General features: G+C 43.3%; 4 protein-coding genes across 9 annotated transcripts; 2 read left to right on the plus strand and 2 right to left on the minus strand.

The window, feature by feature from the left end:
- Positions 1–6,233: 6,233 nt before the first annotated feature.
- On the plus strand, positions 6,234–53,853 carry LOC110485173 (myocardin-related transcription factor B). Of its 6 annotated transcripts, XM_036941046.2 has the most exons (16): positions 6,234–6,397; positions 24,265–24,351; positions 33,048–33,294; positions 40,391–40,456; positions 43,038–43,093; positions 43,226–43,301; positions 43,667–43,831; positions 44,067–44,287; positions 44,612–44,758; positions 45,889–46,136; positions 46,543–46,705; positions 46,870–47,742; positions 48,787–48,954; positions 49,075–49,185; positions 49,288–49,348; positions 49,456–53,853. In XM_036941046.2, exons 3-16 carry the CDS (start codon positions 33,138–33,140, stop codon positions 49,962–49,964), a joined length of 3,021 nt encoding a protein of 1,006 aa, XP_036796941.2. In that variant the 5' UTR covers positions 6,234–6,397; positions 24,265–24,351; positions 33,048–33,137; the 3' UTR covers positions 49,965–53,853. The 6 variants fall into 6 exon arrangements, with proteins under 6 accessions (XP_036796941.2, XP_036796943.2, XP_036796942.2 ...); XM_036941048.2 differs by lacking the exon at positions 24,265–24,351; XM_036941049.2 differs by lacking the exons at positions 6,234–6,397; positions 24,265–24,351 and adding an exon at positions 31,280–31,412.
- LOC110486342 (uncharacterized) lies at positions 53,516–56,382 on the minus strand. Its single transcript, XM_090196420.1, has 6 exons — positions 56,267–56,382; positions 55,641–55,796; positions 55,363–55,485; positions 55,180–55,260; positions 54,865–55,012; positions 53,516–54,557 (listed from the first exon to the last, which is right to left on the minus strand). Exons 2-6 carry the CDS (start codon positions 55,786–55,788, stop codon positions 54,449–54,451), a joined length of 609 nt encoding a protein of 202 aa, XP_090052546.1. The 5' UTR covers positions 55,789–55,796; positions 56,267–56,382; the 3' UTR covers positions 53,516–54,448.
- A 124-nt stretch (positions 56,383–56,506) lies between these two features.
- Positions 56,507–58,442, minus strand: snrnp25 (small nuclear ribonucleoprotein 25). Its single transcript, XM_090196421.1, has 6 exons — positions 58,206–58,442; positions 58,016–58,106; positions 57,800–57,905; positions 57,305–57,379; positions 57,152–57,216; positions 56,507–56,819 (listed from the first exon to the last, which is right to left on the minus strand). Exons 1-5 carry the CDS (start codon positions 58,440–58,442, stop codon positions 57,159–57,161), a joined length of 567 nt encoding a protein of 188 aa, XP_090052547.1. The 3' UTR covers positions 56,507–56,819; positions 57,152–57,158.
- A 461-nt stretch (positions 58,443–58,903) lies between these two features.
- On the plus strand, positions 58,904–60,431 carry polr3k (polymerase (RNA) III (DNA directed) polypeptide K). Its single transcript, NM_001160530.1, is given in 3 exon segments — positions 58,904–59,151; positions 59,264–59,351; positions 59,615–60,431. Coding segments are annotated over 3 exon segments (327 nt in total). The 5' UTR covers positions 58,904–59,040; the 3' UTR covers positions 59,743–60,431.
- The last annotated feature ends 1,225 nt before the right edge of the window (positions 60,432–61,656 follow it).

Below are 61,656 nucleotides of genomic sequence, written 5' to 3' on the forward strand. Positions count from 1 at the left end.
ACCAGAGATTCTTACTGTACAGTAGTTGATGTCCTTCCTGAAAGCATTAGACCTCTTTACCATGCTAATAAACACGTGTTTGGGATGCCTTTATCGACTCATGAATTAAACATGAGTTTGGGATGCCTTTTTCGACTCATGAATTAAACAGGAGTTTGGAATGCCTTTTCGACTTATGAATGCAAGTAATGTAGTCATGGGCATTTCTGCTACGAGTCACGACACATTTCCACACAACAGAAAACATCATCCGTGAGCCCTGTGGCTTGTGTGCTGAGGACTTAGTTGCCTTTGAGTCACTTTGCTGGGCACTGAGGTGTGACTGTCTGTTATGGCAACAGTTTCTGGGGGCAGGGATGGCGTCAGGGGTTCAGCTGCAGCCTGCGACACTGTGTGTACTCTAGGAAGGTGACATCCCAGCTTTGTGAAACTTCATCTTGATTGTAGGAGTGACACTGAGTCAGAGCTGGGGATGTATTATGTAGGCTACTGTTGACCGAAAAAAAAGACTGTGTTGGAATAATAGCAAAGAATAATAGCACAGACCATAATCATAACCACTCACTCCTCTCTCTCCTTATAAATGGCAGAATTTTTAAGACAGAGAGAACAAACGATGTAAATTGAAAAGGCATTTTTAAGTAATCATTCTGTTCAGGTGACTTAATGCCACAACAACAAAACTTTGCAGTGTCCCAGATAAAAAATGTAGAAGTCAAATAAATCCATAGTCATCTCTTTAGGAATACTATACTGCCCCCTTGTGACTTAGTGAGAATAAATCCCAAAATGACAATATGTTGTTTTCTTCTGATTCCGTAAATCATTTCTAGAAAAATGTCCTGCATTACATCTCATGCACCACCAGCGAGCACAAAACAAATACATAGTGACACATTACTGTCTGGGTTTAAATCAACTAAATGATGTCTCCATCCTATGTTAGCTACTGTTAAAACACCAAGTGTATTCTTTATAACAGCAGGCTCCACTTGTCCACCCACCAGGGCTCTGATGACGGTCCCTACACCTTCTAGGCTCCTGTAGTGTCACACACAGTCCCCCTCTATGGTTCCTCCTTCGCCTCCCAGTTTCTCTCTCGCCATCTGTATCAGCGAGGGAATGAAAGGCTGCAGGGCTGGAAAATACAGGACACAGAGATGAGTCACTTCACACATAACCAACCACTCCTCCTACTAGAGATAGGGTTGGCATTTGGTCCCTCAGTGAGGGGCAGCCCCCCCCCCCCCCCCCCCCCCATTGGCTCTTGCTATTCTTGGGGCCGATGATTAAGACTCACACCACATTGACAAAAGTCTGGGCTTTGCTTTGCAGGACACGTGTCAGCCAGGTTCCAGCAGTAGCATAGGAATAGCAGTGGCAAGGGAACAAAGACATGGGAAGATGTGAGCAACTCCTCTCGTGACTCATACTACAGCATGCGATCATGTGTGTTCTCATGTGTGAGGAGAAAAGAATCAACCGCTATCTCTCCAAGATGAATATGAACAGCACATGGACTCCACACTATACGCAATCTACAAGCACTATGTCTTTTACATTTGTCATTGGAATTAAATGGTTTATAGTGAGTGGAATCTCATCTTTGATTGCTCTAGAAATATACACTACCGCTCAAAAGTTTGGGGTCACTTGGAAATGTCCTTGTTTTTGTAAGAAAAGCACACTTTTGGTCCATTAAAATAACATCAAATTGATCAGAAATACAGTGTAGACATTGGTCATGTTGTAAATGACTATTGTAGCTGGAAACGGCTGATTTTTTTATGGAATATCTACATAGGCGAACAGAGACCCATTATCAGCAACCATCACTCCTGTGTTCCAATGGCACGTTGAGTTAGCTAATCCAAGTTTATCTTGTGAGGCGTCTGTTTTTCATACTAGACACTCTAATGTACTTGTCCTCATGCACAGTTGTGCACCGGGGCCTCCCACTCCTCTTTCTAGTCTGGTTAGAGCCAGTTTGAGCTGTTCTGTGAAGGGAGTAGTACACAGCATTGTACAAGATTTTCAGTTTCTTGGCAATTTCTCTCTCAGCCTTCATTTCTCAGAACAAGAATGGAATGACGAGTTTCAGAATAAAGATCTTTGTTTCTGGCCATTTTGAGCCTGTAATCGAATCCACAAATGCTGATGCTCCAGATACTCAACTAGTCTAACAAAGGCCAGTTTATTGATTCTTTAATCAGAACAACAGTTTTCAAGTGCTAACATAATTGCAAAAAGGTTTCTAATGATCAATTAGCCTTTTAAAATTATAAACTTGGATAAGCTAACACAACGTGCCAGTGGAACACAGGAGTGATGGTTGCTGATAATGTGTCTCTGTTCACCTATGTAGATATTCCATAAGAAATCATCCGTTTCCAGCTACAATAGTCATTAACAACATGAACAATGTCTGCACTGTATTTCTGATCAATTTGATCTCATTTTAATGGACAAAAAAAAGGAGCTTTTCTTTAAAAACAGGGACATTTCTAAGTGACCCCAAACTTTTGAACGGTAGTGTATATTCAAAATCATGTTCTATGTAGAGGTGATGGTTCGTTGAACAAACCTCAAGTTGATGAGTGACTGTGCCTGAGACCTGAACCTTTTGTATTAGCTCCACCTTATGCCTGGGCTTTAGCACAGTGAACTGGCACAGTCTTAAGGTACCAAATTCATGACACGGTGTGTCATACATACAGTTCTTTCCCCATCATGCTCTGGGCACTATGCTATGTTCATGGGGTGGCAAGTAGCCTAGTGGTTGGAGTGTTGGATTTGTTACTGAAAGGTTGCAAGATTGAATCCCCGAGCTGACAAGGTAAAAATCTGATATCTGCCCCTGAACAATGCAGTCCAGTGTTCTAAGGCCGTCATTGAAAATAAGAATTTGTGCTTAACTGACTACCCTAGTTAAATAGGTCAAATAAATATTCCAGGAGTATTTTTTCATGAGCAACCTGGCAACTCACACTAGATGGCAGTATAGTATAAAGAACATTTTAGTTTTTGATGGCCTCTAAACTTCTGAGTAGGGCGTCAATGGTCTGAAATAAGTGATGCAACAATATTGTCATCAATAAATAGTGGATCAAATACTGATTTATTCTAGTTATTTGATCAAAAATAGTTGTTTTCATACAATTAATTAATGGGAGCTATTGATTAGTGTTTTATAAGAATTACATTGCACATAAGATAAATGCTGTGCCAAACTGGAAACCTCTCAATTAAAAACTGATAAACCTGCCAAATTCATTGTCTGTTCACACATTCACGTGTTCTGATATCAATTCACATACACTACCGTTCAGGTCAAAAGTTTGGAGTCACTCAGAATTTTTTTTCACTAGGCAAGTCAATTAAGAACTAATTCTTATTTTCAATGACAGCCTAGGAACAGTGTGTTAACTGCCTTGTTCAGGGGCAGAACGACAGATTTGTACCTTGTCAGCTGGGGAATTGATCTTGCAACCTTTCGGTTACTAGTCCAATGCTCTAACCACTAGGCTACGCTGCCACCCCAAATGTCCTTATTTTTTAAAGAAAGCGCATTTTTCCCCATTATAATAATACCGAATTGATTAGGGTGTGGACATTGTTAATGTTGTAAATGACTATTGTAGCTGGAAACTGCTATTTTTAATGGGATATCTACATAGGCCCATTATCAGCAACCATCTGTGTTCCAATGACATGTTGTGTTAGCTAATCCAAGTTAATTTTAAAAGGATAATTGATCATTAGAAAACCGTTTTGCAATTATGTTAGCACAGCTGAAAACTGTTGTTCTGATTAAAGAAGCAATAAAACTGCCCTTCTTTAGACTAGTTGAGTATCTGGAGCATCAGCATTTGTGGGTTCGATTACAGGCTCAAAATGGCCAGAAACAAAAACATTTTCTTCTGAAACTCGTCAGTCTATTCTTGTTCTGAGAAATGAAGGCTATTCCATGTGAGAAATTGCCAAGAATCTGAAGATCTTGTACAACACTGTGTACTACTCCCTTCACAGAACAGCTCAAACTGGCTCTAACCAGAATAGAAAGAGTGGGAGACCCCGGTGCACAACTCAGCAAGACTACAAATACATTAGAGTCTCTAGTTTGAGATGGGATGCTCCGGGATGCTGTACTTCTAGGCAGAGTTGCAAAGAAAAAGCCTTATCTCAGACTGGCCAATTAAAAGAAAAGATTAAGAAGGGCACAAGACACTGGACAGAGGAACTCCGACTAGAAGGCCAGCATCCCGGAGTCGCCTCTTCACTGTTGAAGTTGAGGCTGGTGTTTTGCGGGTACTTTTAATGAAGTTGCCAGTTGAGGACAAGACACTCTAATGTACTTGTCCTCTTTCTCAGTTGTGCACCGGAGCCACCCACTCCTCTTTCTATTCTGGTTAAAGCCAGTTTGCTCTGTCTCAAGTCTCAAGTAAAAGTGAGTCACCTAGTAAAATACTTATTGAGTAAAAGTCTAAAAGTATTTGGTTTTAAATATACTTCAGTATCAAATGTAAATGTAATTAATAAAATGTACTTAAGTATCAAAAGTAAAAGTAAAAGTATAAATAACTTTAAATTCCTTAATTAAGGAAACCAGACGGCATGCAGTTCTTGTTTTTAGTTATTTACAGATAGCCAGGGGCACCCTCCAACACTCAGACATATTTACAAACGAAGCATGTGTTTAGTGAGTCCACCAGATCAGGGGCGGCAGGGATAACTTTTGATAAGTGTGTGAATTAGACCATTTTATTGTCCTGCTAAGCATTTCAAAACGTAATGAAGAGTTTTGGATGTCAGAGAAAATGTATGGAGTAAAAGTACATACTTTTCTTTAAGAATATAGTGAAGTAATAGTCAAAGTTGACTAAAATATAAATAATAAAGTAAAGTACAGATACCCGAAAAAACTACTTAAGTAAAAATACTTGAAAGTACTACTTAAGTACTTTACACCACTGACAAATACTGAGATATATTGTATGCTAAAAAAATGGGAAATTATATTAATCATACTAATACAATTGCTCAAAAGGCACTCGCACATCTGAGCTATCTTTTTTGCAGGTGCATGGTAACAGTTAAATAAGATGAGAAAAAGTAAGAAACCCGGACACTGCTCATGATAGTATCACAATACATTTCACAAATAGTTTTTATAAATCTCAAAGATGGGGTCAAAATTATTGGCACCCCCTGTTTTCAATATCTTTCAATAGCTCACCTTGTGAGGATAGCGGCAATGAGCCTTTTTTCTCAAATGTTTTATGAGATTGGAGAACACATTGAGTGTCCCGACCGTTGTTGGAATGAGTAGACCAAGGTGCAGCGTGGTAAGCGTAGATCTTTCTTTATTTGATGATCACCCAAAAAATAATAGACAGCTGCCTCTGATTGGGAACCATACCCTGCCAACAAATAAATAGAATGCCCACCCAAATCACACCCCGACCTAACCAAAATAGACAAATAAAAAGGCTCTCTAAGGTCAGGACGTGACATTGAGAGGGATCTTAGACGATTCCTCCATACAGAATCTTCCCAGATCCTTGATATCCTTCATCTGCTCTTATGGATTGCCCTCTTCAATTCAAACTATAGGTTTTCAATGGGGTTCAAGTCTGGAGACTGAGATGGGCATTGCAAAATGTTGAATTTGTGCCAATTAACCATTTATTTGTGGAATGTGATGTGCGCTTGGGCTTACTGTGTTGCTGAAAGATAGGCAACCAGGTCTTTAACTAAAAACATCCTGGTACTGGGTAAAGTTCATGATGCCGATGACCTAAACATGGCCCCAGCATGTACCAGTGGAAGCAAAATAACCCCATAACATCAAATATCCACCACCATATTTTAAAGGAGGTATGGGATTATTTTCTACTTAATGAAACCAGGGGTGCAAAAAATGTAGATATTTTTAGATTGTTTTTAATACTTGCTTAACAAAACCACTTTTTCTGTACAATTGTATTAGTACTTTTTTTTATTTCCCAATTTTTTGGAGCATACAATATCGCTCAGTATTTGTATTATTTATTTTATACAGTATTTTTTGCTCATCTTTATCAAGGGTTCCAATAATTAAGGACATGACTGTATATCAAACATTTACAAATGATGCAGTGATTTTAAAACAATTATGAAGGCTATAGTGAATTCTGAATGAGACGGAGCAGGGATTAAACCCTATCCATTGAACACATCAAAGGGTTAAATTCAGATTACATCATCGACTCCAGCCGAGGAGCAGCCATCTTTTTCCAAGACCAACAATTTCACTCTCACCGAAGAAAAACAAATAGCTATTTATTTATTAATCATCTCAAACAAGCGACAATTCCGTTCCATCGAGACAAATACCAACGAACTCAAAGGAAAATCGGTAAGATTTGCATGTCAATGTTTCAATAATTCTACTGTCACTGTTTTTCATGGCTGTTTCAGAATGCACCACTGCCACCGGTTGCTTTGGTGATGCATTGTAACGGTGCAATAATAAGTGATGAACATTGGATACAATGTCAAGGGGCTAGATTTGGCAAAAACATAATGGCAGATCTTGACAGCCTATTTTCACGATAATGGCAGGTTTTGTATGTTGAGTTTATGTTGAAAAACGAATGTGCGTGACCAGTTTTTAACAACACAATACCATGCAACTTTTCTGATAATTTATTAGGTAACCTAACACACCTGACATTTTGAAATAGTGTCTATTTGACAATAGCCCCAGACGTCACCAATTAAATTCAGCTCGTAGTGGGGTGATTTGAGCTAGATTAGATTAGATGTAGAGTTCTTATATGATGAAGTCTTTTAAATGTTAAAAGGCGCAATCAGCAGTCACTACATCCATTTTTGACTTATAAATGCATGATATGTACGCAATGATTCTAGAAGAATATAACTTGTTAGTGCTTCATGTGCTTAGTTCAACTGTCATACCACATCGGAACCCAAAATATAAGCGTGTTTTCAACATTTGTAAACAAAGAAAAGGTAGACAAACATGGTTAAAACGATCATTTTGATATCATGGATTGTCATTCGTTGAGTCCATAGCTATGTCTATGAATTTGAGAGAGGTTACATTTTCCCAGCGCCATCCCTTAACTTTTTACCGAACTAGAGGTGGGGAACCGCGCTTTGTTATTGTCAAATCAAATCAAGATGATGTTGATAGACATGGCAGCTCTGTTTCTAGTTCCTAATTGTTTCTACCGCTGACTGACGCTTTAATGATTAACTCCAAATGCTGAAAATATGTGCCGCTCAAGGTCATGAACATGTGTAAGCTTTTGGAGTATTATGTTTTTAAACACCTGTTGATCTTGTTCAGTATCACAGAGGTCAGCATGAGAGTTCACAACATCAATATGCCCCCAGATGTTCTGTTAAAACTCTGGGCGTTTATATGCTGCTTAACACTGTCAACAAACACAACATATATTTGAAGTCTTTTCACACATCATTCGTTTTGAAATCCCACTCAAACCCATGTAACCATAAGCGTCTCTCAAGGGAAAACAGTTTCTAGATTGAGCCAGATTGCTCTCCCAGCACCCTTTCCCCACTGTATGATGCACATGGATGTGACTGTGGGTGTAGGGCCTGAGTAAATCATGTATCCATCTGAGCCAGCAGCACTGTGAGGGATGGAGGAAGGAAGGAAACGGTTGTAATCGGGGTAACTTTTCTGTTTTCCAAAGTGGAGGCAGGAAGTCAATCAGCTCTGGGGAGATGACAGCCAATGAATGCAGAGAGAGAGAGAGAGAGGGAGCGAGAGGTGCTGTGTGTTCTGCACTTTCTGTTGAATTTGAGAGAGAAGGAATACATGTATGTTACATGACTGTCCACTGTCATAAACTTCCTTTCATCGTTTATTTCATCTCTGTTGCACTGTTGCAGATGCAATGCTATACAAAGTAAATTGTCAAATCAATGACAAACTCTTGAAGGGCAGACCACCTGGAAAATTGCACACTCCTTTTCTTCTTTGCTACCGTTTTCTGTCGATGTTGGTGTGTCTGGCAATATGAAATGAGCCCATTGCAACTAATGGAAGAAGTGTGTTTAGGGTCTATGAAAGGGCAGAGTTGTATATTAAAGTCTGTTTATTGAAGCAGCTAGCCTGGACAGCATCAATGTTCTCACACTCGTTCAGTAGTTCATGCAGCAGTGTTTTTGCAGGGCTGGTGAGAAGTTAAGTTTGCATCGAGAGTCCATTTCCAACAATGCAGAGTAAAAGATAAGATAGAAATCGAATCAAATTGTATTTGTCACATACACCGAATACAACAGGTGTAGATCTTACAGTGAAATGCTTACTTACAAGCCCTTAACCAACAATGCTTTAAGAAGTTTTAAGAAAAAAAGTGTTAAGTAAAAATGTCAAATAAAAGTAACGAATAATTTAAAAGCAGCAGTAAAATAACAATAGCGAGGCTATATACAGGGGGTACCGGTACAGAGTCAATGTGCAGGGGCACCGGTTAGTCGAGGTAATTGAGGTAATATGTACATGTAGGTAGAGTTAAAATGACTATGCATAGATAATAACAGAGAGTAGCAGCAGTGTAAAAGAGGGGTCTGGGTAGCCCTTTGATTAGCTGTTCAAGAGTCTTATTTCTTGGGGGTAGAAGCTGTTAAGAAGCCTTTTGGACCTAGACCTGGTGCATTGCTTGCCGTGCGGGAGCAGAGAGAACAGTCTGTGGCTTGGGTGACTGGAGACTTCTTCTGACACCGCCTGGTACAGTGGTTCTTCCTTTAAAAGTTTTGAACTTATGCCGCTACCATTTTGTGGTAGATGGTGGCATATTGTGGTAAATTGTGTCATTCTGGAAACAATGGCTGATTCTTAAATAACGTGCCATAGAATTCTGGGCACCCTGCAAGCTGTGCTACAGTACGCCGCCACTTTTAAAGGAAGAACAACTGTATTGAGTTCCTGGATGGAAGGGAGCTCGACCCCAGTGATACACTGGGAGATACGCACTACCCTCTGTAGTGACTTGCGGTCAGATGCCAAGCAGTTGCCATACCAAACGGTGATGCAGTCAGTCAAGATGCTCTCGATTGTGCAGCTGTAGAACTTTTTGAGGATCTGATGTCCCATGCCAAATATTTTCAGCCACCTGTCGTGCCCTCTTCACCAACTGTGTTGGTGTGTTTGGACCATGATAGATCCTTAGTGATGTGTTGCACTGAGGAACTTAGAGCTTAGGGCATAAAAATTCCTAATATTGAGTTGTGCCCCCTTTGTCTGCAGAACAGCCTCAATTTGTCAGGGCATGGACTCTACAAGGTGAGGAAAGCATGTCAAAAGGTTGCTGGCCCATATTGACTCCAATGCTTCCCATAGTTGTGTCAAGTTGGCTGAATGTTCTTTGGGTGGTGGACCATTCTTGATACAAACGGGAAACTCTTGAGCATGAAAAATCCAGCAGCGTTACAGTTCTTGACACACTCACACCTGACAGCTACTACCATATCCCGTTCAAAAGCACTTAAATATTTTGTCTTGCCCATTCACGTTTTGAATGGCACACAATCCATGTCTCAATTGTCTCAAGGCTTAAAAATAATTCTTTAACCTGTCTCCTCCCCTTCATCTACTCCGATTGAAGTGAATTTTATTGAAGTGGACGTCAATAAGGGATAATAGCTTTCACCTGGATTCACCTTGTTAGTCTAGGTCATGGATAGAGCAGGTGTTCTTAATGTTTTGTACACTCAGTGTATATTTAGTTCGTTTAGCAGGTGTTCTTATCACACCATAGTGCCATCAGACTTCTGATACCGATGCAGGGTAAAGGGGGGGGGGCACAAAATGTGAACCGCTATAAAAAAAATGATAAAGAAAAGTTTTTTGTATTTTGAAAACAATTACAAAATACATTGGTATAGTTCGGCCCAGTGTAATTCAAATGACAAAATACTTAATTGTGTATTTCAAATACATGTAACATAAATAAATACTACCCATCTCTGTGTATTCATAGTGAGGCAGCACAGCGCAGGGAGAGGGCAGGCCAGAAATGGTGGTTCCTTGGTGTTCTGGTTTGTGTTTTCTCAGTCCTACTGTGCTGTCTGTCCGTATTCAGGCAGGAGGCCTGTTACACTGTTCTGACGCTGTTATTGTTACCATTTATTCCAATGAATAAATGTTATTCCTAATCTTTTCTGGGGAATCGTAAGTGTATACAGCACTTTGCTGGGCCCATGCGGACAGACTTGAATGTATTATGAATACTACAAGAGCAACATGTTTTCTGTGTGAACATGATTCAGATAGTCATGGCAAACATTTGTTCCTCATTTTGATTTGGGTTGAGTGGAATGTTGGTTCTAGTGAATTTGATTGCACAACATGTTCCCACCTCATGAGATACAGTGGGGCAAAAAAGTATTTAGTCAGCCACCAATTGTGCAAGTTCTCCCACTTAAAAAGACGAGAGAGGCCTGTAATTTTCATCATAGATACACTTCAACTATGACAGACAAAATGAGAAAAAAAATCTAGAAAATCACATTGTAGGATTTTGAATGAATTTATTTGCAAATTATGGTGGAAAATAAGTATTTGGTCACCTACAAACAAACAAGATTTCTGGCTCTCACAGACCTGTAACTTCTTCTTTAAGAGGCTCCTCTGTCCTCCACTCATTACCTGTATTAATGGCACCTGTTTGAACTTGTTATCAGTATAAAAGACACCTGTCCACAACCTCAAACAGTCACACTCCAAACTCCACTATGGTCAAGACCAAAGAGCTGTCAAAGGACACCAGAAACAAAATTGTAGACCTGCACCAGGCTGGGAAGACTGAATCTGCAAAAGGTAAGCAGCTTGGTTTGAAGAAATCAACAGTGGGAGCAATTATTAGGAAATGGAAGACATACAAGACCACTGATAATCTCCCTCGATCTGGGGCTCCACGCAAGATCTCACCCCGTGGGGTCAAAATGATCACAAGAACGGTGAGCAAAAATCCCAGAACCACACGGGGGGACCTAGTGAATGACCTGCAGAGAGCTGGGACCAAAGTAACAAAGCCTACCATCAGTAACACACTATGCCGCCAGGGACTCAAATCCTGCAGTGCCAGGGGGGTCCCCCTGCTTAAACCAGTACATGTCCAGGCCCGTCTGAAGTTTGCTAGAGAGCATTTGGATGATCCAGAAGAAGATTGGGAGAATGTCATATGGTCAGATGAAACCAAAATATAACTTTTTGGTAAAAACTCAACTCATCGTGTTTGGAGGACAAAGAATGCTGAGTTGCATCCACATAACACCATACCTACTGTGAAGCATGGGGGTGGAAACATCATGCTTTGGGGCTGTTTTTCTGCAAAGGGACCAGAACGACTGATGTAAAGGAAAGAATGAATGGAGCCATGTATCGCGAGATTTTGAGTGAAAACCTCCTTCCATCAGCAAGGGCATTGAAGATGAAACGTGGCTGGGTCTTTCAGCATGACAATGATCCAAACAACACACTGCCCGGGCAACGAAGGAGTGGCTTCGTAAGAAGCATTTCAAGGTCCTGGAGTGGCCTAGCCAGTCTCCAGATCTCAACCCCATAGAAAATCTTTGGAGGGATTTGAATGTCCGTGTTGCCCAGCAACAGCCCCAAAACATCACTGCTCTAGAGGAGATCCGCATGGAGGAATTGGCCAAAATACCAGCAACAGTGTGTGAAAACCTTGTGAAGACTTACAGAAAACGTTTGACCTCTATCATTGCTAACAAAGGGTATATAACAAAGTATTGAGATAAACTTTTGTTATTGACCAAATACTTATTTTCCACCATAATTTGCAAATAAATTCATTAAAAATCCTACAATGTGATTTTCTGGATTTTCTTTTCTTCATTTTGTCTGTCATAGTTGAAGTGTACCTATGATGAAAATTACAGGCCTCTTTCATCTTTTTAAGTGGGAGAACTTGCACAATTGGTGGCTGACTAAATACTTTTTTGCCCCACTGTACTACCCTCCAGTGGAATGTTCCCAGTTGACATCATCCCGATTCCCTATGCAGTTAGACCTGATTCCCAGCATTACATTTCCATGGCACAGCATCAATTTCAGTAACATGAACAGCATGTCAATCTAAGGGCAGTGAGTGCTAGTGATGAGCAGTGAATCGAACGCATTTCCCACTGAGTCAGCGGGATTGCAGGCTGGTGATTGTGTTACACAAAGGACACTTAGGGTCAGCAGCACTCTGTCCACTAACAAACACATTAAGGCCCATGGGGACGGGTCTCTGCTCTCCATGGCCTCTTTGGACTTCTAAGAAACAACTTTCTTTCAAGAGACAGATTTTCATTTTGTCCTCACACTATACATTTTTTATTCTCTAGCATCTAGTCTCCATTGCTACTTTTACATGTTTGAAATATATATATACATGTATATATACCCTTTATATACACAAAAGTACTTGGACACCCTTTCAAATGATTGGATTCGGCTATTTCAGCCACACCCATTTCTGACAGATACAGTTGGGAGAACAAGTATTTGATACACTGCCGATTTACAGGTTTTCCTACTTACAAAGCATGTAGAGGTCTGTAATTTTTATCATAGGTACACTTCAACTGTGAGAGACGGAATCTAAAACAAAAATCCAGAAAATCACATTGTATGATTTTTAAGTAATGAATTTGCATTTTATTGCATGACATAAGTATTTGATACATCAGAAAAGCAGAACTTAATATTTGGTACAGAAACCTTTGTTTGTAATTACAGAGATCAAACGTTTCCTGTAGTTCTTGACCAGGTTTGCACACACTGCAGCAGGGATTTTGGCCCACTCCTCCATACAGACCTTCTCCAGATCCTTCAGGTTTCGGGGCTGTCGCTGGGCAATACGGACTTTCAGCTCCCTCCAAAGATTTTCTATTGGGTTCAGGTCTGGAGACTGGCTAGGCCACTCCAGGACCTTGAGATGCTTCTTACGGAGCCACTCCTTAGTTGCCCTGGCTGTGTGTTTCGGGTCGTTGTCATGCTGGAAGACCCAGCCACGACCCATTTTCAATACTCTTACTGAGGGAAGGAGGTTGCTGGCCAAGATCTCGCGATGCATGGCCCCATCCATCCTCCCCTCAATACGGTGCAGTCGTCCTGTCCCCTTTGCAGAAAAGCATCCCCAAAGAATGATGTTTCCACCTCCATGCTTCATGGTTGGGATGGTGTTCTTGGGGTTGTACTCATCCTTCTTCCTCCAAACACGGCGAGTGGTGTTTAGACCAAAAAGCTCTATTTTTGTCTCATCAGACCACATGACCTTCTCCCATTCCTCCTCTGGATCATCCAGATGGTCATTGGCAAACTTCAGATGGGCCTGGACATGCGCTGGCTTGAGCAGGGGGACCTTGAATGCGCTGCAGGATTTTAAACCATGACAGCGTAGTGTGTTACTAATGGTTTTCTTTGAGACTGTGGTCCCAGCTCTCTTCAGGTCATTGACCAGGTCCTGCCATGTAGTTCTGGGCTGATCCCTCATGATCATTGATGCCCCACGAGGTAAGATATTGCATGGAGCCCCAGACCAAGGGTGATTGACCATCATCTGGAACTTCTTCCATTTTCTAATAATTGCGCCAACAGTTGTTGCCTTCTCACCAAGCTGCTTGCCTATTGTTCTGTAGCCCACCCCAGCCTTGTGCAGGTCTACAATTTTATCGCTGATGTCCTTACACAGCTCTCTGGTCTTGGCCATTGTGGAGAGGTTGGAGTCTGTTTGAGTGAGTGTGTGGACAGGTGTCTTTTATACAGGTAACGAGTTCAAACTGGTGCAGTTAATACAGGTAATGAGTGGAGAACAGGAGGGCTTCTTAAAGAAAAACTAACAGGTCTGTGAGTGCCGGAATTCTTACTGGTTGTTAGGTGATCAAATACTTATGTCATGCAAATTAATTACTTAAAAATCATACAATGTGATTTTCTGTTTTTTATTTTTTTTAGCACAGTTGAAGTGTACATATTATAAAAATTACAGACCTCTAACACCGGAAACACCGGAAAACCTAACACCGGAAAACCTGCAAAATCGGCAGTGTATCAAATACTTGTTCTCCCCACTGTATATAAAATCAAGCACACAGCCATGCAATCTCCATAGACAAACATTGGCAGTAGAATGGCCTTACTGAAGAGCTAAGTGACTTTCAACGACGTGGCACCGTTATAGGATGCCACCTTTCCAACAAGTCAGTTGGTCACATTTCAGCCCTTCTAGAGCTGCCCCGGTCAACTGTAAGTGCTGTTATTGTGAAGTGGAAACGTCTAGGAGCAACAACGGCTCAGTGGTAGGCCACACAAGCTCACAGAATGGGGCCGCCAAGTGCTGAAGCGGGTAGTGCATAAAAATAATCTACCGAACTCCAAACATCCTCTGGAAGCAACGTCAGCACAAGTACTGTTTGTCGGGAGCTTCATGAAATGGGATTCCATGGCCGAACAGCCACACACAAGCCTAAGATCTCCATGTGCAATGCCAAGCGTCGGCTGGACTGGTGTAAAGCTTGCTGGCATTGGGCTCTGGAGTAGTGGAAACGCGTTCTCTGATGTGATGAATCACTCTTCACCATCTGGCAGTCTGACAGACGAATCTGGGTTTGGTGGATACCAGGAGAACTCTATCTGCCCCAATGCATAGTGCCAACTGTGAAGTTTGGTGGAGGAATAATAGTCTGGGGCTGTTTTTCATGGTTTGGGGTAGGCCACTTAGTTCCAGTAAAGGGAAATCTTAACGCTACAGAATACAACATTCTAGATGATTCTGTGCTTCCAACTTTGTGCAAACTATTTGGAGAAAGCATTTTCCAGTTTCAGCATCACAATGCCCCATGCACAAAGTGAGGTCCATAAAGATATTGTTTCTTGAGATCGGCGTGGAAGAACTTGACTGGCCTGCACAGAGCCCTGACCTCAACCCCATTGAACACCTTTGGGATGAATTGGAACGACTGACTGCGAGCCAGGCCTAATCGCCCAACATCAGTGCCCGACCTCACTATTGCTCTTGTGGCTGAATAAAAGTCCCTGCAGCAACGTTCCAACATCTAGTGGAAAGCCTTCCCAGAAGTGTGGAGGCTGTTATAGCAGCAAAGGGGAGACCAACTCCATATGAATGATTTTGGAATGAGATGTTCGACGAGCAGGTGTCCACATACTTTTGGTCATGTAGTGTATATATAGTGTGGCAAAAAAGTATTTAGTCAGCCACCAATTGTGCAAGTTCTCCCACTTAAAAATATGAGAGAGGCCTGTAATTTGCATCATAGGTACACTTCAACTATGACAGACAAAATGAGAAAAAAAATCCAGAAAATCACATTGTAGGATTTTTAATGAATTTATTTGCAAATTATGGTGGGAAATAAGTATTTGGTCAATAACAAAAGTTTATCTCAATACTTTGTTATATACCCTTTGTTGGCAATGACAGTGGTCAAACGTTTTCTGTAAGTCTTCACAAGGTTTTCACACACTGTTGCTGGTATTTTGGCCCATTCCTCCATGCAGATCTCCTCTAGAGCAGTGATGTTTTGGAGCTGTTGCTGGGCAACACGGACTTTCAACTCCCTCCAAAGATTTCTATGGGGTTGAGATCTGGAAACTGGCTAGGCCACTCCAGGACCTTGAAATGCTTCTTACGAAGCCACTCCTTTGTTGCCCGGGCGGTGTGTTTGGGATCATTGTCATGCTGAAAGACCCAGCCACGTTTCATATTCAATGCCCTTGCTGATGTATAGTTACAGCCAGAATTTAAAGTGTATTACAATTATATTTTGTTTCTTTGACCTACACACAATACCTCATAATGTCAAATTAGAATTATGTTTTTAGAAATGTTTACTAATTCATTAAAGATAAAGTCAATAAATAATCAACCCCTTTGTTATGGCAAGCCTAAATAAGTTCAGGAGTACAAATGTTGCATGGACCCACTCTGTGTGCAATAATAGTTTTGATTTTTGAATGACTACCTCATCTCTGTACCCCACACATAAAATGATCTGTAAGGTCCCTGTCGAGCAATCAATTTCAAAAACAGATTCAACCACAAAGACCAAGGAAGTTTTCCAATGCCTGGGCAAAGAAGGTCAGCTATTGGTAGATGGGTAAAACAAAGAAAATAGACATTGCATATCCCTTTGAGCATGGTGAAGTTATTATTACACTTTGGATGATGTATCAATACACCCAGTCACTACACACCCAGAGGAAGGGAACCGTTCAGGGATTTCACCATGAGGCCAATGGTGACTTTAAAAGAGTTCAAGTTTAATGGCTGTGATAGGAGAAAACTGAGGATGGATCAACAACATTGTAGTTACTCCACAATACTAAGCTAATTGACAGAGTGAAAAGAAGGAAGCCCGTACAGAATAAAATATTCTAAAACATGCATCCTGTTTGCAACATGGCACTAAAGTAATACTGCGAAAAATGTTGCAAGGAAATAAACTTAAATGCAAAGCATTATGTTTGTGGCAAATACAACACAACACATCACTGAGTACCACTCTTCATATTTTCAAGCATGGTTGTGGCTGCATCATGTTATGGATATGCTTGTCGTCGGCAAAGCTTGTTTTTTTTTATAAAAAGAAACAGAATAGAGCTAAGCACATGCAAAATCTGGTTCAGTCTGCTGTCAACAGACACTGGGAGACAAATTGACCTTTCAGTAGGACAATAACCTAAAACTCAAGGCCAAATGTGCACCGGAGCTGCATACAAAAATGACATTGAATATTCCTGAGTGGCCTTGTTACAGTTTTGACTGAAATCGGCATTCAAATCTGTGCTAAGACTTTAAAATGGCTGTTTAGCAATGATCAACAACCAACTTGACAGAGCTTGAAGAGTTTAAAAAGAATAATGGGCAAATATTGTACAATCCAGTTCTTACCCAGAAAAAAATCACAGCTGTAATCACTGCCAAAGGGTGTTCAAACATGTATTGACTCAGGGATGTGAATACTTATATAAATGAGATAATTCTGTATTTCATTTTCAATAAATTTGCAAACATTTCTAAAAACACGTTTTCACTTTGTCATTATGGGGTGTTTGTTGTGTGTAGAGGATGAGTAAAAAAAAAAAGAAGATTTAATCCCATTTTAATTCAGGCTGTAACACAACAAAATGTGGAATAAGTATGAAATATGAATCCTTTCAGAAGGAAATGTATATACTAGAATTTGAAAGAGTAAAATATCAAGAAGTATAGGCTACATCCCCATTTGGTAATATTGGACCACAGGTCATTGTGTTGTGTAGTATATCTGTGCCATTGCAGTAGTATCTGCCTCATAGGTTATTTTAGTTGGACTAAATTAAGACCTCAAACTCTCCCAGTAACATTGTTTGAATGGAAACGTGCCATCTGGAAAGCAGAGCAGTACTCCCCAACTGTGATTGTAGACCAAAACAGATACTCCCTCCCTCCTCCCAGGCCCACGCCATGAGTCCCAACATGCCAACGGCCAAGCGGAAGGCTATTTCTGTCTGCGGTCGGCTGGTCCAGCCGCCCCCTCCTCCACTGACCCAATGCTGAGTGCAGCGGCCCGCTCCGCTGCCTGGGCCCTGGGAGGGTCAGACGCCATGTGTGAAGTTCTCAGTCATGGCCACTGGAGAATTTATTAGACTTATGGGAAATTTACGGTGTTTGAAATGGGGGAATTTTGGGGGGCGGGGAAGAAGAAGAGTTAAGGATGAGGAAGTCCCCCTCCTCTTTCTGCAGTGCTGCAGTAGTCAGTCTCACACTGTTTTCTTTTGTGCAGTTCTGAGTGTGGTGAGACCCATATGGCCTAAGCACACATGGAAAAGGAGGCTTTTTTTCCTGTATTTTTTCCAGCTTTTTTTGGCGAGTACTATCAGCTATTTTTAGACATACAGTTGACCTCCTCTGGCTTACTGGTGGTGAGTCAGTGAGTGTTTATTGAGGTTCAAAGTTATAAATGTTTAATGTGGTAACATACCATTTTTTTCTCTATTCCACATACATTCTAGTTTTTTCCCATTCCTCACAATCCTCTTTCCGTCACCACTGTGGGTTTTTCAATTTCAACTTCTACTGTTCTAACTCCTGTTGTGCTCAACTGCTTTTAAGTATTACTATTTCCTGATAGGACATAATGATTTTTTTTTTTATCTCACCACTGTCTGTGTCTTCTCATGAATGATCCAGATAACAAGCAGATCACAGGCTTTGCCTCCCATGTCTGTTAGTTTTTTTCTACAGATGTGTCCCAACAAGTCTCAAATGAGTCTGCATTGTAATCGGATTTGACATGGCTCAGCTACTTAGCATCAAATTGCATCTACACAAACCACGAGGACAAACACAATAGACCATGGATCCATGAGGACACTTTTAACCCCCAGGATAGGGTGGAATTCTTACTACGTTGACACTCAGTGCTTAGTCATGTGCACTATGTGGCTCACTTCCTGCCCTAGGTGGTGACACGGTGCATGCCAATTCAGTGGACTGCAAGTGAACTCGGGCGAGGCAGGCTTTGAGCTGTCGCCTCGGCCCCAACAGAGGTGGCCTCATGCTCACTAGGGGTTTAACCTTGTGGTACACAAGGAACCTATGAAATAGATATGCTGTGTCAGTTCAAAGGGACAAAGATTTAGTGTTGGCATCATGTGTATTTTGAAGAATCTATAGGGGACAAGTATTGATTTCTACACTATTGTGAAACCAATCCACTGCCAGTAGGCCTTGTGGGTTACACAGAATCAAACCCCTGCTGAGATAGCAGAGTTGTTGTGTCAGGAAGAGGTCAGCTCTTGAGTCATACAGGCAGCCCATTGTCTAGACATGTTTACACCCGATCTACCTCTTGGTCGTAATTTACAGAAGGAAAATCATCTGCCTCAGGCATCTATGGGAAGAGGAATATTGTCATGTGCTCGTACGTAATGTCATAACTAGGCATCAAGTTACTCAGTGGGACAGACACGCACCCTGGGTATGCTGATTACAGGAACATAAATTAACTAACGCTCATAGTACAGATTATTGCACCTTCATGAAACGAAATTGTCTTGATTAAAAGGGCAATTTAGTTTAAGAATAAATGTAATCTGTGTGATTTAGTTGGTAGAGCATGGCGCTTTCATCGTCAGAGTTGTGGGTTTGATTCCTGGAGCCGCCCATATGTAAAAAGTATGCACGCAGGACTAAGTCGCTTTGGATAAAAGCGTCTGTTAAATGGCATATATTTTTATTCATCTGGCTCCATTGAATTGGCACATAGCTACCTTAACTTGTAACAAAATTCATACATTTTACAATGTATTATTTATTATTGAAAATTTGAAATAATAATAATAATTGAAATATCAAGTCATGGCAGTTCTGGTAGTTATGGAATTCCAGCGCTTCTAGTGCTGGGCTCCCGAGTGGCACAGCGGTCTAAGGCAGTGCATTTCAGTGCTAGAGGCGACACTACAGACACCCTGGTTCGAATCCAGGCTGTATCACAACTGGGCGTGATTGTGAGTACTGTAGGGCGGTGCACAATTGGCCGGGTTTCTCCTTATATGGTTCCTTTAGAAACCCCCACTTCTCCTTATATGGTTCATTCCGGCGCCGACAGAGATGGCCGCCTCGCTTCGCGTTCCTAGGAAACTATGCAGTATTTTGTTTTTTTACATGTAATTTATTACATTGGTACCCCAGGTAATCTTAGGTTTTATTATATACAGTCGGGAGGAACTACTGGACATAAAGCAACGTCAACTCACCATCATTACGACCAGGAATACGACTTTCCCGAAGCAGATCCTGTGTTTTGCCCACCACCCAGGACAATGGATCGGATCCCAGCCAGCGAACCAAAACAACGACGCCGTAAAAGGGGCAGACGAAGCGGTCTTCTGGTCAGGCTCCGGAGACGGGCACATCGCGCACCGCTCCCTAGCATACTACTCACCAATGTCCAGTCTCTTGACAACAAGGTTGATAAAATCCGAGCAAGGGTAGCATTCCAGAGAGATATCAGAGACTGTAACATTCTTTGCTTCACGGAAACATGGCTCACTCGAGACACGCTATCGAGTCGGTACAGCCAGCTGGTTTCTTCACGCATCGCGCAGTTTGCCTTATGATTAACGAGACGTGGTGTGATCATAACAACATACAGGAACTCAAGTCCTGCTGTTCACCTGACTCAGAATTCCTCACAATCAAATGTCGACCGCATTATCTACCAAGAGAATTATCTTCGAATATAATCACAGCCGCATATATTCCCCCCCCAAGCAGACACATCGATGGCCCTGAACAAACTTTATTTGACTCTATGTAAACTGGAAACCACATATCCTGAGGCTGCATTCATTGTAGCTGGGGATTTTAACAAGGCTAATCTGAAAACAAGACTCCCTAAATTCTATCAGCATATCGATTGTGCTACCATCCTCAGAGCATGCGCAGACCAGCTGGCTGGTGTGTTTACGGACATATTCAATCAATCCTTATCCCAGTCTGCTGTTCCCACATGCTTCGAGAGGGCCACCATTGTTCCTGTTCCCAAGAAAGCTAAGGTAACTGAGCTAAACGACTACCGCCCCTTGGCACTCACTTCCGTCATCATGAAGAGCTTTGAGAGACTAGTCAAGGACCATATCACCTCCGCCCTACCTAACACCCTAGACCCACTCCAATTTGCTTACTGCCCCAATAGGTCCACAGATGACGCAATCGCAACCACACTGCACACGGCCCTAACCTATCTGGACAAGAGGAATACCTATGTGAGAATGCTGTTCATCGACTACAGCTCCTCATTTAACACCATAGTACCCTCCAAACTCGTCATCAAGCTCAAGACCCTGTGTCTCGACCGCGCCCTGTGCAACTGGGTTTCTGGACTTCCTGACAGGCTGCCCCCAGGTGGTGAGGGTAGGTGACAACATCTCCACCCCGCTGATCTTCAACACTGGGGCCCCACAAGGGTGCATTCTGAGCCCTCTCCTGTACTCCCTGTTCACCCACGACTGCGTGGCCATGCATGCCTCCAACTCAATCATCAAGTTTGCAGACGACACTACAGTGGTAGGCTTGATTTCCAACAACGACGAGACGGCCTACAGGGAGGAGGTGAGGGCCCTCGGAGTGTGGTGTCAGGAAAATAACCTCACACTCAATGTCAACAAAACAAAGGAGATGATCTTGGACTTCAGGAAACAGCAGAGGGAGCACCCCCCTATCCACATCGACGGGACAGTAGTGGAGAGGGTAGAAAGTTTTAAGTTCCTTGGCGTACACATCACGGACAAACTGAATTGATCCACCCACACAGACAGCGTGGTGAAGAAGGCGCAGCAGTGCCTCTTCAACCTCAGGAGGCTGAAGAAATTCGGCTTGTCACCAAAAGCACTCACAAACTTTTACAATCCACAATCGAGAGCATCCTGTCGGGCTGTATCACCGCATGGTACGGCAGCTGCTCCACCCACAACTGTAAGGCTCTCCAGAGGGTAGTGAGGTCTGCACAACGCATCACTGGGGGCAAACTACCTGCCCTCCAGGACACCTACCCCACCCAATGTCACAGGAAGGCCATAAAGATCATCAAGGACAACAACCACCCGAGCCACTGCCTGTTCACCCCGCTATCATCCAGAAGGCGAGGTCAGTACAGGTGCATCAAAGCAGGGACCGAGAGACAGAAGCTGTTTTTCAATCTCAAAAAAATGTATCACTAGCCACTTTAAACAATGCCACTTAATTAATGTAGCGTATGTAAACATTATATTAAGTGGCATGGTTTAAAGTGGCTAGATATACATGTATTACATAAAGATGGCAAGATGCAGTAGATGGTATCGAGTACAGTATATACATATGAGATAATATAATGTTTACATACGCTACATTAATTATCTCATATGTATATACTGTACTCGATACCATCTACTGCATCTTGCCATCTTTATGTAATACATGTATATCTAGCCACTTTAAACCATGCCACTTAATATAATGTTTACATACCCTACATTACTCATCTCATATGTATATACTGTACTCAATACCATCTACTGCATCTTGCCTATGCCGTTCTGTACCATCACTCATTCATATATCTTTATGTACATATTCTTCATCCCTTTACACTTGTGTGTTTAAGGTAGCTGTTGTGAAATTGTTACGTTAGTTTACTCGTTGGTTGTTACTGCATTGTCGGAACTAGAAGCACAAGCTTTTCGCTACACTCGCATTAACATCTGCTAACCATGTGTAAGTGACAAATAAAATTGGATTTGATTTGATTTAGAAACCCCCACTTCTCCTTCTCCTTACCTTTTTGAAACCACTTCTCCTTATATGGTACCTTTTGAAACCCCCACTTCTCCTTATATGGTTCCTTTTGAAACCCCCACTTCTCCTTATATGGTTCCTTTCTAAATGCCCACTCTTTTCAGCAGTGGCGTGTATTCATGGATGCCAAGTGAAGCCTTGATTATAATGGCAATTCTGATCCGATGGAAGTTCAATATGTACGGTAGCTAGATGTCGAAGGCTAATATTAACTACCTAACGTTGGCCATGACTAGAGGTTAGGCTAGCAAGCAAGCATTTTAGCCAGGTAGCCTAGGACAACAAAAAATAAAGTGTGTACTGTATGACAGAGTGATAGTTTCATCAACATGAAAGAGAGGAGGATGGCATTGATGTTTCTCTACAAGTAGGGTGAGTCAACATGTTTTTCTACTTGCACGAACAAACACACCTACACAGAAATCAGAACCATGGATAGCCACATCCTATTTAGCCTACGTTGATTGGACTAAATAGGTTTTGGTATCTTTTAGTTGTCACTGTATTAAACTAAGCAGAGGTGATTTGATGATCAAATCAATCAAACTGTATTTGTCAACATGCGCCTATTACAACAAGTGTAGGCATTACCGTGAAATGCTTACTTACAACCCCTTAACTAACAATGCCGTTCAAGAAGAGTTAAGATAATATTTACCAAGTAAACTAAAATAAAAAGTAATAATAAAAAGTAACACAATAAGAATAACAGTAACGAGGATATATACAGGGGACACCGGTACCGAGTCAGTGTGTGGGGGTACAGGCTAGTTGAGGTAATCTGTACATACAGGTGGTGGCGAAGTAACTATGCATAGATAACAAACAGCGAGTAGCAGCAGTGTACAAAAGGGAGGGGGTCAATGTAAATTGTCTTGTGGCGATTTTATTAATTGTTCAGCAGTCTTATGGCTTGGGTGTAGAAGCTGTTAAGGAGCCTTTTGGTCCTAGACTTGGCGCTCCGGTACCGCTTGCCGTGCGACAGCAGAGAAAACAGTCTATGATTTGGGTGACTGGAGTCTCTGACAATTTTATGGGCTTTCCTCTGACACCGCTTATTATATAGGTCCTGGATGTAAGGAAGCTTGGCCCCAGTGATGTATTGGGCCGTTCCCACTACCCTCTGTAGCGCCTTACGGTCAGATGATAAGCAGTTGCCATACCAGGTGGTGATGCAACCGGTCAGGATGCTCGATGATGTTGAAATGTTGAAGTTGAAATGGTGCTGGAGTAGTGGAGGCAGCTCCTGTTTTCTTTGCGCCTTGCGGTAACTGTCTGTGGTTCTAAATCAATAGTTGTTTAGTGGTTCAAAAATGTCGGAAACAGTTTTGTGATAAACAAAGGTGTGGTTGAATTTATTCTGCCACTGTGTCTTCTTATTGTCTCTGCCTTTAGGCCTATATATCACCGTCCCAATGCGCAAATATGGCTTCCCCAGTGATTTTACCCACACACTGCTACTGCATATCAGTAGGGGGCAGCATAGAGACCCTGAGGGATGACTGCTCTGGGAGATGAAGTCACGACTGGACCCTATTGCTTCAGTGTGCCTGTTTTCCATATCTTAAGGCTGCCACTCCAGTGAAGAGCCACTGATCTATAAATACCTGTCCTGTTATTGTTTAGCCCCAACCAACACTGCACTCTGCTCACCAATTAGCGTCACCACGGCAACCCACTTCAATGAGATGCAAACTTTCAAGCGGACAAACAAGTCTCAATCTGGTTTACATGTTAATCTATCATTTCCTTTTTTAGAGAATATTTGTTCTCATTGTTGAAGTGATGGTAGTCTCATTTCACAGCCACTGTGCCTCTACCACAAAATGTGATTGGGAAGGGCATTCATTGCAAAAAATATATTTTCTTTGTGTTCCAGTTTGGAAAGCGGGGCCATGACCTATTGAGTTGTACAGCAGCACTGCCAGACAGTGTCCTCTCCTTGCTCCCGCTCGTACTGTCACAGGTAAACCCAGATAACACCTCAAGGTTGTCTCACCCCGTATAAATATTCTCCCCCTCTACCACTGTGGTGTAAATCATCAATGGGGGATTGAACATTTACTTTCAATTTACTTTAAAGGGCTTCTTATAATCCAATATGTGTTTATTTTTAATTGATAATATACTTTCCTTAATGCCTTTTCAAGATCAAGTTAAACCCAAACATCATCATAGAGGTTGGGTTCGAAGAAAAAAATGCTAAATTACCAAAATAAAAATGGTGACACATGGCTGAAGTTTCCTTTCCTTTAGGGATCAGTCATTTTGAATAAAAAAATAAAATAAAGGCATTGCCAGGGTTAGGAACAGAACATTCTTGAAAATGGCATGTAATTGGCTTCTAACAACATCAGTTAAGGAATTCGAAGTGACTCACTCCAGCTAACGCACTGCAGCGCCATCTACTGCTCCTCTGTGGTTTGTTCTATGAAGAAAGTAATAGAATAGAATAGAAATGTCGAATAAAGAACAGTGGCTCACTTCAATTCTTACACTCAAATATTTGGCAGATTAAATACACAGTGGTGTGTATTTAATGATCAGGAGTGTGTGTGGCCGTCTTTCTCCCCAGTAGTAGTATTGCATTGACTGATTTTATGTCCAGGCATTGGGTTCAGTATCTCATTATCATCATTTGCAAAAAATATAAATGTGACAGCAGCAATCCAGCTGAGGTACTTTACAGTGATCTGTGTGTCACTTTTGCCCATCCCTGTGTGAGTGCGTGGTCATGTGTGTGTGTGTGTGTGTGTGTGTGATCTGATTGTGCGTGCATGTGCGTGTGCGTGCATGCATCCATGTGTGTGTGTTGAAGATGATGTGACCCAACACAGCCAGAGGATTGCCTTTCCGTAGACTCTTCTTGGCAGCTGCCTGCGTGCCGCACAGCCTTCATGGCCTTCAAAGAGAAGTCAGAGGCCTACAGGGATTTCCCTCTGGCTTTCCCACCATGTGCGCTGCGCTACAGAGAGCCTAGCAGGGGATGGAGAGCAGAGCAGCAGGAATGGGAAGATAGTAGGTATAGATGAGATTAATCTGTGAAAACCAAGAGCCAAAGTTACTGAATTGTATCAGCATGCTCCCCGTGGTAGTACAATCTTTATCATTATAATAAATACAAGTGTCTGGATTTACAGAGTCCACTGTAATGGCGAGGCACTGTAATCACCAATGGCTAGGCTAGCAAGTCTATTCCCTCTGAGATAGTATTCCTACAGTGTCAGATCCATGGCTTGGCCTCTGAGATAACATCTAAAACCAGGTGGAAGGCGATACACCTCCTTCCTGGACTGACAGGCAGGGTCAAACTGTGCCAACTACGCAGACCTCTCTCAATAATGAATAACACTAGGCTACGGGCTTGTAATCTCAATGTTTTATAACCTGCAATCAATCAGCCCAAACCCTCAACCCTGACACTCATGCTCATGTGTTCTAGCTAGGCAGTCAGGCCTTGATCCAACTAGGCATTTATCTTGGTTGTATCAACATGCCAGGTGGTTTATGTAGCCAAAAACAAGTCCCTTTATTTTATTTGCCCAGAATTGGGCTTAGAGCTGTGGCAAGACCTACTAACTCTCTTCACATGTGGGTACCTGTAGCCAGATCACATTGACATGTGGGTGTCTTAGCTCTACATACGCTCTCTCTCTCTCTCTCTCTCTCACTCTCACTCTCACTCTCACTCTCACTCACTTAAAGCAAATCTTTGTTTCATAGCAAACACCAGTGTGATGCAGAGGCATGAGCAACAGATTCTATCTGCCACAGTGCATCTGAACTTGGTTAGAGCACACGTCATGTACCTTCGGGGGAAGACAGAGGATTGCTTCAGTGTTTGGTCTCTCTAATGAGAAACCATAGCCTGCTAGTGGTGCCTTAAATCAGTTTGAGTGTCTTATAAGGGTTTGTCAACCATGTTATTGCTGGTTATTTATACTGTGGTTCTTCTTATGCGTTGTAAGCTAAAGTGACCATGTTAATTGCTGAATCTGGTCTCATCTTGATTTGGTTCTTTGTACTGTAACCTGAGAACACTTCACTAGATGTAACTCTGTAGTTACACACTTTTTTGGACTCAACACTCAGGATTTGACACTGAAAAGGCTTTGATGTCTAAAGGCATTCTCTTTTGGGGGAAAAGAAGTGGAAATGGACATTGTGAAAGATAATTTAGGACATAGGGTCAACAGTCCAATGAGATCAATATAAGTCATAGTGTAAATGTATGTTTTCTCGTCATGACAACATTTGGCATCAGCCAGGAGAAAAACCTAGTATGCAGTACAGGAAAAACGTAATGGGGCTTATGGCCCTGCACATACTGTAAGTTTAATGAGCCGTTATTGGTATGCAGGAACGGTACATGTCTGCACAGCCATCTCAGTGATGGAGTGTTGTGTTGTGTTGAAGTAGCTTCCTAACTGAAAGGTTAGACCCATCAGTATGGCATCCACTGGAAATGTCATGTTTGTTCTGGCAATTGTCTGGAAAGGATGTGGCAGGTCAGTTGAAGAGCTACATTCTTCTCTCCTCTTCTCATGTTAATTTTATTTCATGATAAGTGATGTGTACATTTTGGTAGAAATGACTAATGACAGATTTTTCATTGAAAGGAATCCAGTAAACAACCCTCGCAAGGTTTGCAAGTTTATCCAAACAAAAACCCAGGCTATTCCAATTGATATGATCTACATCTGGTTGTTCAAGGAGCCAGAACGCCCCATAGTTATGGCATGGCATGGTTCCTGGTCTGTCTTTGGCCAACAACAAGCTATCTAAGGAACAGGACTGGCTTGAGAGCTAGACTATATTTAACAGACCTGCAGAGTACCACAGACCATGTACCAAGAGGATTCATCTAGACAGTACACGTCCATCCTAGCCAAAGGTGCACCTGACGTTTTTGGCTTGGTGCACACTTGGCTAACTGAATACAGCCAGGCAGGCTGATGCATTGCAGAGCGATAAATTCTTTGCATATAAAAGACTATCGTGTTAATAATGGAACTCAGCCTGAGTTTGGAGACGCTTTATCTTTTTTTACATGAATCGCCGATAAGTCTGGTTTATTTGGCCAGCCGGAGCATCTCAAGTGAAGAGAGAGGCGGTCCTTCATCTCCTGCACAGCCCTGGTTGTAAACAACACTAATGCGTGTACTTTAGCTGACTGAGAGTGTAAACTAAGACGCATTGGGATTTGAGTATCGATCAAAGATCAACAACACACTGAAAGCTGACATTAGTCTTGGCAAAGAGTCCAGGGATCGCATTACAAACCCTCTCCTAACTGCAAACACATCCTCTCCTAACTGCAAACAAACCCTCTCCTAGCTGCAAACAAACCCTCTCCTAGCTGCAAACAAACCCTCTCCTAGCTGCAAACAAACCCTCTCCTAGCTGCAAACAAACCCTCTCCTAGCTAGCTGCAAACAAACCCTCTCCTAGCTGCAAACAAACCCTCTCCTAGCTGCAAACAAACCCTCTCCTAGCTGCAAACAAACCCTCTCCTAGCTGCAAACAAACCCTCTCCTAGCTGAAAACAAACCTTCTCCTAGCTGCAAACAAACCCTCTCCTAGCTGCAAACAAACCCTCTCCTAGCTGCAAACAAACCCTCTCCTAGCTGAAAACAAACCTTCTCCTAGCTGCAAACAAACCCTCTCCTAGCTGCAAACAAACCCTCTCCTAGCTGAAAACAAACCTTCTCCTAGCTGCAAACAAACCTTCTCCTAGCTGCAAACAAACCCTCTCCTAGCTGCAAACAAACCATCTCCTAGCTAGCTGCAAACAAACCCTCTCCTAGCTGCAAAAAAACCCTCTCCTAGCTGCAAACAAACCCTCTCCTAGCTGAAAACAAACCCTCTCCTAGCTGCAAACAAACCCTCTCCTAGCTGCAAAAAAACCCTCTCCTAGCTGCAAACAAACCCTCTCCTAGCTGCAAACAAACCCTCTCCTAGCTGCAAACAAACCCTCTCCTAGCTGCAAACCAACCCTCTCCTAGCTGCAAACAAACCCTCTCCTAGTTGTACCGTATATCAACTGAGTTAAACCCTCTCCTAGCTGCAAACAAACCCTCTCCTAGCTGAAAACAAACCCTCTCCTAGCTGAAAACAAACCTTCTCCTAGCTGCAAACAAACCCTCTCCTAGCTGAAAACAAACCTTCTCCTAGCTGCAAACAAACTCTCTCCTAGCTGCAAACAAACCCTATCCTAGCTGCAAACAAACCCTCTCCTAGCTGCAAACAAACCCTCTCCTAGCTGCAAACAAACCCTCTCCTAGCTGCAAACAAACCCTCTCCTAGCTGCAAACAAACCCTCTCCTAACTGCAAACAAACCCTCTCCTAGCTGCAAACAAACCCTCTCCTAGCTGCAAACAAACCCTCTCCTAACTGCAAACAAACCCTCTCCTAGCTGCAAACAAACCCTCTCCTAGCTGCAAACAAACCCTCTCCTAGCTGAAAACAAACCTTCTCCTAGCTGCAAACAAACCCTCTCCTAGCTGCAAACAAACCATCTCCTAGCTAGCTGCAAACAAACCCTCTCCTAGCTGCAAAAAAACCCTCTCCTAGCTGCAAACAAACCCTCTCCTAGCTGAAAACAAACCCTCTCCTAGCTGCAAACAAACCCTCTCCTAGCTGCAAAAAAACCCTCTCCTAGCTGCAAACAAACCCTCTCCTAGCTGCAAACAAACCCTCTCCTAGCTGCAAACAAACCCTCTCCTAGCTGCAAACCAACCCTCTCCTAGCTGCAAACAAACCCTCTCCTAGTTGTACCGTATATCAACTGAGTTAAACCCTCTCCTAGCTGCAAACAAACCCTCTCCTAGCTGAAAACAAACCCTCTCCTAGCTGAAAACAAACCTTCTCCTAGCTGCAAACAAACCCTCTCCTAGCTGAAAACAAACCTTCTCCTAGCTGCAAACAAACTCTCTCCTAGCTGCAAACAAACCCTATCCTAGCTGCAAACAAACCCTCTCCTAGCTGCAAACAAACCCTCTCCTAGCTGCAAACAAACCCTCTCCTAGCTGCAAACAAACCCTCTCCTAGCTGCAAACAAACCCTCTCCTAACTGCAAACAAACCCTCTCCTAGCTGCAAACAAACCCTCTCCTAGCTGCAAACAAACCCTCTCCTAACTGCAAACAAACCCTCTCCTAGCTGCAAACAAACCCTCTCCTAGCTGCAAACAAACCCTCTCCTAGCTGAAAACAAACCTTCTCCTAGCTGCAAACAAACTCTCTCCTAGCTGCAAACAAACCCTCTCCTAGCTGCAAACAAACCCTCTCCTAGCTGCAAACAAACCCTCTCCTAGCTGCAAACAAACCCTCTCCTAGCTGCAAACAAACCCTCTCCTAGCTGCAAACAAACCCTCTCCTAACTGCAAACAAACCCTCTCCTAGCTGCAAACAAACCCTCTCCTAGCTGCAAACAAACCCTCTCCTAACTGCAAACAAACCCTCTCCTAGCTGCAAACAAACCCTCTCCTAGCTGAAAACAAACCCTCTCCTAGCTGAAAACAAACCTTCTCCTAGCTGCAAACAAACTCTCTCCTAGCTGCAAACAAACCCTCTCCTAGCTGCAAACAAACCCTCTCCTAGCTGCAAACAAACCCTCTCCTAGCTGCAAACAAACCCTCTCCTAGCTGCAAACAAACCCTCTCCTAGCTGAAAAAAAACCCTCTCCTAGCTGCAAACCAACCCTCTCCTAGCTGCAAACAAACCCTCTCCTAGCTGCAAACAAACCCTCTCCTAGCTGCAAACAAACCCTCTCCTAGCTGCAAACAAACCCTCTCCTAGTTGTACCGTATATCAACTGAGTTAAGTAGCTGCTTTCTCATTTTTTTCGCCCATCTCAATAATGTGCCTCGTGTGGTAGAGAGCACAGACCTCATTGTGTAAAACTATCTTTGTCCGTCTTCTATTCTGACGTTTTCTGGCACTGCTACTCATACCAAAGGACTATGGAGATTTAAATGTGTGTTGTAGATAAATAACAATATTTCCATTTTGGACTGTGTCTTTATCCAGAGTCATCCTGCAACACAGCTGGTTCTCTTTTTACCCAGCGTAACACCCTGGAGACAGACGGGAGAAATGGGACTGGTGCCACTCCATCCTCTGGGAGGCTGGAGCACATTATAGAGAGGGAGAGAGAGTAGATTCTGGGTTGGGACGGAGGGGATGGAAGGATGATATGTTTGGCTCCATGGCACATCATTTCATCATTTTGTTATCTCTGTGATTTAACCCATTGTGTTGCATAAATCAATCAGCAAACTGTAGTCTTTGCGTACGCTGCGATGGAATTGACTATTATATGAGGAAAGTGTTTCTGATATGTTTTATGACATCACTGTCTGACATAGGACAGTCAAATGGGTGATAGGGGAAGTGGCACATCTGTCTGGTGCAAGGTGCTAGAAATAACTGGTTTTGACATCCCATACAGTATATCACTTAAATTATTAGGATTTTTTAAATATATATTTCCCCCCTCATCAAAATAAAAAAAAGCACACTTACTTCGATATGTATCTCCAAGCATCAGTTTACACGTCAAGCTGACACAAATATTCACATTCTTTCATCGCTTGCACTCTCTACCCTTAAAACCACATGTTCTGACATTCAAAAAAATACATTCTGTACTAGTGGTGTGAATTCAAGAGAAGAACCATAATGACCCAGGCTAATGCTGAGATGTGCTAAACAGTTGCTTTGCTTACTCATGAGGAGCTGTGCTGAGTGCACGCTGAGATGGGAGGACTGGGCCCAGAATGCTGTCATTGTCCGTAGCCACGTCTCATTCCTCTCCCGGTCTGCCAGCTCCCAGTGGGAGTCTACCAAGACTATCTTCAGCACTGAAACCGGAATGCACGAAGAAGAACAAACAACAAAGATCCGTCTCAGTTTTAACACAGCTGGAGTTTGTTTTAGAGATGGAAGGTGCCCTGCAGCTCAGACGTCTTGTGTTTCTGCTTTTGGACGACAGGTTTCAGAAGCCAGACACTGTAGCAGCTATAGGGTAAGGCCATTTTATATTACTCTCTGGCACTTGAAGGGTAACGTTGTGTACACCTGAATCCCCTCTGTAGGTTGTTCTCCTGAAACAGACCAATGATGGTTCCATTTCTAAGCAGCCTGGATCTGCATCACAGTCTGCCTCACGTTGCACATTCAGCATCTGTCACTGGCAGACATGGAACAGGGCCACGTTCAGTTGTAAAACGTTCTCCAACGTTACGGATAGAAATTCCGTGCATAGAGCCGACGTTATTCCTTATTCAACACATACGAGAGGAATGTTTGTTCTACATAGCATATTTAGATCTGAACGTCTGGCTCCACACGCCTTGTGCCCAGCCTAAACTCTACAATGCTGTCTACACACTCCTTATCACACTCTTACTCTGGGATAAGAGCCACAGAAAGACTTGTGTAGAACATATGGTTTTACGTCCATCTGTCCCTTGGCTGGAGCTGGGATGTAAGAAGGTCCTGTAGAAATGCTAATGATGTGATAGTCAAAATGAGCCAGGGACAGAAGCTATAGCAGCTGTTCTAGTGAAAAGTGAAGTTAGCAGGGTAGATGAAGGTTGTCGGTTGCAGGAGGAGAGGATGAATAGCTAAGATCAAGGTGATGTGCCGTTTGAAAGTAGTCAGAGGGATAAGGTGGGTGGTACACGGTGGTATAACATTTTGGTAAGGTAACGCTGGGAAAGAGGAGAAGTCAGGATTTAGCTGCACTGCAGGCAAGGTTTGTCTCGTCAATATTCTGACAGCATTGGGGCGGCAGGTAGCCTAGTGGTTAGAGCATTGGGCCAGTAACCGAAAGGTTGCTAGATTGAATCCCCGAGCTGACAAGTTAAAAATCTGTCATTCTGACCCTGAACAAGGCAGTTAAACCACTGTTCCCTGGTAGGCAGTCATTGTAAATAAGAATTTGTTCTTAACTGACTTGCCTGGTTAAATAAAGGATTTTTTTTTTAAAAGCATCCCTGAGGGAGTTTCTCTGGCAGGTGCTAATGTCTGCACTATTGATAGAAAGCTGTCTGTTGATGAGCAGCAGATTTACTCTCTGTTCTCAGAGGAATGAGAAAGGCTGCGGTTCACCAGAGATCACAGGCTTCCTCTAACTTCAATCAAACCCAATCTTGCTTTGGACAGATTGGAATCTTAGGCTGCATCAGATGGGGGTGATCAGTTCTTGGCCTGACAGTAAAGCTGAGATGTGTCTTGTGGACATTACCTTTTCTATAGTAAATAGTACATCCAGAATATGGGTTGATGAAGTGTTGGTAGTAAGACCAAAAGGGAAGTGGAATCCAATGCTATACAAAACTTGGGAAATATATTACTCATTAGAACCGTACAATATTCTAAGACCTTTTACATCTGGTACATTCATCTGTTAAAATAAGTAATTTGGCTGTTAGCGTGACTCTTATTGACCAGCTTCTGATTAAATGTTAACAGGGAACATGAATCTTTAACTTCATTGTCAAGCTCCCTTCTGCTTGAGTTCCATCGTGATCTCCATGCAATCAACTGTTAGAAGTACAACTGTTAGAAGTAAATGAAATGATTCAATTGGCAGCCAAGTTTGTCACATGGTTAATAACTCCTGCTGTAAAATGACACAATGTTCCCATCTCCCCAGCAACAACTGACAACAGCAGCTCTATCTGCCCTGCTGGTTTCCAGGAGACCCGGCCTAGCTCCTCCTCCTGAGGAGTGCTGAGGCTGCAGCATGGAACCCCAGGGGAGTCTGAGAGTGGAGGGGGACTTCAGCCTGCAGCTGGCGCTGCTGGTGCCCAGCCTCCGGAGCGAGGCAGAGACCCACGAGCTGGAGGATCTGACTATGCAGCCCAGTCCCAGCCTGCCGCCTCTCAAAGAGCGTAAGAATGGTGAGTAGTAGACCATTCAGTCACATAGGTCAATCACCTAGGGCAGGGCTACCCAACCCTCTTCCTGGAAATCTACTGTCCCGTAGGTTTTCAGTCCAACCCTAATTTAGCTCATCCGATTCAGCTAGTTAAGGTCTTGTTGAGCAGCTAATTAGTAGAATCGGGTGTGTTAAATTAGGGTTGGACTGAAAACCCACATGACGGTAGATCTCCAGGAAGAGGGTTGGGCAGCCCTGACCTAGGGCATGCATCTGAAATGGCACTCTATGGTCTAGCCTATAAATGCAAACTTGGCTGCTAATTGAATAGTGTATTTGAGGTTTAAAAAGGCTTCTAAAGTTAGTAATTAACACTTTGCATACCTAATTTTAATTTTGTAATTGCATACCTAGTATCAGGAGGATAAGTGGTGAAAACACAGGGTGAATCAATTGTACTTGATTCCTTGCCTCCTCAAAATGCATTGAAGCTCTGAGGCTCTGAAAAATCAAGGAAATCTGATTGAAATGAACCCAGAGACTGTGGTTTCTACGTCATCCATCAGAGAGCGAGCCTACCCTGACAGTGAGAAAACAAACTCCTCTCCACTCCAGAGAGATTTGTTTGTGGAGAGAAGTGGGGAATTAGACTGGAATTGCATCTGGAAGCCAACACATAATCACAGTTTGAACGGTTCCTGACATCAAGTCCCAAAGTCAGTCCTCTCCTTGGGCCACTAAGTGTTTTGTTTGTTGGTTGCTCTCAGAAAATCAGCTTTTTAGGTGGGCGTTATTAATGAGTTAAATATGATAAATTAGATGCAGATTCGGATGAACAGACTTCAACAAAGTCAATGAACGGGTTGAGCCTCTCGTTTAACTTTTAACTAATGATGAATTCCTTGCGAATATTTCCCAGTGCATTTTTCTCTAAAATGTGGACCTTCAGTATCTTGAGATCTCCTCTGTTATCTCACTCTCCTAACCCTCTGGTTCTCACAACCACAGCCAGAACCCCAGTCTGGAAATATTGCCCTGGCATGTGAACCAGAGTGAGGGGTAGCACTGGGGCAGTGTCTGGTGGGCAGGCTGGCACTCACCCACCCTGAGTGGTACCCTGACATTTTCCCAGTCCCTAGAGAGGGCACAGTCAGGGATGGAGGGTATGGAGTGGAGACCACTGGTCACCCCAACCTTACTGCCCAGGAGACAGACACTGGAAAAACTCAAATGTGTTGCACTCTACGGCTTGTTGATGATGTAGTGGAGATTTTTGATTTGTTTGACCTCTGGCCAAGTTTAATCTTGTGTACTGACCCTTACTACCCTCCCCTCACAAGCCCCTCCCTCAGAATTAAGACTCAGACTATGATGTCTTTTATCACCAGGATAATAGAGGAAGTTCGCTGTTTGTTTTCTCTTCTGGTTAATGTCTGACGAATCATTTCCAATGCAGCCCACGTGATACACGGGACACAACATTTTTGTATTGATAGCGATGCACATTGGACGACATACTATCCGTGACTGAAGTGTTTACTCCATACAGTATGCGCTTGTGGAGGCCCTTGACATTGTAACATCAACACACACCTTTAGTGGGGAGCTCTCATTGGCCAGTGTCTCTGCTTGGTACTCCATCTTGTGCCACTCTCTGTATTGATTGCCACTTTGTTCTTGCTCTGGGCTGCAGACACTTTGATCCCATCGCAGGCCAGGTCTGAGCTTCATGAATCCCTCCCCGCCAGGGCTCTTTCTCCCTCCCTGGGCCCCAGCAGGAGCTGGGAGCATCTGGGGCGTCTAGAGCACAGACTGCATCCTGTCTTTCTTCCTAAGAGGAAGACCCCTGTAGTGGATTCACCTGCACAACAGGGGATGGAATCAGGATCAGGACCGGCTCTATAAAGGAGCTTGCTTTCATTTAAGAAGCATTCCTAATCCATTTGAACACATGATGCCGGCCAGTCATTTTCCTTTCGGGTCTGTATCTTTGTTAGTGTCATAATATGACTACAGCTGTTTATCTAGACATTCAGCTTGCAGTTGTGTCATTTTATAGTATTGTATGGTTAACACGTTAAGGGGTGTTCCCAAGTCGTCCTTGAACATTGACATGGATGAAATATACCAGGGCGAAATGGATTGGAATGGAAATAGAAGCAGCATGCCAGTTCATGTTGGCTGCCCTTTGCCCTTTAACCTGCAGTGTTAGGGAGTAGGGAGGGACACACAGATCTGGACTTCAAGCGTATGACTCATACTTCCTGTATGTGAATGCTAACCGGCTGGAAATGACCACCTATTCATCTGTTATCACTCTTCGGTGTTCTCTCTTCCCTGTTGTCCCTTTAGAAGTCTCCTCTGGGTGGGTGATATTTATCTTTGCTGTTATTTGTTCTCGGACACAGAGACCAGATTGATATATGTTCTCCTAGACAACATTGTGAAGGAGACAGGGTTGAATGCAACCACACCCTATTTCTAATGTTTACATTTAGTCTATTTTGTTTGAAATCCAAAAGAAAATATTGATACTTTTCCCTTATATCAATATTAGTCAGCAACAGCTACGGTCGGGTCTACACAAATGAAAAAAATAGATAAGATTGTATTAATGTCATGTGCTTGTGCTTTGAGTGTAGTGATGTAGTCGAAATAATGAAATTGAAATGATAGCAATAACAAAAAAAATCTAAATGTCAGAAATACACTTTTACAACTGGGAAAAGTGACAAAGATAAACATCGATGTCCCAGGGGCCTCAGCATGTTTTTGTCATTCTTATCCAGTGACACAACATGGTATGAAAAAAACAACTCCCGGCTCGTTTTCTCATGGAGCTTTTCATCCTCTCACTCAAAAGTCACAAATACTCAATGTTTTTTGGGACAAGAAAGACACAAGAAGTCCTTCAGTTCAGTGAGACACTTTAGAAGTTAAAATTACATTTCAATACATGCATGTAGTTAGCATACTATATGATTTGGTTGAAAGTATGACTTACTTTTATAGACTTTTAGGACAGCAGTTGGTTTGGTCAAAAGGTTGTATTGTTCTCTGTTGTTTTGATAATTAAAGTTGCTTGACTTATTGTATTTAGTTCTAATGAGGCTAGTGTTGAAAGAGCAGAGCACTGAGAGCTGAGCAGAGTGACCCAGCAGGGGTTAACAGTGGCTCGTCTGTTTGTGTTCCCTCCTCCTCCTGACTCTTACTGGCTGAGCCCAGCCAGAGCATGAGTGAGCGCACACTCGCTCCCACTGAGATCAACACAAAGACAGGCAGAGAGAGATTGGAGAGACTGGAGAGAGAGAGAGGGAGGGACTGTACGTATCAGACTGTGAGAAGCAGTTCTCTTACCATACACTCCTAGCTGGGTGTTTTCCCTCATTACTAAACCCTCATGCTGGTCCTCGTTCCTCACTGCCCTGATCACTCCATGGGACTCCAGACCCGGCCGCTAAGCGACCCGGCTCTCTCCTCCTCTATGGCGTGCCTCGACGTGGAGACCCCCGCCGTCTGCAGGGGTAAATTTAAATCAGGTGCCCCGGTCTCTCTCTGCCTTTCCTTTTCTCCCTCCTCCTTCTTTCACTCTTTATTTCTATCACTTACCTTTTCAATCTTTCTTCCTCTCTCTGCTAGGTAGCATCACTACGTTGTTGGCATGAAGCCCAGTATCAACATAAATCAGTTTCCATTTTGGTTTCCTCTACGGTTGTCTCCAAAAATGTTGTGTGTTTTATGACTTTTTAACTACAGTACATTCTCACTAGAAGGCAAATAGTTGTTAAAGTTCTCAGTAAAATAATGGAGTTACAGTGAAATGTGTATGGCTTTATGGGTTTAGGTCTGCTTTTCAGTCAACGTGATTACCTTGAATGAAATATACAGCTACTTATAGGCCTTGATCAACTTGACCCACGGCAGTGATGTCAGAGTAATCTGTACTGATTAATTGATGATAACACCTTGACGCTGGGCTAGGACAGAGACAGAGAGCCCCACCAGGAAATGATAGGGCATTACAGAATGAATAGCTATTAACTGATGTCCAGCATCAGTTTGAGACTGGATTAACAGCACCACAATAGTGTAAAGAGTTGTTGTTTTCTATTAGAAACAAACAAAGTCAAAATGAGGGAGGAGATGAGGCCAGAATGAGGGAGGGGACTAGGGAGGTGGGTTTATATAGCGTATCATATTATTAGGATCTTTAAACCCAGGACTCTGTGTTCACTTCTTATGATGACAAATAACTGCAAAGCTCAGTGTTACCCTCAGGCTATCAGCTAAGCATGTCACCACTTAGTTAGTACCTTTTCCTGAACGATAGCATTCTGCTGTACAGTATGTTGTCTGGGGGGAATAGCCCCCAGTGAAATGCTAAACCTGGAAATGCTGTAGCTCCACATTCTGTTTGTGATCTGCTCCTGATAGTATTAGGTGTTTCAAAGAACAACTTGGTGTGTAAAGAAAAGGTGATATGACTCTATTACCTGGCTTCAATGTAAGTCATATTTAAAAGGTATTGTGTCGCCTCGGGTCATGGGTGTAGAATCATGCTTGGATGAGTTGGATGGATCTGGTTTGAATTTATTGCCAATGTTTTATTCCTCATCGATCTTCGAGAGAACATCAAACTGCCTCATCAAGTGAATGAGCATTTGCAAGAGCACGGAGCACAGCTGAGCTGCAAGGAGAATACTGTATATTTCCCGTAGTAATGTCAACATAGCTTATGTCAGTGTCCGACTGTCTCTATAACAGTGTAGCCATAACAAAACAGATTCTCTTTTATATTTACGCAGAGTGTTTCTAGGAAAAAGTCAGGCCAAGAGATCTAATGGTAGACTTTGTCCAGAGATGAGTTTTGTTGAGACGAACATAGAATCAGGAGACAGGGATTTTAGTAAAGCCTATGTACACTCTGAGGTTTGTGAAGTACCTCTGTTTATGTTGTGCTGGAGAACAGGGGAGTACAGCCGACTTGCATCACACAGGGTTCACTGAGAACAGCACTATTGACATCAGCCAAACAAATGTAAGGAGCACCTCAGGCATGGGCTGTACTGCCACGTTGATGTCAAGAATAACAATTTGAAATGGCAGTATTGTTCTCAAAAATCGTCAATTATCCTTTAGCATTCTTTTCCAGTCGAGTTAAAGTGGGTAACATGAATATTGAAACCAACCAATGGTAATTCTCTCCTATCTTCCAGAATGATCTTTCTGTGTCGCTGCCCCGCTGGTGTGCAGGTTGACGTGTATTGTCATGAATCTTGTCCTGGAAGCAGCACTGAGCGATTTCCCCCTTAGATAGGCCAGCTGCAAAGTCACAATTTTGTAAAAATGAATGGAAACAAACACAAGCTTTTTGGTGTTAATTTAAAGTTAGGGTTAGGCATTAGGTTTAGCAGTGTGGTTAAAGTTAGGGTCAAAATCTGATTTGATGTCTTTGTGGCTGTTCCAGCTAGTGGCCACTGTAGAACTTCCTCCAGAACAAGATTCATGACAAAAAACGCTAACCTGACCCTGGTGTGAACGTGTAATGGGAACCATGGATAGGGAGCAGGAACACAGTGTTCTGAGCCCTGGAGGCGCAGGGGGCTTGTTAAAGTTATGGGGGGCTCTGAGAATGGACTCAGTTGCTCCCCTGCCTTGGCTCCCTGGGACTCTCTGTGCTCCTCTGTCCACCAGTGGGAGCGGGTCCCCCCCACTCTGTACAATGCTTTGGGTTCCAGTCCAGTCCCGGCCCCCACCCCCATGCCACCTCCAGACTCCATGGTTCCCAGGCCTTCTTCTCACAGCTGCCCAGTTTATTTTAGCTGGAGTGAGTCACGTTGGCCTGGTAAGACACAGTGACTGTCCCAGGGGACTAGAGCAGAGCCGGCCTGGGTGTGTGTGTAGTATGTAGTGTTTAGTGTGTATGTGTGTGTTTGACTGTGCATTGACCATCTGGCCATAGCCAATGAGCAGTCTACTCCAGCAGCAGTCCGACCTCACTATGAACACAGTGCCTTGGTGACGATAAGGGCCCCAACGTTCTTCACAGCGCCGCGTCGTTCGTCACCATCAACCGTCACCTTCCTCTTCAAATATTTTTGCTGAGGATCACTGTTATTCCACTGAAATAACACGTCCACACTCGCCTGTTTATACATGTGTAAACTGGGCCCGCACTGCAGTTTATTATGATGGAAAAATAACATTGGGTGCCGTCCAAGGATTTGGAGCCTCCTGCATAAGAGTCCTTCTTGTCTTTTTATGTTGCAAGGACTTCATGGATCAGTGCTTACCGCTCCAAAACAAGACGACACATCTCACTTTTTATGGGGCAGCACTTGTAAAAGAGACCGTGTTCACTCAGTCCTGGGAGGACATCATCTCCAACTCGGAGGTGACTCGGACAAAGGAACATTGCCCTGTAATTGGTCTTCAGGGTTTGTTATTTCTACAGTGGTACTTGAGAAAGACTCATCCCATGCCCGTGTCTATCTATGTTTGTATTTCAAGTTGAACATCTATGTAAAGTTACCTCTGCATTTGCATTCCAGTCCGTCCTCAGTATGTCCTTGTCTTCACTTTATTTGAAGAGAGCTTGTAAAGCCCATGTCATCGCTCAAAAGTAAACTCAGTGTCAAGAAGAGTGTTATTGCTAGTTGTCTAGGTTAACCATGGAGAAAGTATGTAGGCTGTCTCTATAGGATGTCTTAGGTGGAGGAACAGACAGGGCTTCCTGTTTTGTTCTGGCTGTGCTGTGACGTGGCGTGTCAACACAAATTGGTGACTCGTCAATTTTTTTCGGGTCCATGACACAGTTTTCTTCTTCATAAAGAATCGTGTCCAGTACACAATGTTCTTTATAAGGAATTCCAATTTGTTGTGGCTAAAGTTAGCTAGGTGGCTAATGTTAGCTAGGCTAGGGATTAAGGTTAGGAGTTAGGGTTAGTGGTTAGGGTTAGCTAACATGCTAGCTAAGTAGTTAAAAAGTAGTAAGTTGCTAAAATGTAAAAGTTGTCCATTTATGTGAGTCGAATTAGGCTGTCTTGCTAACTCCTAACTCCTACCAGGCTAGTTAGATTAGAGGTCAACCTATGCCCATCTCTGCTTCTCTCCCACAGTCCTCCAGCGCCGCCTGCAGCAGAGACGCACCCGTGAGCAGCTAGTGGAGCAGGGCATCATGCCACGTGAGTATAACCACTGAGCATTGGGCACCGCCACTCTCAAACCACCAAGGATTTAATATACTGTAACTCACCTCTACCAGAGTTAAGGTTATTGGTCTGGCATGTAGAACAAGTATAACTGCACCCACACCACAGTCATTAAAGTGGGTCTTGGTTCCAGAAAGCTCTCAGAAAATATCATACAATTATTACCTAAATTAATACCATAGATTGAACTAAGTGCTGTCTGATTTGCTACTATTATGACAACCATACAGGAGTGGAATTCTGCCACCACTGATGTCTCGACCACCCTCCACCACAACCTCGTCATGATGTTTGTAGAATAAATAAATACTCTGAATGGCCCAGGGTCTTAAGCCACAGTGAGGCATACATCTGTGGCCAGTGGCATACCAGAAACCAAAAGGCATACTGAAAACTTCCACACCCGGCTCTCAAAGTCAGCAAAGAGGTGCAGAATCCTTCCTCTTGCTGCCCTTACTGGATCAGTCTCTCTGGGAGCCAGTGGGTTGCAGACTAGAGCAGACAGACTGATAAGAAATCAAACAGCAGACAGACACAGAGAGAGAGAGAGAACAGTGGTGCAGCTAAGTGATTTGAGGCTAGAGCTGCAGGAGCCCCAGACCAGAGACCTCTCAGTGCTGGGAGTGTGCTCTGTCTTTGTCTTGTCCAGCCCTAAGAGGCCTCCTCCATGTGGACTCTAAGCTCCTCTTATTAGGCTCCACAAACAGAGTTGTATGAGTCAGCGACAGGGCCTGCGCAGGAGGTCAGTAACCCCCACTGCGGCCCTAGCACAGGTAACACAGGAACCTCCCAGCCAGCGACACTGGGTGAATCGCTCTGGTTCTCCTACACAGAGGACTTACAATAGGTATGCTGGCCAGGGCTTGGGTGACGCTTAGGAATGCTTAGCTCTGCTCCTCTGAGTTTGACGCACTCCCTCTGACTAAGAAGAACCACTGGTCAGTGTGTGTTCAGACCTCAGTGTGTGTGTGTAGAGAGCAAACAGGGATTGTGTTAGCTAGAGGTGACTAATGGGTGTAGCGGTGCCGTGCCAACAGCAGGATAAGTGTGTCTGATGAGATCAAAGTCTCGGCCTGACTGTCTCACTAGTTGGATGAGTGGAGCATTCAGAGACATCCTGTCCTACTCCCGTCAGCTATTGTGTAGTAGCAAAGTCATCCTCTCTTCCAAAGGAATAACACACATTATTGTCTCTCCCTTGTTGTCGTCAGCTTGTCATCAAGTTCAACTACATCATGTCTCAAATATGAACTTTCAAGAGGACGAGTTTACTTTTTACCCATTAGAAGTTATGGGTAGTTACACTGAGCTCCAAACGTAATGGGACAGTGACACATTTTATTGTTGTTGTGGTTCTGTACTCCAGCACTTTGGATTTGAAATGATACAATGACTATGAGGATAAGGTGCAGACGGTCAGCTTTCATATGACGTTTTTTTCATCTCTGTCGGGTGAACCATTTAGAAATGACAGCACTTTTTGTACATAATCCCCTGTTCTAAGGGACCAAAAGTATTGGGACAAATTCACTTATGTGTATTAAATTAGTCAAAAGTTTAGTATTTTCTCCCATATTACTGATTGCAGCAAGCTTGTGACTCTACAAACTTTTTGGATGCATTTGCTGTTTGTTTTGGTTGTGTTTCAGATTATTTTGTGCCCAATAGAAATACATGGTAAATAATGTATTGTGTCATTGGAGTCACTTTTATTCTAAATAAGAATAGAATATGTTTCTAAATGCTTCTACATTAATGTTGATGCTACCATGATTACGGATAATCCTGAATGAATCATAAATAATAATGAGTGAAAATGTTAGAGGTATAATGTTGACAGGTTAGCATATCTTGGGGGTATGATATTTGTGCGTCTGTAACTTTCTCACTCCTCATTATTCATTCATGATTATCCGTACTAATGGTAGCATCCACATTAATATAGAAGTGTTTAGAAACATGTTCTATTATTTTATTTTTTATACCTTTTATTTAACTAGGCAAGTCAGTTAAGGACAAATTCCTATTTACAACGACGGCCTAGGAACAGGGGGTTAACTGCCTTGTTCAGGGGCAGAACGACAGATGTTTACCTTGTCAGCTCGGGGATTCGATCTAGCAACCTTTTGGTTACTGGCCCAACACTCTAACCACTTGGCTACCTGCTGCCCCTGATTAACAATAATTGGGCACAAAATAATCTGAAACACAACCAAAACATACAGAAAATGCATCCAACAAGTTTGTAGAGTCACAAGCTTGATGTATTCATTGTGTACTATGAATATGGGACCAAATAACAATTTTGACTACTTTAATACACATGAGTGAATTTGTCCCAATATACCTTTGGTCTACTAAAAGGGGGGGACTATGTACAAAAACTCCTGAAATTTCTGAACGGTTCACCAGATATGGATGAAAATACCCTAAAAATGAAAGCTGACAGTCTGCACATTGTATCATTTCATACAGAGCCCAAACAACAAAGCATTGTCACTGTCCCAATACTTTTGGAGCTCACTGTACATGATGTTGATCTTCCCTCCCATAGCACTGAAATGCCCTGCTGCCTTCCACGAACAGATCCGCAGCCTGCAGAGGTCCAGGGTAAGACCTCACAAACTCATCTCACTCGCACTAGTGTTCATTATACTTCATTGAGATAAACACACATTATCACATACATATGCCATTCCATATCATCTCGATTAAATGTAGTTTTATGTTGTTTTCTTACAGACTGAGAACTTCTTGAAGCACAAAATTCGCAGTAGACCTGAACGTTCAGAGCTGGTCCGCATGCACATCCTGCAAGGTAACCTCACTGCCATGTACTGTATGCTTTATGATAGGCTGTAGAGAATACAGATGATACGGAGCATACTCAGCTACCAACATAAAGTATATGTACGTTTAGCTGGCCAAGTTAGCTCTCAGAAGAGAGATGATGGAAGAGAAGGATCCTGTGAAATTGTACCCCTCCCTATTGGATATAATCCATAGGACATGAAATATTCACAACTTGAGATGTTACAATCAGTTGTCTGATTTATTGTCTTTGACGTATGAGGACATACCACCTTAAACAGTCTCCACTGTGAGACGCACAGTAGTAGAACAGTACTGTTGTGAGTTCTAGGTAGACTAGCAGTTACTGATGACTTGCTGTCTGTCCCACAGAGACCCATGTGGAGCCCTCTTTGCAGGCCACTCAGATGATGCTGAAGAGAGCCAGGCTGGCTGATGACCTCAATGAGAAGCTGGCCCAGCGACCCGGCCCCATGGAGCTGGTGGTCAAGAACATTCTGCCTGTGGAACCCAGCCTCGTTAAGGACGGCGTCACCGGTAGAGAACACTCTTGACTTTATACATTATTATTTCCAGGCTAAGGGCGAAGTAACTCATTCAACTCCCACTCCCTGCATATTTGTATAGTGTAGATTTCTGAAAGTGCCTATTACGACTAACACAGCACTGATACATTTCCAGTGACTACCATGAGAAACAACTTCGTACAAACCTCTCTCCATTTGTCTACTTGTAATTAATAAGCTGTTTTTTTGCACGTGTTACGTTGCAGATCCCGCAGACGGTGAGGTGGAGAATGACTTCCCCAAGACGAAAACACTGGATGTGTACAACTTTGACGAGGACAGCGGCGACGCCCTGTCCCCAGAGCAGCCGGCCAGCCAGGAGTCCCAGAGCTCCTCTGCTCCCTCACCCTCCCCCAGGACCCCCAGGGTGACAGAAGCCCCTATTGCCCTCTCCACCTCCCCACCGACCAGCTCCATCACCATGCAGGTAGGTCCCATCGCCATACCTCACCACCTAGAAATACCCATCTTAAATTGTGTTGTTATGGTATCACTAACAGTGTTAATATTTTGTTTCTATATTTTGGGCCTAAATAACAGTCTCCCAGGGCACCTGCCTGTTGAATATCAAATTCTGCTTGCTAGAAAATATTATTTGCCTCCTGTTTTTTTTCTGTTAGACGGCATCCATCTTTTGTTAGTCTTTTTCCAGCTCTGCCCTTGTGGCTTAGTGTGGGAGGGGGATTTACAGGCCTCTGTTCCCCTCATTACTGAACGGGCCATGTGGTTTCTATCTGTCTCTTTATCTTAGCACTGCCCACCTACCTCCCAGTCCACAACAGACTTCTTCAACTTCTCTCATGTCTCCACCAATGAGCATCAGAACAATCGCCTGGTGACCACGCCTCAGCCAATCGCCATTGTTGTCCCTCCAAAGCCAGGGCCCATGTTAGTAAAGGTGAGCCACAAACTTGAAAGAAAGTGACGTCATATCACATGATGGAGAGTACTTGAATTGTGGCAAAGGTATGGTAAATCATGCAATGTAAGATGTACATTCAATGCAAATATTAAACAAACATTTGTTTATAGCGTTTATCTGAGCACGTTAAAGCTATAACCAAACTTTTCTGTCTCTTGGTACAGAAAGCTATTTATTTCAGCAATGATGATGTTTTGGTTGTTTGGTGATCCCAGTTAGCTGAACAAGCTTTTCCTACATACCCCGTAAACATGAAAGTCACCTCTGATATTTGACTCTCTCTCTCTGATCTGCTGTGGTTTTCATGCGGCTTCCTTTGGAACTGTATTCAGAGATAAGAAGTCAGAGGAGGACAAACACTGGGGCTGTGTTCGGTCACAGTGAATGAGCCCGTCAGTGCAGGCAGAGACCAGTCGAAAGTGATGGTTCGGCCAATTCAAAATGTGGTTCAAAGCACAACAAGGCCTGGAGGAGTTTTTCACAAATCCATGGGCTTAAACTGCCAGCCGCTCTCAGTCTTCAATTAAGGTTAAGTGACAGGCTTTCTCTTAGCCTTCAGGGCATAAAGGATGGAAGCAAGGGAGTAAAAGCAATAACTTGGGCATTTGTCACAATCCTTTATACTCAAAGCAAATGAATATTTTCTGAGCTCTGCCCCTCCCGTGTTGAAGAACAGGGAGGAACACATTCGGGGCTGTGTGTTTGCATAAACCAACTTCAATTGGTGTTATGATATTTTTATGGCTTGCATCTACCTCTCAAATGCCAAGCCATTTAATGTGTATCCTGTAATTTAGTTACTGAACAATAAGGGTCACCCCACATCCCTTTCCACATTCCATTTCCCCATCCTGTCTTTCTGACTGGGCGTTATCACAATGTCCCACCTATTCATTTGATACTGCACAATTTAATGTACAAGCCTCACAATACAGGCAAGATGTTTAGACGTTATCCATAACCGTCAGAACAGGCTTTTAGAACACTAAACATGTCCACAATCCACTCCGTGAGATGAACCTTTGAAGTTTTCAGTGAAAACGTTTCACTGCTCCTCCCGGATAGTATCCAGTAGGTTGTAACCGTTCCTCTTTTCCCCTGTGCAGCAAAGCCAACCAAAGACACCCAATGACAAGAGCCGCAGTAAGAAGAATAAGGATCCCAAGCCGCGGGTGAAGAAGCTAAAGTACCACCAGTACATCCCCCCGGACCAGAAACAGGAGGCCAACGAGGCCCCCATGGACTCAGCCTACGCCAGGCTCCTGCATCAGCAGCAGCAGTTCCTCCAGCTGCAGATACTGAGCCAGCAGCAGCAGCACTATAACTACCAGACCATCCTGCCTGCCCCACTCAAGTATGTCCCGCTGTAAAAAGGACATTGGGATGTTATGTGTTACCGCAGCTTGCATACTGTAGGCCAAATAATGTGGCTAGCCCTCACATTCTAGTTGCAGTTTTGACAGCTTTGTTTTGAGGGAGGTTAGTACATCATCACTACACCTGGAAGGCAAACATTGTTTCCTTTGAACAATGTGATTCAAGCAAACAATCCTCCCTAACAGAATAAGTCCACACCTGGATAATAGTGATGTAATCTGCCACATCTGTTTCCTGCACAGCTTCTGTTTGGCTTAGATATATAGTATTCCTGTGTGCATTGTCCCGGACGGAGACTGTTGATTGCGAATGATGGGACATACAGGAAACTCTTTCTCCCATCCGAACACTAAACCCTCCTCCCGTTGTCTGTGTTCCTACAGGTCGATGGAGGGTCAGAACAGCTGCTCCAACATGTCTCTGAGTGGCAGCAGTCTGTCCAGTCCCATCGTGGTCTCTCTACCCAGCGCTGCCCCAGCACGGTCTAACCAGACTCTGACAAACCGCAAGCCTGGTGTCCTACCTGCCAACCTGGACGAAATGAAGGTGAAGCTCACTCCTGCTCCGTACAAACAGATTTTCACTATATGATAGATATATTAAAGGGCAGAGCACAGCCCCTAGGCAGTGACATGTTGTATGGAGATTTAGTGAGCGGGCTTGTCTTTTGTTATGATGACTCATGACTGTTCATTATCCCTGGCCGGTAGGTAGCTGAGCTGAAGATGGAGCTGAAACTGCGAGGTCTTCCGGTGTCTGGCACCAAGACTGACCTGATAGAGAGACTGAAGCCTTATCAGGAGATCCCCAGCAGCCAGGCTGCCACTGCCATGGAGCTGACAGGCCACACAGGGGCCCCACAGCCTGAGAGCATGAGCTCCACACCTCCTGTGTCCCCCGTGGCCTCGGAGGTCTCCAGCCTGGGCATGGAGGAGGCTGGGATGCCAGGAGCTCTTTCCCCAGCTCGGCCCACTCATTCTGGGTTGTCTCCCCACCAAGGCCGCCTGGAGGACAGCCCAATGGAGACCAGAACCTCAGAGAAGGACCAGCGACTGCACGAGAAGGAGCGTCAGATCGAGGAGCTGATGAGGAAACTGGAGCAGGAGCAGAGGCTGGTGGAGGAGCTGAAGATGCAGCTAGAGGGGGAGAAGAGGGGTCAGCCCAGCCCTCCAGCCCCCATGGCCCTGGCCCAGGTCAAAGAAGAGGGCAGGGCTGCCTCAAACTGCTCTGCCTCTACACATAGCCCACTAGCAGTGGTGAAACAGGAGGAGCACAGCTCAGGCCAGGTACAGACGTCCCCTCTGCCTCAGTTCTTCATCAGCCACCAGCAGGAGCCTCATGTCCTCAGACAGCCCCAGCCTAAGACCTCGCTGTCTGGCCAGCCTGGAACACAGATCCCGCTGCCTGTCTCCCTGCCCACCAGCACAGCCACCATCCAGCTACCGGACAACAGCATTAAGCTGCAGGTCAGAGAGCCGGTCCTGCAGACCATAGTTAGCACTACAGCTCCAGGCCTCATCCAGAAAATAGAGGCTTCAGCACCCCACCAACAACACACCACCCAGACCCAACCCATGGCACAGGTGAGAATTTATGGTTTAATTTACTCCAATCCCATATTTAGAGTGGGATATTCCCCAAGGTACTGTCTGCAGACACCATTTTACCCACCTGTATTGTAGTGTCTCTGTGTATTGTGTTATAGTACTCTCCAAGGGCTGTGTGCTGCACCAAACCATAACTAAATAAATTGTTGTCTGTGGATGAATTATTCCACTGAATAAATTGCACATCCTGTTTTTGTGCCCTTTTTTCTGGGATAACACCCTTTCCAGAGACACTTTATAAATCGCTGGTTACATTCTATTGTGATGGGCCGGCCTAATCACATTTATTAGGGCATTAGCCGTGTTTTGAAAGCAGAGAGTCTCCCTCTCCAACTTCTTTAATATTCTCTTCTCTGGGTGATTTATCTAGTGTGTTGCCAAGGTAATAGCAGGCCTGGCCAGGGTGATGAATTCCTCTCCTAGTCACATCAAAAGGAGGGCCGGAGCCTGTCTAAGCTCCGGTTACTGGAGCAGGTGCTGACTGACGGCCAGGCAGACAGCACACTAGACTACGCTGTCTGTTCTAGTCTCTATAGGACCAGACCTGGGTGCAAATTTGTTTTCCTTCAAATACTTAAGCTGTGCTTGACTGGGCCTGCCTGACAAAAAATAAACCAATTGAATAGTCCCAAAAGTGCACACTCCGTCCATCTGTCACTCAAATGCAAGCTCAAGCAAACACTACTTAATTGAAAGATGTCAAATACTATTTGAATCCAGGTCTGCAGAGCTGCACTGGGCCGAATCAACAGCCAGCCAGAATTAGCAACAGCAACTGCACACTGCTTTGTGTTGCACTGCACTGATACCCCATGCCTATTATTGTGTCCCTAGAGATTGTGTACTACCACATAATAATACATAAACACTTTTTTATTCCTCCCAGAGAGAGTGTGTACCCTGTCTAACCACTGTGTGCCTTCTAAGGGAGAGTGTGTACTACTACAGTTGACCAGTATTTACCTGCCCCAGAGAGAGTGTGTACCACGGTGTTAACCACCGTTCATCATTCCTCTACAGACGACAGTCCCACTGTGCACCACCACCACCTCAGGGTCTGGGTTCCAGTTCAGAGCAGGCCCAGGTCAGACAGAGATCCACCAGTGTTTCCTAAGCACCTCCCCAGGGAGCAGGTCCCCTGCCAGGGCCTCGTCCAACCAAGCAGTCCCCAATGGTTCAACAAACAAGGTATTGTTTAAATGCTGCATTATATCCACATGTATTCATTTAGTTGTGTTGAATATGTGAACCGCATAGGTTGTTTAGAGCTTATAGGGATTAGATCTCATTGTTTTGTCTGTCCATCAGTCCCCTTCTGCCTGCCAGCCCAACTTCTCAAACCACATCCCCAAGAGTAAGGACCCGCCACGCTACGAAGAGGCTGTTAAACAGACGCGCAGAATGCAGACTGCTGCACAGGTAATAGAGCTTTTATAACACCCTACTACAACACACTGGACTGACCTTCTAGGTCTGTTAGGCGTTGAGGCAGGTATTGACTGGTCTTTATTGTCTATGCAGGTGCCCACTGCAACCAGTCAGCACATGGACGACCTGTTTGACGTGTTGATCGAGAGTGGAGGTGAGAAAAATACTTGACTATCGTTGGGGTCTCCTCCTCTCCATTACGACAGCTGAGTCCCTCCCTGGCCATGAATCCATCATCTCCCATGTTCTTTTCTTCTACAGAGATCTCCCCATTCATCAGACAGGACCCTTCCTTTCCAGACAAGCTGCTTCCTGTGACCGCCAGCGTAACCACCCTGCCCTTCAACACGGTGCTATCCCGCCCCCCGCCCCAGATCCTGGTGGCCCGCCCGCCCGCCCCCACCCTTAACCCCCCGGCCCCACCCAGCCTGACAGCCCTGGCCATAGATAACCAGCTGGAGGCCTTCCTGGAAGGCACGCTGAAGGGGGAGACTGAGCCCCGGACACTGAGGTTGATGGAAGAGCTGCACAGTCAGCTGCTGGAGCACTCCCCCCACTCCCCCATGGACACGGACACCACCGGGTTCAACAATGTCAGTGCACCCCCCTCCAGCTACCACCTGGACCACACCAACCTGGACAACATGGAGTGGCTGGACCTGACCATGCCCGGGCCGACGGGGGGGCTCAACCCACTAGGCCTTCCCCCGTCTGGGGTCTTCTCCTCTGACTTCCTGGATTCCCATGACCTGCAGCTACACTGGGACTAAGGGGTGTCAATGTGACCCCCCCCCCCCCCCCAAACAGGCCTATTCAGATAGAGGGCTGTCAGGGAGAGACACACACATACTGATAAGTGAGACGGAGAGCACACTCCTTCTCCAGTGGAGGTGGGGGAGGAGAGTGCAGTGCTGCTGGCCTTGAGTCCCTGTGGGAAGTTCTGTGCAGGGCTACAGCAGCACTGGTGGTGGATCTCACTGCTCTGAGCAGATCAGAGTGCTAGAGGCAGGACCCTCCTTCCTCACTGGATGTACAATGTAGCTGTTTCCCTCTGAGGTATCGTCCCTCATAACAGCCACTCATTCTAAGGAAGGCTAAGCCCCCGCTGGGCTGTGGTATAGATCAATGGTATGAAGAGGTTGATCTCCCCCTGTGATCTCTTTCAGAAGAGGACCTGGTCTGAGGAAGAGTGGTCTCTCCTGAAATGGCGTTACAGTAGATAGGCTCAGGATGAGAACTCGCTAGTGGAAACAGATGTTGACCTAGGTGTTACGGAGAATTTCACACCTGGTTCTGACTGCGCCAGTGGCATGGCTACTGACTGACTTTTGTGTCACATTTGACAGACAGCGCAGAGAGATTGTATATATTATAAGCCTATGTCTATTGTAGCAGTAGTCTGTCTGCTCTGCTACATACATCACTAAGGCAGCTGTATTACAGTCCTGTATGTATGTATGTATGTATATGACCTATTGGAATGTGGTATTAGCTTAGCATTATGGCTTTCAAATAACTGCCTTTGCTTTACTCAGTGCCCCCATGCGATTCCCATCACAGGAGGGAATTGGATGCTAAAACACTGCACATATTGCATTATGCCTTATAAGACCATTTGCCAAATATCTTGCTATTTTCAAGGTGTTGCTTTCACTTAATTCAACTAAAGACTTTCCAAAGAGTACACAGAGTGATGACGGATTTTGTTGTCACTCAAACAAAGCAGGAGACTACTTGAAGTAAAGTGTTAACAGTCTTATATCATGTAAGATAAAAATAAAAAAAAAGTGAGTGCATGAAACCCACATTTAGTATCATTGGTTGACAATACGAGAGCTGTCGGCCTGAGAACTCTTGAATTCATCAGAATTAGAAGTTGAGAGGCATCACATTTTTAGCAGCTGTTGTTCTTACTCTATTCTTATGTGGGGGAGAGTAGGGCCAATGTGAGTTTATTTACCAAACTGCAACGTGCTTTGCCTTAGTGTCCATGGGGTCACAATAGGTGGCAGAGCACCGCTGTAGCTTGCCAGGCCCAGGCCTATGTCCTTTATATTATCGACAAAAGAGCCTTTGAAAATGTTCTCTCTCAACCCTATTGTCAAGTCTGGAGTGGATTTATCCCAATGTACAGATCAGCTGAATCCTGCTTGTTTATGTGTGACGTGCAGTGCACCTGAGCTAGAGCTGGTGTGTAGAGCTGGTGTGTAGAGCTGGTGTCTGTGTGTGCACTGCACATCTGTGTTGCATATCGCTTTTGCTTGTTTTGACTCTAGGAACTGGCAGAAATATAGCCAGTAAATTCCCCTCGGCATTTCAATCGCTCTCTTCGTCTGACCTTAGTTGGCTGACATACCGAGGACAAGTTGACATCATTCAGTTTGACAAGCCAGGGAGCCACAGTGAATCAGCAGAGGTGGTTCAAGGCTGTCTTGTGCTTTTGTGATCAGCTTAGCAATATATGTGGCTATAGTCTTGCAGGTTCAAATGTAAGCATCAGTATTGTATCATTTAGTAGGCCTAATGTGTCTCTCTATTCATGAAGCCTTAGTCCAGCAGATTATGTAGGGTCGGGATTCCAGTCACTCACATCAAGAGGCAACCTTTCAAAACACAGCAGTGTGTGATCCATATGTACCATTACTACCAACAGAGGGATATTAAAATGATCTCCACACTGATGAAATAGCCTTGGTTTTCACTACTCACTCCCAGTTGAAGTTTTTGTTCAGGTCAAAATCCTACATGATTATTGCAATCGTACACATGTAGTTAAACATTTAATTACAGTGACATATACTGGCCAAAGATCAAATGTGAAAGCATTTGAAGTGTTGAAACCGACGGTTGAAATGGGTTAAGGCAGAGGAGGTTACAGACAGGTTGACTCTACAAAAGTTGACAGTCTTCTTGTTCAAGCAGTCTGAGCTACACAACGGATAACTGCATTTAGAAACACAGAAACCTTTCTGCAATTTAGTAGAGCCCCCCCCCCCCCCCCCAAAAAAAATGGAAGAAGCTTTAAAACACTATTCGGCATGATAAGGTTTGACGCACCAACGACAGCATAAGCATTCCTTGGAAATGCATTGCAGACCGTGCTAAAGAAATGTCATTTCAACAGTTTGGATCAATTGTAGCCTACCTGCCTGTCCCCTACCAAAGAAAATTACTTAAAGGTTCAATGCAGCTGTTTTTTTTTATCTCAATATTAAATCATTTCTGAGTAACAATTAAGTACCTTACTGTGATCATTTTTAGTGAAAACAATCCTTAAGAAACTAAAACAGCTTTTTAGAAAATAGCAATTTCTCTAGCAATAATTTTACTATGACTGTCTGGGAGTGGTCTGAGTAGGGAGGGGGAAACTGAAAACTAGCTGATGTTGGCAGAGGTTTGGAACTCTTTCTTATTGGTCTATTAACTAATTTACCACCTGGCAAACCAAAACTCCATCCCACGTAAACAGGCTGAAATTTCAGGCGGCCTTTTTAAACAGCTCTAAAGACTGAAAGGGCATTATCATCATTTTCACAGTATTATTCCAACCTCATAGTGCTGAAACACACAGAGTACAAAACACCTGCTCTTTCCAGGTGAATCCAGGTGAAAACTATGATCTCTTATTGATGTCTCCTGTTAAATCCACTTCAATCAGTGTAGATGAAGGGGAGGAGACAGGTTAAAGAAGGATTTTTAAAAAATCCTTGTGACAATTGAGACATGGATTGTGTATGTGTGCCATTCAGAGGGTGAATGGGCAAGACAAAAGATTGAAGTGCCTTTGAACAAGGTATGGTAGTAGGTGCCAGGCACACCGGTTTGAGTGTGTCAATAACTGCAAAGCTGCTGGGTTTTTCACGCTCAACCGTTTTCCGTGTGTATCAAGAATGGTCCACCACCCAAAGAACATCCAGCCAACTTGACACAACTGTGAGAAGCATTGACGTAAACATGGGCCAGCATCCCTGTGGAACACTTCAACACCTTGTAGTCCATGCGCTGACGAATTGAGGCTGTTTTGGGGGAAAAGGAAGGTGCAACTCAATGTTAGGAAGCTGTTCCTAATGTTTTGTACACTCAAGTGTATATAACACAGGGAACTCTAAATGTTTTTGAATGCACAGGGCCTTTAAGCGCCTCAATGTCACACATTTCTGTTAGAAAAACAAAGCAGTTTACACTGTGAGTGGATAAAAATGGGTAGCTAATCAAAAAAACATTGCCTGCTCCTGATTGGTCTTTGTGTACAACTTTGTTTTTATCTGAGCATCAGTGCCCCATTGATCATGTGTCCAAACTACAGAAAGGGAGAATGAGCTGGAATCAGAAGTCATTTTATTTGTACTATACTAGTATAGCCCCTTCCCTTGCAATAGTGTATTGATACATAGTATGCCATACATTTTGCACATTGTGTATATATTTTGTCATGCATTTTATTTAATTTTTTACAAACGTAGCACATGAGCTCTTTTCGTACATTTTATACAAACGTAGCACATCTAAGCTCTTTTGTATTAAGACTGTTTGGTGTATACAGTATATGTTCTACTGTATACCCATAATGTGTATGTGTGTGTGTATATATATATATATATATATATATATATATATATATATATATAGCCTTTTTGTGTCAATAAAAATGGTAATGTACATTGTGTGTGAAAATCATTCAGTTGTGTTTAGTAAATAAAACAACCCTATCATGTGACTTTTTGTTTACCAAGGAGTTCCTAACACAGCCACCACTAGGCTTGGATAAGTCACATGCAGCTTTAGAGTTTACAGACCTTGAAACACTATTTTCCTCTGTTTTATAATTCACACAGGCTTTTTGCAGGTCAATAAAATTAAAATAAACAATTTAATGCAGTTTCTCTAATAAACTGCATCGATGAAGACATTTTATTCCAAGAACAATGCGATACATACTAACTTAAAATGTACAGGATGACGACATCACAGGAGTGGTGGGAGTGACACTGACCACAGTACAGTTGTTGGGAATTTAGGATCACTTCTCACTCAGCAGAACATGTTTCACTATGGCTTGGCTCCATTTAACATTCATTGTCCATTTCCTCCTCATCCACTGCTGTCCTATACCTGCAGGATGGGACAGGGTGTCTACTGAACCCCAAATGGGTCACCTCAGATTCATGGTAGATGCCTCATCATCACAAGAGGAGATGTCCAAGCCCAGTCTGAGACCTGTTTATTAGTCTCTATGTACATGTGGGCCCTTACCTCAGAGCTTTTTGATGGTGATTATTGAACTTCGACACTTAGGACATCTATGCGTGACATCTTTGAAGTTATCAATGCAGAAAGGGATAAGGCAGCAGCCAGCCACACAGCTGAATGAGAATAGACCAGAAAGGATAGTGTTAAACTTTGCATTCCATCAGGTGATGTGATTATCAGATATGACACTAGCCCAAAGGCACTGGCTTTTGTTCCAAACTGAAATTTGCATAGTACTGCAGGAAACAAATATCTGGAATGCAGTCTCCAAAAAGCACCTTTGTTAACCGAAATATCCTACTCCCTCCAACTCTAGATGAAGCATAGAGTTGAAAACACCTCATTGTCGACCTCCTGTCCATTCAAAGATGGCAGACAATTGGTAGTAACACAGCAGTAAGACAGTGCAGGTCAACTCACCCAAGTATAGACATTGTGACACAGACCAGACAGGCCACATTGCCTACTGAAGTGACAATCTCTGTGGTGATGAACTGTCGACACTGTGGGCACTGGGTCCGAGCTGAGCAGGGAGGAAGTTTCTGGATGTCCAGGATGACCTCCGGAGCTATGGAGGGAGTGTAGTTATGACCATATGACATCACTCATCTATAGGACTAGCCTCTGATCTAAGCAGGCCAGGAAAATAATTGTAGCAAAATGGGGGAACTGCTTGAAATAACCCACAAATGAACAAGTTCACACCTCATTTGACTCTCAGTCCAAGTGACTCACCTGGTATAGAGGGTGGAGCTTCAACAAAGACAACAGAGGGGTCAGGGAGAACAGATACGCCCCCCTGACTGATGATGCACTCTGCAAAGGACATTAAAGGGAGACAATCATGATCAGAATGGGAGTATTAAGAGAGTGCTGTGTGAGAACAGTATCACCATAACAGAGGTAAAGTAGACACACCTTTTATTTGGTCCTTGGAATGGAGAATGTTATCTTGCCTTTCCTGCAGCTCTCTCTTCTTCTCAGACAGCTCCTGCAGTTCCTTATCAAGGCATTGAATCTCAGTCTGCTCCTTGGAGCCATCTGCTGGACAAAGAGAGGTAATACATGTCTCGGAGGGGGTCAGTGATAGAACACATCAGCCCAGCTGGGTCATAGCTAGAGGTCACATCACATCCATTCCTGCCATGTGCATTTACTCAATAATAGCGTTTCTAGACAGTGAATTTCCTCTTTACCTGTATTACTGCGGTTGGTGCGGTTCCTGAACTCCTGCAGGATGGTCAGCATGTTCCTGCGGTCGATCAGTTGCTGCCTCCTGAATGACAGTTGGTTCATCTCCATGGAGATCCTATCCAGCTCCCTGTGCTCAGAAGAGCCAGACATCCTGGGAGCTGAAAAGAACCACCAGCATCAGACATCACAAAGGTGGAACATTTCAACCCACCACCAGTCAATGCCACCAATCAAGTAGTCCGGTCTGAAATGCATGCCAGTCGCCCAGAACTATATAGTGTTAGGCCAACAATTCAATTTCTTCAGATGATTGGGTCATGAAGTTAGACACATTCAGATCAATTCGATCTATTCCTGTCATACAACTTGGATGATAAGCCAAAAGACACAGCCCTAAGTTTATGTATCAATGTAAGCATCAACCTTGCACATCTACAAATACTTCATACCAAGACAAACTAATGTAAGGAGATCACGTTCTGTTTGTACAAGTCAGATAGATTGATGTGACCCAACATTACTAAAAAACAAGATTTCAAAGATACAAAATATATTTCACATTTTCTCTTCGCCATCTTAGCTGCTGCAAATTAAATGGTTACTGTAATGAGACCATATAGATTTTTACCTGGTTTCACTGGTTGCTCCCAGATTGTGCTGTGGGAACTGTGATGCTCCTCTATGTACGCCAGGAAATAGTGAAATATTTTGCTTGTTTTCAACAAGGACTACCTACAGGAGATATTTACATATTGTGGTTGTACTCTCACTGTTAGACCAGGCGGCACACCCAGGTCTGGTTCAATTATTTAACGCCAGATAAAATTCTAAAACATATTCACTGTAATTAGGTGATATTTCAGGGGTGTTTGGTTGCATTGTAGCCTTTATTCATGTTTGAAGTGGCACAATTTTACTGTACAAAATGACAAGAGAATATGTCCAAACAATAAACAATTGAGACCGTACGAAACATTCCACACAATCATATCTACGACATGTAAAAAAAAAAAAAAAAACGTTTGAGATGTCCATTGAAAAACCTTTTAGACATCATCTGAGTCATGTCAGTGTATGACTATAGTTGCTGTACATCTCCAGGTTGAAACATAGAGGTCTGAAGCAACGGGGACTGAGCAGGCAACTCACAGAGTAGGCAGGACTACACACGGTAGTGAGATCTGAAGTTGGAAGCACATAGAGCAGCGTTATTCATTGTTCAACTCAACGTATTATCAATAATATTATAAACATAAAAATATATATTTAAAAGGGTTGCCAGTGTTATACTCCAATGGGAAGTGCAAGAAATACAAATGTTGAGTCCTTTCGAAATGAGTATTGTCTTATTATAATGGAAAATGCCACAGGCACATAAGACAGTGGTATTTTCCAATAGCTTCTCTCGTTCACACGGCCATACAATTGTATTAGTTACAGTCATCATTACAATGGTACCACTTTGCCTGTGAACATCTTTCAGATGAGATCGTAGTTCAGAAGACTGCTGTACCTCCGTTTCACTTCTTCCTCAGTCTCTTCATGAATGTCACCTCATCTCTGTTTCTGATCCCATAACTGACAATAAAACAATACAATAAATGTTGTTTTCAGTTAACAAAAGCATTATGTAATATACTCCATAATCACAATGATTGCAACTTACTCCTTTAGTTTCATTTTGTCATCATCAAGCTTCTCCCCTTGAAATATGAGATGAAAGGTTCTCCATACGTATCTCCTGCACACGAAAAACAAAACTGTGAGTGTGTGTGTGTGTGTGTGTGTGTGTGTGTGTATAACTATAGTTGTGGGGACAAGAATTTCCCACAAGAATAGTAGACAAACAAAAAAAATGTGTTAGTTCCCAGAAGGCCAAATGCTATTTCTAGGGGGTTAAGGGTTAAGATTAGAATTAGAATTAGTGTTCGGAGCTAGAGTTTGTTTTAGGGTTAAGGTTTTCAGATTAATTTTAAGAATAGGGTAAGTGTTACGGTTAGGTTTAGGGAAAAATGATTTTGAATGGGACTGAATTGTGTGTCCCCACAAGGTTAGTGTGTGTGTGTGTGTGTGTGTGTGTGTGTGTGTGTGTGTGTGTGTGTGTGTGTGTGTGTGTGTGTGTGTGTGTGTGTGTGTGTGTGTGTGTGTGCGCGCGTGTTACCAGCTGACGTGCTTCACCCCACCCTCCCGTTGCTGTTTCAGCTCCATGAACCTCTGAATGGCTTTCTTCAAATCCAGCACCATAGCATTCTGCACCACCACTATGGCTGACCAACACACATTGGAATGTCACTTACACACACACAGTATCATTCATTTGACCTGCTAAAATAGAACAGAAATATGGTATTCTACTAAGAAACAGCCAGAAACTCACGCATTACTTCGCCATCCGCTTTGCATACACGGACAGTCATGGCTTGGCCATACTCCAGAGCAACCTGGGAATTCACCTCCTCCAGAGTCACCTGCAGGAAAGCGCAGGCAGTAGTGAGACATTGGTTAGGCTGGAGGACTTTACATCATCCAATAGATACATTTCACCCTGTATGGATTAGGTCACCAACCTGAATGGGAAGGTCACAGAGTAGAGGGTCCTGTACAAGGCGAGCCAGTCCTTCTTCAAAGATGTCCAGGAATTCCGAGTGTGGTAATGCTTCTTCGTCCTCCTCATCTTCCTCTTCAACCTCCTCTGGTTGTTCATCCTCCACTTGGTTCATCTTTCCCTCTGCCTGTCCTAACTCCTCTTCCTTTACAGACAGTCCCTCATCCAGGTGAAGGGACTGGGTCTCCTCCCCCATCATTTACACTGTGAATAGGATTTTGTAGCTAAAGTTGCTGACCAGTTTATGTTAGCTAGCTAGCTATTTCATGTAAGATTAGCTAGTTAGACAAACTAACAGATTTTCACACCTCATACTCTATCGATTAACGTGTACAGTAAAATATATATTACGCGATTACTAAAACATACCTAAACTGTAGCATACAAATAAAGTATATTTGGAAAGTCTGAATCTCTGCAATCCATGCTAAAACATTTCGCGACCGGCATGTACGTCACTCACAACATACCGGAGTCAAACTAGAGTGGAGGTTCTGACTTGTACCGATTTGGGATACTGCTATTTCTATCATCATTGTTCCATTTCTATGGCTCTTTTTCTAATATAATACAATATAGTTAACTTTAAGTATAAATTATAATTATTTTAAGAAGGAACCATAAAGAAATAGCAAATGTTGTTTCTTACCGAACCTTTTTAGATGTAACAACGTTTCACACGAGAGTGGAGGTCAACAACGCTGTCAGGATTTTTATCATTTAGCTAAATGATTGAAATAGATGTATAAACTTAGCTACATTGTGAGATCGGTTCTGGCCAATTTAGTCAAAAGAATATGCTTCTGTTTTGTCCAACATGTGGGAATGTGTTGATTGTAGAGGAAGGACAGAAGTGCTATCGATTCGCCTGCAACACATGTCCGTACGTGCACAACATTACTAGGAAGGTAAAACTAACTTTTACTTAATTCCTAGACGTATTGCCAAGTAACTGATGTCTGTCATGTGTTCTGTCTTACAAAACGTATTGATACATTAACATGTCCATCTTTCCCATAGGTGAACAACAGGAAGTATCCCAAACTGAAAGAGGTTGATGATGTGCTTGGTGGAGCTGCAGCCTGGGAAAATGTGGATTCCACGCCAGGTAAATTACCAAATCACCTGCATAATTTAGCTAACATTTCAATCAGTATGTGGTCACTGGTCATCCACGCCTAAAATGATAGAACACTGGCTGGATTGTAGCCCAAAGGCTGGCAGATGGCATAGCTGGATTAGATTTGCCCAGCCTCCTGTGTCCACCACCAGACCTATAGAGGACAAGACAGGTGGTCATAATGGCCCATATTCACTGTTACTTATAGCCAGGTATGTATTTACTCTAACTCTCATATTTGTGTTATTTAGAAAAATGTCCCAAGTGTGAGCACCCCCGAGCATTCTTCATGCAGATTCAGACCAGATCTGCAGATGAACCGATGACAACGTTTTACAAATGCTGCAATTATGAGTGTGGACATCGCTGGAGAGACTAAACTGGTTCAATTGGATCTCTACCTGAGAACACTAGTTGAGTCAGCTAACCTGGTTTTATAGTGTATGTGCTGTAGCCAAATCTTCTGTTGTCATGCCAGACAGCTTTGGCATAACAGTGAATAAACAGGAGTTTGCTAATAGCACAAACAGACTGGACCACATGGCTACTAGTTGACCACACCATTGGCGCTAAGCTTGTTGGTGAAAAAGTAGCAAGAGTTGATGTAATATACACTTCTACCAAATATGCTTTATACACAAGAGTATGTCCTTGCTTTGTTCAGCATTGCGATTAGTTAACTTCTCTTTGTGTTTCCTATTACATTCAGAAGTCAATTGCACTTCCAATTTATAGCTGAAGATACATCATTTGTGTTTGAGTAGTTGCCAAATGGCCAGAATCCATTGTTGGAGTCATTATTTTATTTCTCCTAGATTTGTTTTACATACTATAAAAATGACTGTGTTTTTGGATTGAAAGAGTATGACTATCTGATGAAATTACTAATAACATCACAAATACTGGTTTGTTTTGTTAAAATAACTGCACTGTATGCAACAGTAATGACCCAACTCATCATTTAGATGTACATGTACATTAGACAATTATTTATTTTTTTGAGGGGGCAATAGACCAACTACAAAGACATTCATTGTGTTCAAAGTTAAATACAATCCTTAAACTCTGCTTTTACTACATGTTCTTACACAGCCTCCAGCCACTTCACACTGCATGTAGAAGATTCAAGAGCGTACAAAGTTAAGAGACCAGCCTGTGAAACGTGTCCATAAGAATGCATGTACATGCAGACATACTCCACCTGCCGTCAGTGTTTACTGTATATAAGCATGCTGGTTATTGGTAGTATTGAGAGGAGACGAGACTCAAATGAAGCAGACAAAAGATCTTGCATACCATACATTGGACTGAATCGAACACGTTAATATGAAGCAGATGATAACATCACTTGAATCTGCATTCGGGATTACATTATTTCAGCCAAGACTTGGTAACGAACTTGCTTTTGTACACCTGTATCTCTATGGCATATCAGACTAACATGCATCAGAGCAATAGTGATCAAAGCTAGACAAGGAACACTAAAGAGAAAGAGCAGATTGTGGCGTTGAGACCTTAACTTTGCTTGAACAAATGATGTAGCAGGTTTATGCACAGAAATGCTGAATACGAAAGAATGTATTTGAGATGAGGTTGAATGTGAAGGACATTCTGTTCATCATTAAAGAAATTATGTAACCCATCAAAAAAGGTAGTAAAACACTGACGAGGGAAAAACCCTGGATGCACTCTACTTTAATTATTCCCTCTGGACATCAACTGACAGACATGACCAGTGAAAGGATCATCCGTTTTGGATTGGGCAGGACAGAGTAGTGTGGGCCAGCAGCACAGATTGACACACATTGGCCTCGTGACACAGACTGGACATATGGCCTGAGAGAGGATGAGTGCACAAAATTACAGTGATATCATGCAGAGCGCTTCATCATTCTAATGTGCCCCTCCAGCAGAGCGGATTGGACACTGCCAGCCAGGTCGGCTTCGCTCCGTTCCCTTCCTATATGGAAAATTACAAGGAAAACTGTTTTTTCAGTGTGGACTGATAGATCAACTAGAAAATCTCGGTCTCTGACATGTGCATGGTTATGGTGCTCGGTGACTGCATGGATGTTGAAGCTCAATGTAGCCCTGCATCAGTGACAGGTGATGTGTTTGTGGAAAGTACAGGATTATGAGTAAAGATCAGGTTCACTTAATTTGACACCAAGCCACATGTAAATTATCCTTAATATGACATAGTCCAAGTTGTTGACAAAAAGTCTTACAAAAACTAGCTAGTCTCCTTACCAGTTGGGTCTTAATGATAACGAAGCTTGGCAAGCAAGGCTAT

Source organism: Oncorhynchus mykiss, chromosome 13, assembly GCF_057628025.1.
Source record: "Oncorhynchus mykiss isolate SJ-2025 chromosome 13, ASM5762802v1, whole genome shotgun sequence".
Taxonomy (NCBI): Eukaryota; Metazoa; Chordata; class Actinopteri; order Salmoniformes; family Salmonidae; genus Oncorhynchus; species Oncorhynchus mykiss.

Excerpts from the sequence above, each read along its gene's own strand:
- snrnp25 (XM_090196421.1), bottom strand. The coding sequence starts at position 58,442 with ATGATGGGGGAGGAGACCCAGTCCCTTCACCTGGATGAGGGACTGTCT. Across the intron at positions 57,906-58,015 it reads AGCGGATGGCGAAGTAATGC|CCATAGTGGTGGTGCAGAAT; the intron begins GTGAGTTTCTGG and ends TGTGTTGGTCAG. Across the intron at positions 57,217-57,304 it reads GACAAAATGAAACTAAAGGA|TTATGGGATCAGAAACAGAG; the intron begins GTAAGTTGCAAT and ends TTTTATTGTCAG.
- LOC110485173 (XM_036941046.2), top strand. The coding sequence starts at position 33,138 with ATGGAACCCCAGGGGAGTCTGAGAGTGGAGGGGGACTTCAGCCTGCAG. Across the intron at positions 33,295-40,390 it reads TCTCAAAGAGCGTAAGAATG|TCCTCCAGCGCCGCCTGCAG; the intron begins GTGAGTAGTAGA and ends TCTCTCCCACAG. Across the intron at positions 43,832-44,066 it reads CGTTAAGGACGGCGTCACCG|ATCCCGCAGACGGTGAGGTG; the intron begins GTAGAGAACACT and ends GTTACGTTGCAG.
- LOC110486342 (XM_090196420.1), bottom strand. The coding sequence starts at position 55,788 with ATGTCTGGCTCTTCTGAGCACAGGGAGCTGGATAGGATCTCCATGGAG. Across the intron at positions 55,486-55,640 it reads CACCAACCGCAGTAATACAG|ATGGCTCCAAGGAGCAGACT; the intron begins GTAAAGAGGAAA and ends TTTGTCCAGCAG. Across the intron at positions 54,558-54,864 it reads GTCACAATGTCTATACTTGG|CTGTGTGGCTGGCTGCTGCC; the intron begins GTGAGTTGACCT and ends ATTCTCATTCAG.